The 72,089-nt window shown below is 39.6% G+C and overlaps 4 protein-coding genes across 7 annotated transcripts in view; 1 reads left to right on the top strand and 3 right to left on the bottom strand.

Annotated features, from left to right (window-relative positions):
• The window catches only part of pleca (plectin a), a 94,575-nt gene extending 89,117 nt beyond the window's left edge, over positions 1 to 5,458 (bottom strand). For both annotated transcript variants that reach the window (XM_029442897.1, XM_029442898.1), the window contains exon 1: positions 5,245 to 5,458. In XM_029442897.1, coding sequence (XP_029298757.1) covers positions 5,245 to 5,455 — 211 coding nt within the window. In that variant the 5' untranslated portion in view covers positions 5,456 to 5,458. The remainder of the gene's footprint in view (positions 1 to 5,244) is intronic.
• A 12,008-nt stretch (positions 5,459 to 17,466) lies between these two features.
• eif3eb (eukaryotic translation initiation factor 3, subunit E, b) lies at positions 17,467 to 25,567 on the bottom strand. 3 transcript variants are annotated; one of them, XR_003833005.1, is made up of 14 exons: positions 25,387 to 25,567; positions 24,883 to 25,000; positions 24,517 to 24,634; positions 24,328 to 24,370; positions 22,742 to 22,846; positions 22,470 to 22,595; positions 22,261 to 22,385; positions 21,113 to 21,239; positions 20,915 to 21,016; positions 19,372 to 19,481; positions 19,117 to 19,219; positions 18,806 to 18,940; positions 17,702 to 17,845; positions 17,467 to 17,663 (listed from the first exon to the last, which is right to left on the bottom strand). XR_003833005.1 is itself a non-coding variant. In XM_029443007.1 (13 exons), the coding sequence occupies exons 1-13, from the start codon at positions 25,474 to 25,476 to the stop codon at positions 17,807 to 17,809; spliced, it is 1,341 nt and encodes a 446-aa protein (XP_029298867.1). In that variant the 5' UTR covers positions 25,477 to 25,567; the 3' UTR covers positions 17,696 to 17,806. The 3 variants fall into 3 exon arrangements, 1 of the variants encoding a protein (XP_029298867.1); XR_003833006.1 differs by having other exon boundaries at positions 17,467 to 17,693; positions 17,732 to 17,845; XM_029443007.1 differs by lacking the exon at positions 17,467 to 17,663 and having other exon boundaries at positions 17,696 to 17,845.
• Positions 25,568 to 44,855: 19,288 nt separating this feature from the next.
• Positions 44,856 to 51,496, bottom strand: LOC115016064 (transmembrane protein 74). Its single transcript, XM_029443727.1, has 3 exons — positions 51,262 to 51,496; positions 48,368 to 48,485; positions 44,856 to 47,972 (listed from the first exon to the last, which is right to left on the bottom strand). Exons 1-3 carry the CDS (start codon positions 51,494 to 51,496, stop codon positions 47,147 to 47,149), a joined length of 1,179 nt encoding a protein of 392 aa, XP_029299587.1. The 3' UTR covers positions 44,856 to 47,146.
• A 13,426-nt stretch (positions 51,497 to 64,922) lies between these two features.
• Positions 64,923 to 67,785, top strand: trhrb (thyrotropin-releasing hormone receptor b). The gene is given in 3 exon segments (XM_029443775.1): positions 64,923 to 65,931; positions 67,212 to 67,388; positions 67,390 to 67,785. Coding segments are annotated over 3 exon segments (1,197 nt in total). The 5' UTR covers positions 64,923 to 65,148; the 3' UTR covers positions 67,627 to 67,785.
• Positions 67,786 to 72,089: the final 4,304 nt, after the last annotated feature.

Here is a 72,089-nt window from a genome sequence, read left to right as displayed (position 1 = left end):
AAGCACTTGATTTAATACAGAGCAAGCATTACAAAGCCTGATAAATTCTGATTATGAATATGATATATTCATGAATATGATAACTTCAACCTTCGGAATTTTAAAAACATTAGTAACTCCTGAAATATATCTAGACTGTTTTACTCCAATCAACCTTAACCAACTAACTTCAACAATCTCCATGCTCCATGCTCTCTTCCTCTCACCTCCCCTCCCTCTCTTCTTCTCCCTCTCTATCTTTATGCATTTATGTAAATGTATGTTACTAACTCATCATCCGGGGCATCATCCCCAGAGTTTCTGTGTCTCTCATGTGGCAGGTTGCCACTGATAAAGTTTACGTCAGGATCAGGAATCGTGGCTGCGCCTGCTGCCCTGGTCCTGCTGGACACCGGGAAACCTTTTTGAGGTTTCTTCCATTTTCCCCCTTTAATTATGGGGTTTCTTTTAGGAAGTTTTTCCTTGTGCAATGCGAGGGTCTAACGACAGAGGGTGTCGTAACCTGTACAGTCTGTAAAGCACACTGAGACAAATGTATAATTTGTGATATTGGGCTATACAAATAAATTTGATTTGATTTGATTTGATACAGTTGCAGCTATAAGAGTGTAACTCAAATAGCACATTTCATATTAGCCTTATGGGTCAGACTGACAACAAAAAGAAGTAATGACAGGGGCTTGTTGGGAGTCAAATGCAGAAAACATTGCAGTTTAAGAAAATATAGAAAAGTTGTCACTGTACAGCAAAAAGTGCTGACATGTCACCTCTGGGTAAATCAGCTCTCAAGACATCACCAAAGTTAAACAATTTAAATGTGGTGATTTATTCTATGCTTTCTGTTCCACAGCATACAGAACAAGTTGGCTCTGTTTGATGGGCAACATGTATGGGTCTCTCTCTGCCGCAGTATCCCACTGTTTACTCTCCACTGGCCAGCGGATGGTGTCGCTCAGGGAGAAAGTCTCACTTTTGTCTCTCTGTTTTGATTGTCTGACTCTGGCTGCAGTGACTGAGTGCAGTGCCAACCAGCCCTCCCACACATCACCCGACTAAAGGCTCTCTGCCCCGGCTGTGCCACTAATTTATGTTCTCTGCTGAAATAAAATAAAACAACAACACATCTAAGGAAGGATGCGACCGCCTCCTCACTATTCATTGACTGTTTTTTGTGTGTTTGCTTACAGGTCGGCCGCCTGAATACTAAGCACAGGTTGTAATGTAGTCAGTTATATATTACTGTAATCACATTAGCATTACTGTTCCAATGTAGGTCATTACTGTTACTGTGCTGACAGACAGGTCATGTTTAACCTCTTCATTGATATTATCCATGAGAGCATTTCTTCTGGTTTATGCTGCCGAGGTTTTGTGTAGGATTTTTTTAAATAATACAAAAATATATATATATATATTTTAAATAAAACAAAAATAATAAAAGCTAAATAAATAAAACTTACAGTGCATAAAGTGCACTAATAAATAGCCCCACATTTAAAAAATAAATAAAACATTTTTAATTCAAATGAAAGATTACATTCAAAATAAAGTATGTCACGTTAGGGAATATCTAAAGTGAAGCACACATAAACAAGTAAACAAAGTTTTAATGAAACTCAGACAGACCTACTTAGCGCTTAGACATTTTAGACAAAATATTTTGCTCTGTCCGCTGACTCAGCTCAACATGTCACATGCACACTTGTAGTTCTATAAGACTCTTCATATAAAATGTATACACATGTCCACAATGTAGAATCAAATGACTGGTTGATGAAAGAAGATAGACAGCATCCTCTGAGCAGGAATACTGCAGTGAATGAAGGGACAACATGCTCTGCTGCACAGTATCTTTGGATACTGTCCTCTAGTGTCCAGCCCGCGTACTGCACAAACCCCTCTGTCCTGCTTCATGAGCAAGAGTCTGATTCTCTGCATGTAACTGCAAGATATTTTTTAACTCACTGTAAAATGCCTTAACTGTTGAACACCGGAAGATCAAAGGCAGTCTTCGTTATTTGGAAATAGCTCAAGTGAAGTGACAGGACAAGAAACGTGCTTAGTGGGAAAAAACTATTGAATGAAAGACAGAGAGAAAACACCCATGAGCAGTAATGGATCCACAATTTAATATTCTGACAAAAACTGCACAAAGCCCCACAGCGAAAGATGTTCTGAATAATTTATCAGAATCTGTTGTGAGCAGACTCTGCGACGCTTACATGACTCAGGGTTCCTTAATAATAGTTATAATAGAATTTATTTTTGGGTGAAGCTAAACATCCTTCAGCAATGTTCCTGGATGAAGTGTTGGAGGATTCACTGGTACTGCATTACACTGCGCTCTCTCCCACTGTAGTGGCATACATGTTACCTAAGAAAAGTATTTTGTATCAATATTTATAATAATGATTTGTAAACTTATAATGACGTATGATAATCAAATATATGTTATTCTAGGCTGGAAGCCATCTACATGGGTGTCCTGGAGGGAGGAGCAGGTATTACATGCTGCTAAGGGAGGGGGGAGAGCAAGAAAGGGCATTTTGTTTGGAAAAACACTAAGTGGGTTGCTTAGCCCACCGCCATGGTAATAAAAGTGTTTATGAATCTCTAGGGGAAGAGGGGGGTGATGAGGGGACCGGACATCAAGACCAAAACTAGCCGAAACCACGGAAACCAGCTGATAACGGTGCAGGTGGCTAAATTATGCAAGAATGTGACACAAGGGCCTCTGTAATTTATGGGACCAAGACGACAACAGGGTATAAAACCCAAAGACAAACGTGTGAAAGCTTCAGTGCATTTTACCAGAAAATGTATTCAGAGTTTGTTTTGTGCTTGCGTGTGAAATAAACTCCATTTGTATCAAACCTTGAACTTCTCCAGTGAAATACTTTTTGAACATTTATTACGCTAAGACTGAACGAGACCAGAACTTCAATAGTTTAAGAGATTAAAACTAAATTGTTCCTGGGAGGAGATCCTGTTCTCTCACCTCTGGCCCGAGGGGACAGACTCTTTTCTTTCAACACCACAGTGTGAGTCACGACATAGCATGAGTCACGGCGCATCTCTCACTGAGAAACAGGATATTTAAAGTTCTATAAAGGTTTTGTGTATACAGGAACTGACCACGGACCAAAAACCAGCCAATCTTTATGGACACCAGTGTCATACTGTCACTGTTCAAATGTGCTGATGCTGCTAACAGTGTGAGGCAGATAATAACCTGCACCTTCAAACTATTCAAAGGCCAACTGACAGGATCATTCACTCCCCTAATTCTGCTGCCCTGCGTAGTCTGTGACAGTGTTTTAATTACTTTTACACACTTTATTGTGTGTGTTTTGCTCATCACTCGTAAGGACGTCAAAAGAGCAACTGTGAGGAGTCCCAGTTATCTGATTATGGAGGCCGTTTATACAAAGCACCGAGTTCCTACGTCACTTAGTCTGTGAGGTATTTCCGTTCTGACTCGTGTTCCATAAAATTCCAAACCGTTTGCGAAGACACGATGTTCTCATGGGGGGACAGAGGAAACCGGAACGAGGGTTCAATCAAAATAAATGGCAAGCCCGCTCTACTGCCGACTTCATGATTCAATTGTATACTGTATGCTATTACACAGCATTAAATAATTAAAACAGGCTTCCAGCATCTTACTAGCAAAGTTAAAAAGCTCTGTTTGCCCCACTATCACCTGTCGTAAATAATAAAATATTGCAATTTATAACATTATTACAGAAAAATAGTAAACAGCAACATAACCTTAGCATAGTCCACCTATATTAATATATACCAAACTATACAAAAAGTGTGATATTAACTTAAATAATATTTAACACCTATATAATCTGTCAGGCCAAAACAAACATTTCTCTCAACAAACATGATAGATGCTACAAAAACCTTGCTACAGTATTACTGACGTTTTATTTGGTATATCAGCCGACACTGCCCGCCTCTCAAACTGTCTGCAGCTTGATAAGAAATGGACCTGTCTCCATTTGTTGTGAGCTGAAGCTACAGCTGCGGCCTTGTATACATGTGTCTCACAAGGCTAATGAATCGGAACAGGGCCAATATGGCAGCAATCCAAGGAGACAACATTGACACTTTATCTGATATATTTCATCAACCACCAGCAACCTGCTCACGCCTGGAGGAACAACGGTTACTACAGTAAGACCTGAGAACGACGTATGAATATAACATAGTCATACAATCCTGTTGCTGCTATTGTGTGCAGAGACAATAACACCCAGTCACAAAACTCTGCTGCAGTACCCCCACCCCACCAAATCAATATCAGACCAGGAGGGAGAGGGGGGGGGGCACTATGATCTCAACACCCACCACAGGAAGTGCTGAGACAGCGAGTCACGTCTTCTGAGAGAGTCAATGTTCAGACAGTGAACAGAGGTGGAGGAGCTGCAGTGTGAAACGACCCCCCCGTGAGAAATTAATGAGCATAATGAGTGATGGTAATAATGTTGTTATGCAATATATCTCTTTGAACGGCCTAAAAGAGTCTCTGAGGTTGTGTAAAGTGCTTCACATTACAGCTAATATAGTGGCTCGTGGATCTAAAAGCCAAGCAGCACAAATGAATCCAATATTAACATTTATTGTTGTGTTGTTAATAAGCAACAGATCATTATCAGTAAACTTGTATAAGTATAAGGTTTGTGGCAGCAGCGTAAATCACAGAACATGACTTCCTCAGTTTAGCTGTAATTATGATATTTATGAAGAGTAGTAAACAAGCCCTTTACTTTTGAGTAAATATTTCTCTTATGCTTGGCTGAATACAAAGTGTGGGGGGGGGGAGTGTGAATGAATACCTCTTTTTTGTGTTAGACAAAGATTACATGGAAATAATTATATGAATGGGTTGTGCGCAAGACAACAGTCATGGTCCCGCCCTGAAACCAAACGAGCCAATCAATGTGCCCAGAGGCACACAGAAAACTCCAGCTTCCAACTTGAAGTCCACATTTTAGACAACAGCTGATGTGACGAGCAGATGACACTTACAGTCACAACATGCCAGCAGCCGCAATGAGGAGCACAGACCGAAGACAATTATCACAGTTATTAAGTATCTCAAAGCCCCAAAGTGATACGGTCGACTGTTGAGATGAGATAGCGGCATTACCAGCCGGTGTTACAGCAGAGTTTGCTACAGGAGGCACATAAAGAAAAAAGAGAGACACTACATCCTCTACATGAACATCGTACCTGCGATGCGGATGACGGCCCTCTCTGCTGGGTCCAGCACATTTTCGGAGGCTGACTTGGAGCGCTTGATGCGATGGTGTTTGGGAAGGTTCCAGGGCAGCGTGTCTCCAGGGGAGGGAGTGTAACTTATGGAGGTCAGATCACTGGAGCTCTCCTCTGACGCAGCCCTGACCAGAGGCCTCCTCTTGGGCTTGTCCTTCACCTCCTCCATGGTCTGAATGGACATAGTGAGAAGAAAAAGGATAAACAGGGAGTCAGAAAAACCTCTGTAATGTATTTAATTATTGTGAAATGGCAACATAACCACTATCAAATATTAGACGTAGGTACGAGACCACCAAGGCCAGGTTTACTTTCTGAGAAATCACAACAGAAGGTGGTTTTCCAGTTAAGCACATTCTCAAGCAGACCAGAGAACTTGGTGTTTGGTGTTTACAGGAACAGAGCTCAACATAATATTACACATCGACCCAAATATAAGACAAGCCTGCTTTTGGATGACAACTTTGGGATGGTAAGAAAAACTCATTACCAACTGATAAAAAGTTATTAACCTACTATATTTAACATCCTTAACGAAATGTATCGTCACAGTTGAATAACATCATAGTAAATCAATAATAATGTTAAACAAATAAGGTAATTTAAAGGAAAATAGAAGTTTAAAAAATAGAGCAAACATAAAAACAACGCGTCTCTGATTTAGCTCCTGTTATATTATCAGTCAACATGCTAACAGTTAGCTGTCAGTGAGGCACAGCTGCAGTAACCTTCACACACTTTACCCTCCATCTTTCCGTCACGTTCACACAATCTCCTCACAAGCTTGTGGAAGCAGGCCGTTTGCTCTGTCTCTGACTGTTAGCTAACTTAGCTGTCATCGAGGATGTACCATGTTCAAGCATCTTTCTGTGTCATCGTATTTCTTCTGTAAAGTCCATTTTGCAGTTAAGACGTTAGGACTCGTTAGTAGTACATTTCCTCCGTGGCAGCAACAGTTTTAACGTTAACATTATAAACTATTAGAGGCTGACTAACTCTAGAAACAACTCAGTTCAGGTTAGAAACAACACATGATGCTCTTAAGGCAACAGGCTCACTTTGAGCAACCGCAGGTGTCCTCATCTATTAATATAAATATCAGCAGCAAGACTTGAAATATAACCTACTCTTTTTCCTCAGTAACTCTCCTACTGGTATGGTATATTTAGAATACTTAAAATACTAGGCTATTCATACAATAGGCTATTCTGGAGCAGGACTGGGCGAAATGTAGAGCAGCAAGGATCAGTCGACTAATCGATTGGTCAACAGGAAATAGGAAACAGGAAAATAATCGCTAACTCTTATCATTTTTAATGCAAAAAATGTCAGAAAATGCTGTTTTCAGCCTCAGATTTGGAGATTTCCTGCTTTTCTCTCTCTTATATCATATTAAACTGAATATGTTTGGGGTTTGGGAAATTGGGATGGACACGTTTCACTATTTTCCAACGATTAATCTTGAAAATAGCGAGAAGATTAATGAAAATAACCGTTAGTTGCAGCCCTAGCAACATGGTTGAAAACCATATAAATATATTAATAAGAATATTTTTCCGATATCAGTAAATCACAACATGCCTAATTTATGCAAAATCACACATAGCCTATAAAGTGAGTAAATGGATGCTCAAGGCAGGTACATGTGATCCACTCACTGTTATCTCATTTATCTGAGAATTAATAATATTAGAAACACCACGCAATCATATCATCATAATATGATTCTAGAACAAGTTAATAAATGATGACATTTAATTATTCCCCAGCCCTATTTGGGGCATCTATATTTAAACCAGAATGTGCAGTAACCAGGACAAAAGCTCAGAGTTGCAGCTCAGACACAGTATTTTTCACCAAAATCCGGGCCGCTGTGAGGAGAAGGGAAGGTGCTGCGGATGCACTGTACAACGTCACCACACTTCATTTTCAGCTGAGTCACCATCCAGCACTCAGGATGCTCTCCACAGGGGCGCTGGCTGCACCGCCACAGCCTCTCTGATTGGACAGGAGCAGACAGGACCAAAGTCCCAGAACCAAAGTATACAGTGCATCAGTACACATTCAGGTTAGGATCTAGATAAATGCTATTTCTGGCTACTTGCTGTTTGTTGGTAGAACTGCAGCACTGTTTATTTCTTATATTGTAAAAAAAAATGAACTTTATTCAATTCAGGCAGCTCAATCAAGAGTATTGACTGCATGGTGCCAGTCTGGCAAACGGCTATTTTAGTAATGGAGGAAGAGTGACATTGAACATCTGCACTTGACACATTATAACTTGTGTTTTGCCTCTGAAAGTAGAGCAGTAACACAATCCTGTGACCGTTTATGGACAGATTTGATGGAGACATTTGACCTGTGAGCTAATACCGGCGTTTGACCGTTCAGCTTGGCTTCTGAGATGCCTTCTTTTATACAATACAAGATATTGTATGATTAGTTCAGGAAAATGCAGACTGAGTTATAAAAGGCTGGAGCCACATACAGTAAGGGAGTCATGTTAAATATTCATAGCTTCTGAAAATAGACCTGACGCAAAGCAGAGAAGTTTGCCTCGAGGCACCACTGAAAGTGATCACATATGTACATGAATCCTTTTTGTATAGCCTCAGTATACATAATGCTTTAAATCAGTCAGGCAGCATAGCGGGAGCCATATGTGTAAGGCAATCTGTGAATTAATTATTACTCTACTGCAGACATCTGATCTATTCAGTAGTCACATGCAATCATCTGCTGTTTTGACTTTGATGCAATTAATACACATAACAAACATCTCCAATGTCACCGTTACTTCTATCCATCCTCCTGTCTCTAACATATTACTGTTCAGACTGCCATTGCTTTCTTGTACAGCCTTCACCCAAGTGAGCTGAAAGCCTCAGGGTGATCCATAGTCACCAGGCAACCCTGAGGAGCTGTAGAGAGTATGCTCCTGAAACTCCCAGGACTTGGCAATGGAAGAAAGTTAAGTGGTGTGTGCTGGAATGAATAGACTGACAGTGGCTGAATCACTCTGACAGCTGACTGAGGCTGCTCTCTCTGTCTTTCCTCCTCCAAACTGTGAACAACTGATGGACTTCATTAGGACTGGATCTGTTGATGATCACTTGACAGATCAAGCTGTCTGGATTCTTCCAACAACAAAAAAAACAACCTCAAAATTGCACTCATTCAGGCTTTGAGCTACACTGCATCGCCACACCTGAGAACAGGCTTTTTGAGCCGCAGTGATGAGATCTGAGAGGTGCACCTGCTTTTTCACAGGTTAGCATATGCACAAAAAATACATACCCTCGTGATTTCTCACAGCGGTGGTGTTAGGTCGGATTATTTCCAATCTGCAGTTTTTTCAATGACACTCATATCTTTAACCCGGTCGGCGATGCGGCAAAACATGCAGTATGCATAATGTGTAGGCTGTTCGATGTTTACTCACGCCGGGAATATCCAGGATGACTGGTGTTTTGAGTCCCCGATGAAACAATCGCAAACAAATCTGTTTATTGCAGCGGTACCGTCGGCGGATTCGTCCCAGTTACCTCCGCTCAAAGTTAGAGAAGCAGCATCCTCAGCCGCAGCGGGAGTCGCGCCTGCGTCCTGCTCCTGCAGTATCCTGGATGTGGGATCTACAGACCTGCACTGATCCGGGCTGCAGTGCGAGCAGGGAGGAAGAATCTGCTCCCTGCCTACATACCTCCCTGCTACTAGTACAACGGCGCGGGCCAAGTTGTCGCTAAACAGCAGGCACGCATTAGGCTGAAGATGAGAGGAGAGATCTGATTGCGTGCTGCATGTGAACACTGAGCTCAGATCAGGATGACAGCGGTGTGCGGAGGCTTCTTCACACGGCACACCCACTCATGTAAAAGCCTGTGAGAGAAATATATATAGATCTAAACCGCCAATTTCTTGTTGTGATCATTTTGAGCGCAAAAACGATCATAAATCCGTTCAGCTATAATTTGTGGACACAGGGGGATTCTAGCCTTTCCTTGAACTACACACCTTCAGGATGCTGAGGCAATGCCAGCACACTACTGCTGAGCTCAGCATCTGTCCTGCATGTGGAAACAGATGGCTGCTGTGATAGTAAACATAGCCTACATGGATTCTTACATACAGTGTTGGGGAGCAGTGAAGTGCATCTAATTAAACTAGTAACTACATCTTGCAGTAGTAGTTCAGCGACATTCATATTTACATAGGGGTTCAAGCTGTTAAATTACTTCTTTTTTTGTTTGTCATTTTGACAATTGTGGAACATGAAGGACAAAACAATATGTTTTTACTATTGCTTATCTACTGTAATTTAACCTCCTTTGACCAACCTTTTCTTTTAATATAAGTTAAATATTTTTTTAGTTGGGTCTTTGTTTTTTGGTTTATGTTTGAACTGTGAACAAGTGGCTCCTTTTAGGGTTAAAGGGACCAACATGTGCCTGCCTGTTTCTGACTAATGTCTCCAATCCTGACTAAGCCTTGTAATTACAAGATTAACGATGCTGGTCTTAAAGTACAATAAAGTCAAATAAATGATTCTCCATGTCAACTGAGTAACTCCAGCCCCTGAAAAAGGCCATGAAATGTGGTTGTAAGCTCTTGTAATTGGGACCTTGCGTTGAGTATTTTCGTCATTATGATGTATAAAACAAAGAAATTAAGATTTCCCAAATAGTTCATCACATCTACTGTATAATGTATGTGTTTGCTAATGTCTGCCAGCTGATCTCTGTCTGCACAGAACCATTAATCAGCAAATATGTTACACTTATTCTCTTTTTGCCTTCTGAGTTGTTTATTCATGTGTCATGTTTTTCAGATTTCTTCTTTGCTCCAAATTGGGCCTAGTTGTGCTGAGTCAAATTAAAAACTGTCATGCTGAGCCCTTACGTAATCACAACACCATGAATGATAGATGGCTTGTTTGTGTGGCCCTACTACATTATTAGTTCTGCCACTTGTAGAATTAATCAATGTGCATGGAGGAGTCGGGGGCTGGGGGAGGGGACGTGCTGGCTCAATCCCACTCGGAGCCCATTCTTGTATTCATAAAGGATACGTGCCATCAGTTCCGAAGGCCGAGCGTTCGTGCCAGCTTTGTACCCTTTGTGCTGAAGGGCCAACCTGACCAACCAAGTGCTTCATGAAGCCAGAGAGCAGTGGAGCACGGAGGAAGGTGAGTTTAGACATGTTATAATTACTGTGGTAATAAACATAATTCATTCAGTCAAGAAAAAATCAGAACTCTAAATACTCCGGCTCCTATGTGTTTTAACCATGCTTGAATGCTTCAGGAGCATGTTGATTACTCTAATAAGGTATTACTAATGAGCCGAATAGGCACCGGAGCAGGTGCGTCAAGCCTGGAGCCTAGCAGGACTAACTCCAACCAGTTTGAACTCAAATTTGATATGATGTTGTATGTGTCACATTTATATGATTCTGACGATTTATTCAGTGTGTATCTTAACTAATACATCAAATGTATTTAAATACAATTTTAAATAGTACATTTTAATTACAATAAAGGAAATTATAGTATAAAAATATAATGTGATTATTACATTTTCTACACATTTTTTAGGAATAAAACGTAATATAAAACATCCTATAAATTATATATGAACACTTGTACGGTTGTTTACTTACATTAAGACTAGAAGTGTTTTGAAGTGGTGTGTTTAAGTATGCAAATGAGGCATAACTTTTGATGAATGTAGGAGAAATTTACACAGTTAGTAAAATAAAGTCCTAAATGTGTATTTTTGCTTTATTCCACTAGTCTGAAAGATGACATGTTATGGAGGCAAAATATCTCAAAATTGACCAGAGCAATACAAACAATGTTTTCGTCTGAAGTGTTTCGCCTAAAGTATATTTCCTTTCAATTAATCTTATGAATCCACTGCCTTCATAACCACAATGAACTACAATATTTGGTAAAGAAGCTCTCCTTCCTGTCGCTTCAGACGCCCACTCTCAACGCTAAGCCCTCACAGTTAAGTGAACTAAAAAGTACAAATGCCTGCTGATCTTTTGTTCAAATCAACATGCTTTAGTTGTTCATGCACAGCTGACTTCGAGCCATCAGAATCTAAATAATTGTTTTAAAAGGTCCAAAAACAAACTCATTAAACCAAACACATTGGAGAAAGTGATCCTGAAATGGCAGGAAACAAGGTCTTTGACGACACACAGTGGAGAAACATTCCTCACCTTCTGGGATCTCACTTCAGTCACAGTTTCCATCCCGGCTTTAAGATGTCGTTGCTTCCTTTTCCTGACTGCCGGACATGGTGGCTCCTTCACCACAGCTTCCTCTGACTGGACACAAGCAACAGGCTTCGCTTTGGGCTTCTTCTTCCTCTGAAAAAACAAGATGCCTGTTAGTTTTTTAACGTTGTTATTAACCTTTTATTTGCAAAGGGTTGAATTTGGAGCTTCAGCTACAACATGATGTTTCAGAGGCTTCCCCCGGGCTTCTGATAAAAATACAGTTTGGGAACAAAAATCACAAAAATCACTAACTTAACAGCTGAAATGGAATTACGTTAATTTGTTATCCATGAACTGAGGCTTGTTTTGTTTGCTTCGAGGAGAGTCCACTCTCCAATCACAAACAGAAACAGCAGCTCTTGATATCTGGCATGCACTGACCGAGCCAGACAAAAGCCTCCTTATTCAGATGCCATTGATTATGATTAGTGCTGTCAGGTAAACAAATGGGGTTTTGTTTTTCCTGCTGATAAAAATTCCCTGAAGAGGAATAACCTTGAAATAAAATCACCCAAATGAACATTTTTATATTGTAATCTAATGGAAACTTTGGAACTTTTAAAAGTTATCACAAGAAAAGCTTTTACCGAGTGGATCTGCTTTATTTTTAAGATTATGAATCAGACAGAAGAGTCAATTATATGTCAAAGATTTGTTCACATCCACAGCTGTTTTTGTCAGTCACCTCTCAGCATGCTTTGAGAGCTGTCATGAACCATCAATCCTTACTTCTGGATGAATAAAGTTGTGTCTTATCTCACGCAGTAAGCAGCAGATTATCGTTTCTACAGAGGCCCTGAAAACTCAATGCTCTCAATGCAAAAAAACACATGCAAATAGACATCTTCATTATTTGACAGCACATGTAGAAACATAAATCCTGCTGAGCTCTCAGGGTATTCGTGCTTTTCCTTGCTGTGAGTTAATAACTGACTGAGCGCGTGAGTGACATTTACATTGTCAGTAAAAATGAACAAGCCTTTCTATCATACAGATGTTGAAAATAACACGCAATCATAATGAACTCATTCACATATGGCACAGCGTGACAGATATGAATGTCTCTGCTGTAACCTCTGCCCACTCTACTAAGACATAGTGCATACTTATACAGTATTTAGCTTTTGCCACAACGAGCTCCATGTGTTGCATACTTTTGATATTTGGGTACAAATGCTTTTTTTGTCCCTTTTTTTATGTTATCAGATTCAAAACAGCCTGACAGCCTAATAACTTATGGTCTGTGTATTGCGTTGGTTGCTGTGTGTGTGTCTCTGTTGTTCAGACAGAGACCTCACATGTCTCTTGGTCCACACACTGGCTGCTGCAGGAGGAAATGGACCTCTGTTGGCGTGTCGGTGCCAAACGCACAAAGGGCTTCACTCATGGAGGCCTTTCAGAGAGTCTTCAAACTTATCACACACAATGACTGCACAGTGCTTCTCCACTGTGTAACAACACTCGTAATGACAGTGCCAAAACACACTGAGTGAGGCCAGTACAGCTACAGATCTCAGTTTAACATGAGCCCACTTGCAACATACTTAGTATTGTTCTATCTTATCTTATCTTATCTTATCGGAATTGCAATGTGATAAAGCTGTAGCTGCTGAGAGCTTGTATTACAATACAGTAGATTATATAGGAATGATGTTAACAACCAGATGGGACACGAGGGGGCCGAAGTTGACGAGGGTCTGTGACATTATTGCATTGGTTTTGTATGACTTGTATACACAAACTGTAGTCGATGCACAAATGTTGCATGTTCTTTAACTGACTTTGTGTCAGAACAATGCACTTTGTTCTGAGCTTCAGCAAATGAAAGTTCCTCTTGCACTAATAAAAGAAACATTGTTGCTCATGGTGGAAACATTAAATGCATCACTTCCCTTTTTTACTGAGACAGAACATCAAACGTATAAACAGGATACACCGCGGGGTGATTCACTGCTGTGCAAGTGTTGTAGCCGTGCTAGCAGCGTGGCTCTCAGTCGCTCTGCCATATTGCTGCAGACTGAAGCATCTCAACACTACTGGATGGACTGACACTAAATGTGGTACAGCAGTCATTGTTCCCAGGTGATGAATCCTCATGTCTTTGGTGATCTCCTGACTTTTCCTTTAGCGTCACCATGAGAGTGAATGAATCTTGGTTCAGAGATTTTAGTTCTCTCCAGGATTAATTGTAATAACTTTTATTTTTATTATTCACATATTCATTAAGAGCTATCATCAAGTCAACACTTTTATTGCTCAATACTTTTGACTTTACCTGCAAAACTAAAATGAGCAGCTAGCTAACCTCAGCTGTACTTTGCTAATTAATGTGAGCATGCTAACACTAACTAAGATTAATGTGAGCATTTTAATGATAGCATTTAGCTCTTAGCACTGAGGTGAGCAATTATGAAACTCAGAGAAAACTCAGAGTCTCGCTTAAAAATGATGAGGTTGTAAATGTTTATTTTCCCTTTTTAAAGAAATAGTTACACACATTCTCAGTGCTCGACAATTACGTGCAGGCAGTTTAACTAATTTAACGTTGCTGATCTGTTTAAAGAACTCAAGCTGTGTGCATCAAACCTAGTGAAAAGGAAGCTGATACACTGAAGGATGTTTCTTTATGTGTTGAGAACATTCTCCTCCTTCTAAACCTCAATAAACTCTTTGAAAAGCCTCTTGCTGGAAACGGCTGAACATTGTGAAAAGTTGACTTTTTAGAGCTACGTGCTTCTCACAGAGACAAAGCTACGAACGTGATGATCTTATAGAATATGATGTAGATTAAACTACCCAACAGTATATAAAAAAGATTAAATAAGCACAACCTTAAACTGTAGTAATATTAATCCAGAAACATCAAATATAATAGGATATACACAGGCAACATTTTATAGCTCATTGAATATTTTTACTTTTCATACTTTAAAACTTTTTGCTGATAATACTTGCATATTTTTTACTTAAGTAATGTTTAATGCAGGACTTTTAATTGGAATGGAGTATTTTTACAGTATGGTTATGGTTATTTAAATGTTCTAGATTACTAATAAGTAAATTATTGGCACTAATAAAGCGTTTGAATACTTCTTCCAACACTGAATCTTGGTTTACCTTCACATTTTTGACAGTGATGATATTAAGAGCCCTGATGAAAGCTTGATAAAATCCTCCATTATAATGTCTTCAAGGCATAAAACCTGTATTATGTTGGAGTGACAATCCATACAATCCTGTCATAACACTAAATAATCATGGTTCAGTACACTGAATAAGTAAATAATAACTTGTCAATCTGGCTGGTCCTGTGTGCTCCTCTCGCCTGCAGACTGCTCGTATGAAACTGAGCAAAGTGCGAGTGAACGAGGACCTCTGAAGTCTGGAGGAGGCATTACAAGCTCACATGCTACTGTGATAATAAAAGCAGACTGCACGTTGAGGACTTCTTCGTGCGTTTACAGGAAAGTAAGGCATGAGGGGTGTGCATCTTCTGGTGCAAATGAAGAAGTTGTTTGTTAAAACAAGCAGAACAAAGTCGCTCTGATGAGAGATTGTCTCACCTGAGTAGGAGCTTTAGCTGTGGAGTGCTTTGCCATCACTGTAAGAAAAAAACAACAATATAGAAAATGTGGGTCAATGATTTCATGAAGTGGTGAAAGACACTTTAAAATATATATAATGCAGCGGAGATGACAGATTCATGGTTCACTGCAAATAACCCCGTTTCTTGCAGTGACATGCAGCATGTTGACCCCTGACATTAAGCTCACATTCTGGAGTGTGGTACAACACCAACGTGCAGTTTCACATTCTTAGTTTAACAGAAAAGTCTCCTAAAAATAAACATGTTTTGTTATAATGAAAAGTATGAAAGCCCCGTTGTATCCTCTCACATGGGTAAAGGCACATTTAAAATAACAACTGCTCAAACCACAAAATGGAGGCGGAGCCAGCACAAACTGGCCATTTCTGGAAAATGTGGATACTGCAGTCTTGGAAAGGAAACACTAACAATTTACAATTACCGGACCTGAAGGGGGAAACGTTTCCACTCGCATAGAGCTCCTCCCTGTCAAACTGAGCCTGAATTGAAGTTAGAACTTCGCAGTATGCAGCATCTCTGTTGTTGTAAGCCTGTCAAGGTCTCCACATAGAGAAGGGGGGTGGGGGGGGTGTTATGGGGACCCACCTACCTGCCATGTACCTCTCCAAGGAGGGCGAGGGTCTCTGGTTCCAACTGTAGCAGCAGAAGAAGAAGAGCCAGACCAGGAGAGTGGCCAGCACCAGAATCAGGACCCAGAGGAGCCGGGCCACAGCCGGGTTAGTGACAGCCCAGGCTGTCAGGATATCCATGCTGAAGGCCATACTGCTCGTCACCAGCGGAGGCTCACTATCTACTCAGTCTGATCCCCACAGTGTGTCTGCAGCAGAGCTCATGAAGGGGTTGCAGCGGGCCGGTTTGTGTCCTCTCGTTACAGCAGCAGGAGGAGGCAGCAGCCAGAGCCACGGCAGCCACAGATGGATACCAGCTGTTCCAGAAGGAGCCACGCACCACGACCTCAGCCCACGTCAGCTCTGGGTGTGTGTAAGCATGTGTGTTAGCTAGTTTATGTCTGTTGCGTTTCACTGAGTCCTGGAAAAGGGTGAGTGTGTGTGTGTGTGTGTGTGTGTGCGTGTGTGTGTGTGTAAGGAAAACAGTTTGGAGGAGTGGCTAGGAGTTAGAGCGGCATGTATAACTGTCAGCCACTCCCACGCTGAACATCAGAAGCTGTTGGACCAAGAGGCTGTCATGCAGAGGGGCGACACAGAAGTTAACCTGGGGCACTCTCGCCTCTTTACCTGAACACCTGGCAGCACTATTTTATGTAATTACAGGCATGTTTGTCTTCGGACACACAACTGCTTTTTGAAGGTGTTTTCTTGGTGGAAAAAAAACCTGAATTGTCTCGTCCAGATTACGTCATAAACAGAACAACAATGTGTGAATGCGGTTACAAAGAATACAGACTTTAGTTGACCAAAGACCTGTTTCCACCGAACAGGTTTTAAATAACCTGATCCGTCAACCTCTGGAATTCTCTAGCACAAACTGAGGTCTGCTCATACAAGTGTTCAAAAATCATCAACATATTAATAAGTGTGCTGTTAAGGGGTTAAACTTATTTTAGAACCTGTATTGCATCATTCCATTTTAATAACAATACCACCTCATCTTATTCCCTTTGTATAGTAATACCTTATCTTGTGTTTTTATATATAAAAATAGCCTTTTATCTTTTTTTGGAATGTATGATGTTTGCCTAGCACATTGAGTCCACGCCGGTCGTTTGAAATGTGCTATATAAATACACTGGACTTGTTCCAGTCCCTGGCTGCATGTTACTGTTTAAATATATACTTTGTCTGGTGTTACAGTACATTACACAAGTTAAATATTTATTGAGGATGTTCTGAAAGGGAGTAGGCTTTGGAGCGTCATTCAATATCCAGAAACAACCAACTCTAACTGACGACACACAGAGGAGCCTTGAACATGAAGTGTGTGACTGATGCATGATCTGTCTTGTGAGTTACCCTTCAGTGTACCAACCAATTGGGTCTCTATACCAACAGCAGTTTACTTTTATCAAATACCAAATCATCCAAGCCTCTTGCGTCAAGGCTGGTTGCAGGAGAGCGGAGTTCAGTGTCTCCAAACAAAGTGTTCTTTTCAATGTCAGTTTTGCATCAGTTTGTTCTTACTTGTATGGTAATTCATACACACGTTAAGCTCAGACGCTGTAGTGGGAGCTACAGTAACCACAGATTGCTAAATGTGTCTGCAGACAGGAAACCAAAATGAATCAACTGCGCCATCTAGTGGTCAAACATTAATATGGGAAGAAGAAGCAAAACTCTAAAAGAGGCAAAGAAATGTTTAATGTTAATTCATGATATTTCAGGTTGGGTCGTTACTTCCACAGTTTGGGTGAATAATTCAGAAATTAACTATTAAAACCAGATTTTGAAGAGAGTGCACATGTAATCCTCTTATAATATTTTTTTACTGCATAGGTTAAGCTGCCAGTTAAATAACGATAGTTGTACGATATATATATATATATATATATATATATATATATATATATATATATATATATATATATATATATATATATATAAATAAATAAATACAATAAAAAGCCTAAATGATATCCCAAGAGCCATCTGCATCTTCTTGAAGCCGATTTCCATTTTAACATAAGCCGGAGTCTTGAGCAGCCCAGTTTGGTGTCTGAGAAATAACACAAAAACAAAAATATTAGAAGAAATGTTCAAACTATAACTATTATATCTTTTACTCAAAATGAAATGTGTTGTAGAATCAACTAAGAGGAAAGATTCAGATTTATCTGTGAATGTTGAAATCAATTCATCAGAGGGCAGGAGGGCAGAGGAAAGATGACAGGTGAGCAATAATAATGGGATTAAGTGACATGAAGTGCATAACTTTAATACATTAATACATACAAAGATGAGCCCTTTAGATCCAGTGTCATTCTAAAGAGTACAAACAGGCTATGACTTCAGATAAATCCAGCCAGGGTATCAATCTCTAAGTTGACTAGCGGTGTTGCCGAATAACAATGTACATAGTAGAATCTGATTGCCTAATCATTGAGTGCTTGTTAGGGCGGGTATTGGTGATACTACCCCACTCCCACTACTGCAGCAGCTTCAACCCACAGTCTGTGAGGTGGAGTGGAGCGTAGTATAAATAAATATGTAATCATTTGAACACTTTCTAAATGTATTAGTGTAAAAATCATTTGGACGGGGAGGAGTGGTGGCGGTATTTTACGCAATGAATCCATTCACATGATGGGTAAAGAATTAAGGCATCAAATTAAGTACTGGATCGGTTTCAGTATCACTTAAAAAGGCACTGATATCGTAATTTTTTTTAAACGATAGCAAGCCCTACTGATCGTCGAAGCATGTTTGTTGTTTGTAGGAGCTGCGCTGTCCATAGCAGAGATCCATAGACAGACACGCTTCATTTTTGTGCTTGAAAATTGAACCGAGCGCCCTGATTAAGGGCAAGGATGCTGCTCCGAAGGTCCCGCAAATTTGAAAAGTGCAATTTAGTCTATCAATTAGGTCGGGTTAATGAGGAAAAGAATCCTTTGTGATATGAACATCCTCCGATCTAACAGTACATACTGCTGAAGGGTGTGTTTAGTGCTCAGTCTACCTCATTCCTGTTGCTGTGGGCGACTTTCTTCTCGATGTTCATTGCCAACATTTGGCTACGGAAGGACAGGCTCTTGGTCTTCTCGATCACCTGCTGGTACGGCGACACTGCGTTGTTGCCCATCACCACATGACCCTGGGAAACAAAGAATTTATATTTTGGAAGGACTCACTTTAAAGTCTTTGGATGTTGCTTTCAGCTAAATAAATAAATTGCCATAACTACATTTCTACCTAAATTAACAGTCTAGACAGGGCTGTTTATTCTAGGCTCATCTGACTAAAGGTGGATCAGTGAATGCAGAGTCTCACCAGTTTGGAGTCGATCTTGGCATCGAGTCTGGCATTACGGATGAGGTTGACGATCCACCTCTCCGCCTCCTCCGGCGTCATGTTGAGCTTGTCTGCCAGCATGCTGCGTGGAGAGAGCGAAGGAGGAAGAAGCTTTTCAGTTAAGTAAATATCCATTGGGGGAATCTAAAGTCCTCATTATGGTAATTCTCTTCTTACAGTTTAGTGTTGAATATACTTGAAAAAGAATGAATGACATCTACAAAGACGGTGTACCTGATGCTGATACACTGATGAATCCGACAAAAGGTCTCAAAGATGAAGAGACGGGCATTTTCAATGAAATCCTCAAGGCAAGCGACCAGGAAGAAGTCATTCACAAGAACCTGAGGGAAAGATGATCACACTGCTGTAATCCATCACTTTATACGCATACTAAGCATTCACATAGAGGAAGAATAGGACAAACATCTGGAGAGAAAAACTAATGTTCCTCGGAGTTAGTAGTTCTAGTTTCTCTGCGAGTGTGTGCAGCTATCATTTCAAACCATATCCACAATTGTGCTACTATAATGCATAAGGTTTGTGGTTTGCAGGTAGAGTCGGGGTTGAGTGGTTGATTAATGCCTATTTTTGCATGTTATATACTGTGTGTGTGTGTGTGTGTGTGTGTGTGTGTGTGTGTGTGTGTGTGTGTGTGTGTGTGTGTGTAAGAAGCCAAGAAGCTAAGATAAAGAAGCCAAAATGCCAATGCATCACAGCTATACATGTTCAATGTATACGCAAGGCATAAATATGTTAAGATGTACTGTTACACAACAAGATGTTAACATATTTCTCCATCATGGAACCAGCCCGTCACCCAACATCACACAGCGATCACCAGACGGGAGCCCGACAGAGTGCTTTGTGGGATATTATGTTGTGACGTCTCTATCTGTGCTTTTAACGATCACAGAAACATCAAATGGGAGGTTTGGCCTTTTGATCTCTTAAATTAATGGATGTATTAGTGTCTGGGATTTTGAAAGAAGATGTGGCACCAACATTTCACAAGGAGCAGAATTATTGTATGAGAAATCCAATTATTCAAACTTTGCTGTGGTAAACACAAACTTACGGTGCCATAGTCCATCATTAATATTCCATTGCTTTACCAATTCACTCATTCTTATCTCACGAATCAGGTCCACTGCCGACATTAATATTGTATATCAAAACGTTAAAAAGGAAACTGCAAACAGCAAAACAAAAACACCATGTGCTGTTTATACAGCAATTAAGACAAGTTGTTGATCTCTGGAGGGAAGATTAACAAAAAACATGTCAATTCAAATTCCCCGGACCATTCAAAGCCAGCAGAATGACTTCCTGAACTATCTTCATCCTTCCGTCACTCTGTATCTGACAGGATAGTTGAGGCCTTCGCAATCACTGCATAATTTATACAAGAGGGGTAAAAGCCAATTGATGAGAGTGCTTTGAGAATGCATAAAGTGGTCCCTGAACACAACTAAAAAACTGCCGCCAGGGGTTCCTAAAGAGAAGGCAGCCCCAAATCTGACAGCTGTTCCGCTTTGAAAATCAAACTAAATAAAAGTAAGAGCCAGCAAATCAGGCCAGACATGGATTTGCTGAGGCTGAATAGCTGCAAAGTTAAATGCCTGGGACTCGGGAGATCAGAGCACCAGCGCTAAGGGAAGCTTCATATTAGCCCTCAGTCCTAGGAGACAGCTAACTTTTATGGGGCGATTTAGGGCTGTACACCATGACAAACGCACACTGTCAAGCGGGAGAAACTTTAGAAAGCTATCCTCACCGACTCACACTCCCTCAGCTTCTTCTGGGCGCTGTCAAAGTCAAAGTTCACATAGAGACACTCCACAAACTCTGTGATTGGGTCCTTGTATGTGTACGACTCCTGCGGGGGAGAGAGAGAGGGAGAGAGAGCACCATTCATATGTTGACAAATCCTTGAGCCATATTAGATGAAGATTATTCTGCCTTTCGACCTTACCTGTTGAATGACTTTCACCAAGTCCTTGAGCACTTGTCTGCGCTTTCGAACGTCTTTGTTGGTGATGACTGCAGTTGTAAGGTATCGCAGGATGTGTGGGCACATGGTCTGGATGGCATTCAGATACCTGAAAGACACAAACGCAGCACAGAGTGGCACCATCATTAGTTGCCAGTAAAACGAATTTGGGAAGAATCAGTCATTTCATTCCAAAAGAAAAACAAGACAACAGAAGCCGTGCAGAGAAAAGCTTTGATTGATGCTGCAAATTACCCTACAGGGTTCAGCTGCAACATATTGTGAATCAAAAATTAATTCAGAAAATAAACTGACAAAACAACAGCCTTCAAGCTTTAAAGGCCTTTTCAGTAACAGTTTTGGCATACGTTCTGGAGCATGATAAAGAATTCAACCCTGTAGAAACACTGTGTATTGTTTCTTTAATATGACTGCAGCTGTATCGGATCTATTGAGGAACAAAATCCTCAATTTGAATGAAGTGAGTTATTATATTAAATTAGTCTTAATTTACTATAAAAGTGTTCGAGTGAAACAGATTTGTTGTTGTGGTTATATAAATGGATTTGTGTTGGTGCTGTTAGATTGCTGCTGGACCGACCTGTGAATACAGGCGTGCGCCTCCCTTTGTGTGCAAAGCGGGAGAGCAAACCACTTTTTTGTCCGCAGTGAAAATGTTATTTTTGAAAGGCTAAACGCCAACAAATACGGTTTGAAGCAGAATATTTTGTGAGATAAAAACATGTTGTACATTTTCCAATAAATGTTGACTTTTGGACTTTACATCGCTCTGGAGTTATTGGAAATGTTTGGATCACACGTCGGAAAAAACCCTACGCAGCCACCACTGGAATCTAATCATACAAATATTACAATACTAATCATGTTCGTGTAGCCTAATCTTTATCTGTGCAAGAATACCGCGTTTAATCAGAATGAAAAAATCATGAAGAAAAGCAGCGCACATTCTAATGTTGATTTTGACTGAATGTCAACGTTATGGATGAAGCTTCAAAACATTTGGTGCAGCACTTAAGTGTGGAGGACAGCACCATCAGGCCTGTGCACATACCCTGTGTCGTTTGTTAAAGTTCAATGTTCCTTGCTACATTGAAAACACACAGACTCACTGAGGCTGATAGAGGAAGAGCTCGATGATGTTGTCTCTGCCTTTAGGATGGTTGAAGAACACAAAGAGGGACCAGTGGATGAGCCAGGTCCTCTGCTGGAGGGACTGGAGAGGAGAGCTCACAGACTGAGAGGAGAGCAGGGACACAAATGGTAGAGGTCACAAATAGATAGATAGATAGATAACATCTGAAAAGTATGATTTACTTACATTGTTATCAATCGTCTCCCTTAGTCGAGTGAGATCCTCCATGGCTGCCTCCCAGTTCTGCATCAGGATCTCAGAGGCTAGTTTCCCCCACAAAGAGCTCAAAGCATTCCTGTCTGTGGAGGGAACCTGCACAGAGAGCAAAACATTCAGTGCATCACCATAAACAGAATATGGAAATAATAATAATAATAATAATACAAAATAGATGACAACAATTTAATCTATTGTGGCTTCTAAAAAAACTTTTTGTATTCTTATGTGGTTATTCTTACAAGGACACGGAAGAAGTAGAGGTACTCTGCAGCCCCGGAGTAGTTACCGCACTCATACTGGAATTTGGCGTACCTGTACAGTGTGTCCAGGTATTCTTGTTGAAACTAATAAATAAAAACAAAGGACATTTAACCATCAGCAATAATTACATGTAGGTAAAGATAGTCATGTCAAACTTCAATATTAAACAAGACGGTCATTGACATCAGCGAACGCAGCGCGGCGAGTGTAAAACAGAGAAAGGTGGATGCAGAATGTCGCACTTTGCAGGAGAAATGTACAAACGATTATTTATTGATGGAAGTAAAAGGCCAGTGTGCCTAGTTTGTGCGGAAGTACTTGCGGTGATGAAAAATAATCTTGAGCGTCATTACAGCGCGAAACATGCCGAACTGCACGAGCATAAAGGACGAGTGCGTTTGGATAAAGTTAACGCTCTTCGGCGGAGTTTGGCCCAACAAGCAGCTCTCTGCAGAGAGTAACATAACAACATGACAGATAGAGAGGGAGACCACCACACCAAGAACAGACTATTCCACCACTGCTGTGCAATTATCACTGCCATGTGCAATACTCACTTTGTTTTCTATCAACCACTTGGTACTTATATTATTTTTTATTCTATTTAATTATTGTGTACTGCCTTTTTACTTCATATGTTCTTTTGCTGTGACGAGATACATTTCCCCGTTGTGGGACTAATAAAGGATTTCTGATAAAACAGAAAGATACATGGATAAAAATGTTGCTTTTTTGCATTTAGCATAAAAGAAAAGTGAAATGAATGGGCTGCGTCTAAAAAAACAAATTGCAGAGGTTATGAGTTCAATAATTAGTACGGCCCTCGAAGGATGTTGTAAAAAAAAAAAAGGCACTTGATAGGAAAAAGGTTCCCCACCCCTGCTTTAAACAGTCTATAGCCCTGCAGTGCAGTCACACTGACAAGTGAGTGACAGGTAGAGATGCAACAATTAGAAAAAATACATTCTAAAAAAAGACTTGAAGGACACAGAGAGGAGACAGAAAGGTGAAGACTTCAACAGAGAACGACACGGACACAACTCCATCGATTCAAACGACGCACGGGGACAGGACAGATAAATAGAAGGTGTTGGCGTGTAAACTGGAGCAGACCAGATCAATTGATTGATCGACAGAAAAATAACCAACTATTTTTTATAATCGATTAATTGTTTAAGTCATTTTTCATTCAAAATGTTTTCAGCCTCTCAAATATCGAGATTTCAGTTTTATATAATTTTAAACTGAAAATATTTGGGTTTTGGACTGACAAAACAAGACCTTTAGAGACACCTTGGACATTTTTTGTATTTTGAAAATAATTGTTATTTGCAGCCCGAACATGATGTGGACAATATGTATAATTACTCTGATCACTAAGTGAGTAATGAGCGGTGGGTGGTGTTGGATGTTTTAAGATTTGGAACAGTCGTGGCTCACAGTAGCAGCTGGTTGTTATGGAAACAAAAAGACATTGTGCAACCCACCTTAAAATATTCAAATGCAGTGAACTCATTATACTAGAAAAATGTGTGAATACACCATTTAACATTTTAAAACTTACATTGTGTTTCTCTGAAAGATATTCGAAGAGCAACCTCCCATCTCTGATGAAAAATAAAACAAATAGTTGTCAGATGAGCTATTTACAGTCCAGTCATACTTTTACAAGTATTATAATAGTGTCAGAACAATAGTAAAGAATGAGCAAAGTAATAAAGAGGGATGCAGTTCTGTGACGAGTTGATCTGACCGTGTGGACTGCATCTGTCGAGTCGTCTCGGGGTCTTCAAACATCTTGACAATTGGCTCCGTCTCTGACTGGAGCTGCTTGAGTTGGGCCACCACAGTACTCCTCTTCTCTCTCAGAGCTGTACAGAAACAATTGGTCAATGTTGAGACATCCCAGACACTGAGGTTAGTATTCTTCCGTTTGACTATGAGGTTTAATCCATGACATTTGCTAATCAGGTTAACACAATGTATTAAATAAACCATGAATACTTAATACCACCCAAACACTTTTGTCAGTGCCCAAGATCTTCAAGCTAGATGTTATGACAGAATGAAATGCTATTGAATCAGAACAAACTACACATTAAACTGCTGTGTCTCTTACTGTGTGGGATTTCCTTGTCTGCATACAGGTTTTTGTACACATCCATGGCGAAATCAACCATGTTTGTCTCGCTGAGGAGGTCCAGCTTTCCCTGAAGAAGTTCCTTTTCATTGTAGATCTGTTACAATTAAAACATAACATATTTAGTTTCCTTTGGGACAGGGGGGGGGAACAATTGTACAAAACAGAAAAGGGAAACACTGTCACTGTTGGCACCATAATAGTAATGAATGCTGCATTCAAGCTAACGTTAATCCTGCACGAAATCTAAGGTTTACAAGCTCGTTAACGACAATAACATTACAGCAATAGTCCAGTTATGAAAGATTATTAAATGCATGTGTAGTTTAGCTGGCAGCTGGTGGTCTATCTATCTGACGGTACCAAACAGCTACCCGGCTGGGGAGGAATCGGTGCTCGAGACAACCGTGTTTTCACGTTACCCGATAATAAACAGTCACGTTATATTTTTTTGGCGTAATACGATACAAACAGCTGGTGTACCTCTTTCACTGACAGGAATTCCAATAGAGGAAAAACCAAATGCCGGTCGAGAAAATGAGCTATCTTGGTTGTCAAGTCGTAGTCCGCCATCCTGGCCGGATTCAATGGCACACTTTATTGACACACACACACACACACACACACACACACAGAGAGAGCAGACGGAACCTGGCAAAACTGCGTCATCTCATTTCCCGGCTTCATGCTTCATGCAGTACTATGTACAAACACTTTCCCAGTAACCATAAGGTTTTCATATAGTTGTTGGTGCCATTCAAACAATGTAGTTAGGCCTGCACATGTATTGTCTTTTTTCTTTTCCCAAACCCGCTGACTCCCGAGTAGGAAAAACACTGTTTCTCACTACATCCCATACCTGTCATGGCATGTTGTGAATAATAATGTTAAGGAGCTCTTAAATATTTCCATGCCAATCACGACATGCAGAAATGTTGGAAAGACATAACAGACTGCTCTTTCTGTGATGAATATTCAGAAAAGTGTTTCAAACCTATTTTGTCAATGTTCTCACATCAAGAAAATATGGCAAGACCTTTGCAGATGTGTCATTAATCATACATATTTTAAGACTTGTTAGAATAGTTTGCCTTCCACAGAAGTGAAATACAACAGACATGACAAGAGATTAGAACAGTTTTAATTGCACAGAAAAAAAGGGGTAAGTGTTAAAATAATACATGAGCAAAACTCAAACGAGACAACACAAACTTACAAGTAATGTCACAGTTTCCCACAATGTCTTTGCCTTTCTGTCAATAACTGACATTGTTATTGTAAATTAATATTCAAAATACAAATGAATAGGTCTATAGATGACAGACAGATAGATAGATAGATAGATAGATAGATAGATAGATAGATAGATAGATAGATGGATAGATAGATAGATGGATGGATGGATGGATGGATGGATGGATGGATGGATAGATAGATAGATAGATAGATAGATAGATCGATAGATAGATAGATAGATAGATAGATCGATAGATAGATAGATAGATAGATAGATAGATAGATAGATAGATAGATAGATAGATAGATAGATAGATAGATAGATAGATAGATAGATAGATAGATAGATAGATAGATAGATAGATATACGATAGATAGATAGATAGATAGATAGATAGATAGATAGATAGATAGATAGATAGATAGAAGCAGTGTATACAGTCACATGAGCCTTTCAGTGGATGTTTTTGGAGTAACATCAAAGAATGAAACCTGAAAACCTCTCTGAAAATGTCAACATGCCCCTGTAGGCCTAAGTGCTTTAGCCACATGATGTAACAATTATTTTTTCAAAAGTTCCAGACAGCCATAAATGTGGTGCACAAAATATTTCTGTCTTGACACAAAGGCTTACTTAAACTACTTACTTACATACTTATATTATTCAAATAAGTTGTGGAAATACATATATGTCAGAAAATATAAACATATTAATTGTTGAATTGTTATTATATTGGTCTTGTTTGCTCTTCTAACAGCACATAACAAGGGAACAACAATCTTGATACGTTCCATAGAATATATTCAACAATGCTCAGACTGATCCTGCTGCCAATGAGCTGCTGCCACAACTCAAATATACATGTAAATGTAAGCATGTAACAGGGGTAACATGTATATGTGTATGAACTGAAAGAATAATAATACAATACCTAACCCATCCTGCAACGCTCGGCTGAAATGCAACCAAACCAAAACTGATCACAGCCTCCACTTATTTATTTGTATTTCTTCTCTCTTTTCGCTCTTTCCTTCTCTTCATCTTTATTTAAATATTAGTTATTACCTTTAATACATTTGTCTTGCACGCTGTTAGAAAAGCATCTCACATCCAAGAAAAACCTCTGAAATAAACTAAAGAAGATGCACATATTTCTAAATATCTTGGGTCAAACATATAGACAGAGGGAGACTTTGGACTTTGTGTGCCAACCTAAATGAGAGTAAATGCTGATTTATTGACCTCCTCGAGGTCAGAGGAGGGGCCGGTCAGACAGGTAACATCTGTCACCACAGCAGGGACTGTGATCAGAGATGTGGGACACTCATCAGTCATTGAGGAGGAGAAAACACTCCTCAGCCTGCGGGGGATGTTACCAGCGGATCACAGAATCAGTAATCACAGAGAAAGATCCATTCTGTTCAAAGAAGCAGTCTTGGTTTGTTTCCTGAGTCTATTTTTTTATTGGCACAAGGAGGAATGATCAAACACCTCTCAAAGCCTTTGTGGATATCAGAAATTCAAGGGCAAGGAAGATATGGTTCCACAAAAAAGTTCATAAAAAATTTCATAAGCAAAGCCAGAATAATCTAAAAGATTTAACAGAGAGCAAACCTACCAAATCTAGTGATTAAAAACAAAATTCTGCATGCTACAAAATAAAGACAGAATAGTCCAACCTAAGCTACCGTCCGGTCTTGACTACTCGCCACCAAACTCTCAGATAAGACTTAAGAAAACAACACTTCAGAGTCTACAGCCATGCTAGCAGCTCTGTGAGGCTGCACTCAAGCACAGCAGAGCTTTGAACTAAATGCTAACGGCAGCATGATAATATGCTCACAGTGACAGTGCTAACATGCCGATGTTTAGAAGATAGGATGTATACCACGTTCACCATCTTAGTTCAGCGTATAGGCTAAGCTTGCTAACATTTGCTAATTAGCACTAAACACAATGTACGACTGAGAATAACAGGAATGATTTTGCAGATATTTGGTCATGAATTAACAGGAGAAATTTAAATGTTGACCCTCATGGTGGCACTAGAGGAAAAGTCAGAGGATCACCATAGGAGGATTAATCCTCTGGGCAACATGAATGTCTGAACAAACATTTTATGACAATCCACAGTTCATGGCCCCAAATGCCAACTTCATGGTGTATGGCAATCAATCCAACAGTCAGTTGAGATCTGTCAGTGGAAAATGCAGCTAGCTAGAGTGAGCTGCAGCATGTTTTTCATGTACTTGTTTCTGAACTTCAGCGGCAACCAGAGGGGCAAATTGGTTATGGAAATGTAAAGGAAATGAGACGAAGCATGTGATTTTGAGACTCTTTTATAAAAACGCTTGACGTGTCGCTGATCAACTTCAGCTCACAAATGTAGCTTTAAGAGTTATAAAGAGTCAGTTACTCAGAAAAAGACTGCACAGTGCAACTTTCAAAAACTGCTCTCTCATCACTTTTCAGTTCTCTGAAAGTTCTCAAAGGCTGCAGATGAGCGCAGACTTTTTCATCAGTTCTTGAAAAGCTAGGCAATGAATTGTCCCATGAAATCTTCATGGACGAGCTAACTCGAGCCTTAAAAACCACACAAAGAAAACCTCAACTTGATTAAATGTAATGTCACACATCCCCATCCCTCCCTTTTCCCTCTCTCTGCTTGTCCATCCTTGAGGCCAGGACATATCCTGGACTCAATCTCAGCGGCTGGCTGCCTTCCACTTCCACTTCTTTTTATGAGAACAAGAGCCAGCTGGATGTGAAACGCTTTAGAGAAGAAGCCAAGGATTTAATAGACATAGCACGAGAGACACGAATGAAGCTGATTAATTACAGACTAAGACAAAGAGTAAAGCATTATATAAAAAATGCACTGCATGTAATATCCTCCTTTGGATGATCATTCAAATTCAGTGCCTTCTAGTGAGATTGCTATGCTTTGTACCAGGTGGTAGGTGGTGTCAAAGGCAATGCATTTCTATACTGACAGTAAAACAGCATGAACAACAGCTTGTCCTGGGGACTCCTACCCCTCCCAGAACGTCAACTTCCAATGCAGTTTCTCCCCCAACACAGTCTGCTGGGTAATGTCCACTACGTGCATTGGTATAAAAACAAGACCAGCACTGTTTGTGGCTTGTTAGGTGTGCTGGCAGTGCTGCAGTCACCAGGCAACAGTGTGAGACACTTTCTCACAACGCCCAGCCATATGAATAAAAGTGACAATAAAGATAAAATGGTGAATGTTGTGCTATCACTGAAAACGGTGCCAGTTGGTTTCTTTATTCTCTTACTATTTGCTGTCAAAAAGGCTCAGAGTCCACCTGGCTGGAACAAAATGAGCATTTACATCTCAGCTCTGGAAACTGACCATAGAGACAATAACATACACTTGATGAGTCTAATGAATAGGTTAATAAATAAATAATTCTCGGTTTTCCGGTTATGGCGGCTCGCTAGGAAGACACAACTATCAGTGCTCTGCCAATTTCTGTCTTAAATCCTAATTTTACCCACAGTTTTATGTCAACCCATCGTTTCTATTCCACGGAAAAGACTATTAAATGCCGGCTGCAGCAGGGAAATCAGCTAAAGGACGACCAAAACCACTTCAGTCTACGTGGAAGCTAAATAAGGTTCTGCTAGCGCTAGCATTGCGCCAGCCATGACCTCTACTGAGACGGGCGAGGCTGGGCTGGTGGAAGCTGGCTCGGAGGAAATCCTGATTGCCAGAGGCTCTTTAAAACCAGATTTCCACAAGACTTGATGGCATTCTAACAGCAATAGAGGGAATGAGAAAGGAGATACGGGAATGCTCAGGATAAAGCTAGAGGATAAAGTTGAAGACTTGGAGGAAAGATCCAGGTTATCCAATTTGAGAGTGGCGAACTTGCCAGAAGATGCTGAAAGAGGGGATGCTGACGTGTTAGATTTGGCACCGCTAAGTTCAAAGTTTATACTGGAGAGAGCTCACAGAATCGGCCAGAGGAGGGATGTAAATGCCCGACCAAGAACTTTGATCATGAAATTCCTAAACTACAGGGACAGGATGGTTGTAATGAAGGCAGCCAGGGAAAAAAAACAGATCCTATTTAAAGACCAGCAGGTGAGATTGTATCCAGACTTGGCTGCAGGAGTGCACAAGCGGCAGAAGATGTTCAATAATGTCTGTCAGAAACTACGGATCCTGGGGATTCGGTATGGCATGCTATTGCCGGCTAGGCTCCTGGTGACCTACCAGGACAAGTCGCACACTTTTGAGAACCTGTCTGCTGTGGAGAACTTCATCGAGCGGATTGCAAGAGAGGAGGGACAGGCTGAGTAACGTAACCTGCGGCTGTGACCGGCTAAAGGGCTAATATGGGCTAACTGTATGTGCAGGTATCATGACTTATTGTCTTTAAGTATTTGCGGTCGGGCATCTTGGATATGTCGAGACATATCGAACTACTTGAACTGAATGACTGAACCAATAATAGACCAAATACCAAATAACAGAACATTTGGTCAGTGTCAGTCATTCAGTCCAGCTATTTATATGTGCCGGTGGTCACAAGTGTTTTCTAACCATATATAACATTGGGGTCTGATACCACACATGGGACGCTAATTACGTTAGCCCTGACCTAGCACTTATTTCTGGGTTGTTTTTATTTTATGTTTTATGTTTACACCAGACTTCTCAGTATCTCACTAACGTTGCATGGCGTATTTAAGTTATTACAATTGTATGTGGAACCTTCAGTTTAAAGTTGAAGAATGAACGCATCTATTTCTTTTATTTTGGTACTTTTAAAATCTGGAATGTTACGACATAACATATGTTGGCTCCTCCTGAGCTCACTGCCCATTAGTTAAGTATGGTGGGACTTCTTATGATTACATGGCGGTTATTAATGTAAAACAAAGGTTGGGAATAGAAGCATGTGCTGTATGAGTACAGTGACTGTCAGCTATAAGAGGAAGTATCAACATGAGGAGGAGGGGCTGCCCATTAGGGTGGAGGCATTTGGGAAAGGGGTTAAAGGTTCACATGGTTGGATGTGGTTTGGAACATCCGTGTTATGTTTCTTAATGTTTTTTAAATGTTTTTTTTATTTTTATGTACATGTGGGTAACCTAATCTGTGTCAAAGGTCATGTCGCAGGGTGTGGAGGTTAAATTTACTTCCTGGAATTGCAGAGGCCTGTAAAAACTTTAAAAAATCAAACAGGTTATGAATAGAGTTAAAAGTCTGCAATCTAAAATAGTTTTTTGCAAGAGACACATTTACTGCCAAAGGATGATATTAGGATTAGGAGGAAGTGGACGGGATGTGTGTATTCAGCAACATTTTCTACTCAGGCTAGGGGTGTTATGACACTTAATTCACAAATCTGTACCATTTCAGGTAACAAATGTAATCAAGGACAAGGCTGGTAGATACTTAATTGTACAGGGTACTCTACTAACATAAACCCTGAATCTAGTTAACATGTATGCCCCCAATAATGATGATCCAAAGTTTTTCAGGGACCTGTTGTATATGCTTTCAACATTTACTGGTAATTACATCATAGCAGGGGATTTAATTGTGTATTGGATCCAACAAAGGATCGGTCAGGAGGCATAGATAAATCACACACCAAAAGCAGGGAAGTGTTACTTAATATTATGAAAGATTTCAATTTGAAGGACATCTGGAGAGAATTAAAGCCTGATGCTATAGAGTATTCTTGCTATTCTGCTTCTTACCAATCTTATTCCCGTATTGATTACTTTTTGATATCAGCAAATTTGGCTTCTAAAATTAAAGACGGCACTTATGATGGAATCTTTATTTCGGACCATGCACCAAACTCACTGCTTTATGTCGACTCAAGTCTGACGAGAGATCCTCCTAAATGGTGATTCCAACAAAAATGGTTGCAAGACTCAGATTTTGTCATGTATCTTGGCAAACAAATTGATTTATATTTCGAGACAAATACATCGGAATATTAGGTCTCGGCCTGTTCGTTAGATGTTTTGTGTTGTGTTTGTACTTCCTGTTTTATTTTGTTAATTACCTGTTCTCTGTTGTTTCTACTTCCTACCCTCAGGTGTTCCCAATCTGTTCGTTAGTGTCCTCACCTGTGTCTTGTTCCCTCTCACTTCTTGGTGTGTATATAGAGTGTGTTTTGTTTGTCTCTCGTTGCCAGTTCGTCTTCGTACTTCGATGTCAAGAGTTCCAGCATTCTTCCTGTCTTCCTGTCTTCCTGTCTTCCTGTCTTCCTGTCTTCCTGTCTTCCTGTCTTCCTGTCTTCCTGTTTCCCAAGCGTTTGATTCCCTGGCTTCTGTGACACGATTCTGTCTTTGCCTGATCCTTGTCTGCTGTGCTGTTACGCTGAGTATCTGCCCATGTACCAAACCTGGAGAGAGATGGAGTCCCAATTTTTAGAGCTACCTCTTCCCATGTATTTGTACTCAACTAGTCTAGAAACTAGAAACTTACAAAAAAAACACTAACCCTATTACTAGGAACATGATTAGAGTCTGGCATGAAGTGAGGAAGTACTTGGGCAACCCCCTTTCCAATTTGGGGAAATGATGACTTCACTCCAGGCAGAACTGATAGTGGGTTTAAGGTTTGGTCAGATAAGGGTGTACAGAAAATTCAGCATCTATATAGGCTCAATGATGATAAACTGATGTCGTTTGAGGAGCTTACAAGTAAACACAACATTCCACAGAAACATTTTTCAAAAAATTCAATTAGAAGCTTTATTGGAGCAAACCAAAAACAATTATTATCTATACCTCCATACTCACAATTAGAGAAAATAATATTAAAGGACTGTAGGGGGGAAAGCTTAATTTCTGCACTTCATAACTTGCTTATATCTGCGTCCCCTGAGTCCTCCGAAGCGAACCTTAAAAATTGGAGGGAGGATTTGCAAAAAGACCTTTCAATTGATAAGTGGGAAGGTGCCTGCAAGAAAGCTCAATCACAAACAGCGAGTACCCATCTTAAGCTCTTACAATATAACTAGGCTAATGCGTACATATATTACTCCAGAAAAGCTAAACAAATTTAATGGTAATATCCCAGACTTATGTTTTATATGTGGACAATCCAAGGGAACATTCTTCCATTGTGTTTGGGAGTGCACCAAGATAAGAACGTTTTGGGAAGAGGTTAAATTGTCATGATCGTGATTTTGTATATCCTGTTTTATTTTGAAGTGTTCACTCCCCCTTATGTCATGTCTAGTTGTACTTCCTGGCTGTGTGTTGTCCCTCTGTGATTGTTGATTTGTTCCTCCTGTGTCCGTTCACCTTGCCCTTGTGTTTTAGCTTCTCTCCCCAGCTGTGTCTCGTTCCCCTCGTTAGTGTCTATGTGTATATATCCCTGTCTTTCCCAATGTTCCTTGTCAGTTAGTCATCTAATTGTCACCCTGGCAGATGGCTCCCCTCGTGCTCCCCTCGTGGCCCCTCGTGCTCCCCTCGTGCTCCCCTCGTGCTCCCCTCGTGCTCCCCTCGTGCTCCCCTCGTGCTCCCCTCGTGCTCCCCTCGTGCTCCCCTCGTGCTCCCCTCGTTTGTCTTTTCAGTTTACTTTTGACCTTTTTGTATTGTTATTTTGTACGCTTTTTGGAATAAAGCCCTCTTTTTGTTAATCTCCTCGTCTTGCAGTTGAGTCCTCACCTTTTCCCCACCGGGACATAAATGTATGATAGAAGACATTTTATCATTGCAGTTAAGCATGGAGCCAAAGCTTTTTTTGTTAGGGTGTTACCCAAAAGAACAAAACATAAGGAAGAAACCCATAACGCAAAACGCATGATAGCACTTTCATGGACAAATGTCCATGAAGTCAAATAAAATGCTGTCAGGTTTTGTGGATGCATAAACCCTAAATATGTTCATTTTTGTTCATGTGCAAATGATAGTATATTTAATTGAGTGTGATCTTTGCTGTTCTTTTTAAATGTCCAGAATTCCATGAGAGAACACCAAGAACATGCCACTGCATTGCCTTAATATTGTAACCTCTTTCAACTATAGTATTTATTTATGTTTCTTTCTTGGTGCAGTTTGGCCATGGCTTGTTTCTATAGTTGAAGAGATGATTTATGCATTTACGTTGGCGTTCATGATCTTTCTTGAACAGGTTAAGGACAGAGCAACCGATGTGTTGAGGCCTTAAAATGCAGTAATAATTGATATTTCTCATACAGTCATTGGTAAATGGTTAAAAGAACTGTTTGCACTGGGTCTCATTAGAGAAAATAACCTATTAAATTAAAGGAAAACAAGAACTATTTAAAAAAAAGTATGGGGCCCGTTCCTTAATTATCTGGAACATGCGGATCTAGAGGACACTCTGGGTCAGCAACTTGGAGATGATTAATGTTCCTATGCTGGGAGAAGGATTGAAGCCTTTCATATCTGCCTACATGTTTGTATATTTCCTTACATAGCCTACCCAAACGTTTGTGTAATTAATTTAATTATGTTATTTGTGCGACTTTTGTTATGTCTTGGATGTGGAAGTTTATGTAAGTTTTTCTGTAGTGTCTATAAATGCTAAACAATAAAGAAAAGTGTTTACAAAAGAAAAAAAAAATCATTCTCAACACTGCTGGCTGCTGCTGTCTATCATCTATTCTAAATGTGCTCTTAAGATCAAGCTTTGAACCTCGCAGATCATCCGTCTGCTATGCTGCCACGCACAGCACTTATAAAATGAATCTGAGGGAGGCTGTAGTCACAAGCCTGATGAACACATGGCATTTTGTAAACCTGAATAAAAATTATATATCTTGAGTCCATGATCAGTCAGAATCACAATACGCAAGATCCTTAGGGCTTTGAGCCGCTCCGAGGAATGTATACACCAACTCCACCCTTGTCAACATTGTCCCTCCAATTCTGAGAAGTTAAATAAGGACTTTCCACTCTTATCTTATTTATTTGGTTACTGTAATGCTGGCTGCCGCAGAACAGAAAGAAACCCGAAAGCACAACTTGAGATGGTTAAAAGCAAGTTCAAAATCTTTAATCCGTGGTACAAGGCAGAGGTCAGGCCTGCACTATGAAGCAGGGTTTGGGGTTAGAGAGAACTCGGGTTTAAAGTCAGGTTTATGACAGTTCACTTATCACCCGGGTACATCGCCATGGTAATTTATGTAGCACACCTAACCTGTTCTGAACATATTCGAGATAACAGACCAAGGGATTTAATGAGTCCTTTTTTCAATTGATCAACTTTCTTTAATGAATATAACTCGTCAGTGCCAGCCTCCCTTTGTGTGCAGCAAGAACATACTGGCTTTATATACATATATATATGTATGTATATGTATGTATGTATATATATATATAAAATCTTTCATTATCATATGTAGTTCAAGGCAGACTACTGTACAAAACCTCTTCCATCAGTATGCACATAAAAGACCCTTTCTGTATATGAGGTCAATTATTATCTATATTTTATTATATATATTTTTCAGCAATCTTTGCACTGCCATCAACAACCCTGCAGCGATCAGCGTTATAAATAGTGTGTTGTCCAGCTCTTGCCTGCTTGTTATATTTGTTTAGCTGTGCTGACTACACTGTGCATATCCTGTAACCATAATCTAGTGCTAAATCAAGTTCCTAGATACTCTGCCAATAAGGTTGATTCAGATTCTTCTAATGTAATTATTAGGATAGGGATGTATTTGTGGTTATACAGTATATACGTCTGCATTGTCATATTAATTGTGTTACAGATGAGACGATGGCTGAGGCAGCTGGGAGCAGCAAAGTGCACCAAGACCAATTTCCCATGATGCCTTTTTCTCCTGTCACAAAGACCATGTTGCTAGTTGTTGTAGCTTCCTGCCTCCCCTGCAAAAAGTGGAGTTTAGTGTTATCTTCTCTTTATCTTTACTGAAATAGAAAAAACACGTTGGTCGTGCGTCTTCCTCTGAGAACCTTGTGAACTCTGAAAGCTTTGACTCCAGTTAAAAAAAATTCTATCTTGCAGATTTCCTGTAAAGTCTGACCCAGATGCAGACAAAGTACACCGCAGTGCAGAGGACATAAGAGGCTGCCAATCTTTCTAATGACTGCTACACTTACACTGAAATGCAAAATCTATATGGTCATGCTAATGTACTATATGTAGACATTTACTGCATGTATATAAATACACATGCAATAAATAACTTTAAACTTTAGATGGGTAGTGTACTCACTCACATTACATGGCACACATTATCACCAGCAGAGCATAGGAGACAGAAAAGGCACTCTGAGGATATAATCTGAGTCAACAAAAAAGACTGCAAACAAAAACTTCACCCTATCTCCCTGTCTCACTGTTTCTAAGAATGTCACAGTTAGAGAATGACAAAACAATAACATTCAAATTAATCTCCCGGTTTGTTTATAAGACTAAAAAAAACTCAACAGAAATACAAAACAATTCAGAGCAATATGTGTTTGGGCATTTCCAAAAGTTGAACAGTGAATATAACCATCACAGATAATACATCTGTGATGGATTCAATGTAATTGATTGAGATTACATCACTGGTTTTGTCTGAATCATAGAGTTATGTATAGACTTGAAAGCAACAAACGTGTCTGAAGTTGCAAAGCTTTTAGCTTTTATAAGGAAAGCTGACTGGCCAGTCACATGGAAGCTTGTATAGAAGAAAAAAAAAGCCAAAACTGTAATTAAACTTCAAGAAAGAGAAGACCCAGCTGACATGTTTTTATTTGCCCTAGGCCGAGACATTTTGCCCTCACATATTCTAAACTGAATTAACTGAAATTGCTCCTTGAATTGCCTGCACACACTCACAGTGTGAAGGGAGACTGGAGTTTATTTATCTGTAAGCTTGAGTGTTTCTGCAGAGAGAACAAGTGCTCAGTGCTTTGATCCCAAACACCAACCTGATGACTTTCTCCCACTTTAAACACACACACACACACACACACACACACACACACACACACACACACACACACACACACACACACACACACACACCAGAATAAAAAGCACACTCAATCTCTCACTCTCTCACACATACTGTCACACTCACTTACTCTCACTCACTCACACCCACAGACAAGCACACACACACACTCTCTCTCACTCAGAATACAAATCCTAATCTTATTAAAAACATGCTTAGATGATTATTTGCGTTTAATCAGAATCAGAACTTTAAATAACTTTAAAGTAGTTTTTATTACTTTTTTACTGCAATGGTTTGAATAAATTTAATTTAATTGTGCTACTAATGAATTCAGTCCCTTAAAATAATATTGTCTCACTCATATTTTAAACCCTCATTCTCTCTCTGTGATACAAACATTTTTCTTCCAAGTCTTACAAGCCCTCCGAGACCCTCCAACATTTAAAAAATCTAAACCAGGCAAACAGTTTGGACTCATTATTAATGAGCGTGTATCTTTGTGTGTGTGTGTGTGTGTGTGTGTGTGTGTGTGTGTGTGTGTGTGTGTGTGTGTGTGTGTGTGTGTGTGTGTGTATTTTTCCAAATACAGGCTTCAATGTTATGGATTTAGATTTTTGACTCACATGACACGAGTCACCACTTACAGGGCCAAGTGACTGTGTCAATGACTAGGACAACATAACAACCTAAAATGAACTCCCCAGTTAGACTAAGAGGTTTAATTTCTCCGTCAGAATACGACCTGAAGGAGGCAAGAAAAATATAAATAAAGCTTGTTGACTTAACTCTAATTAGCTGATAGCTAATTATCCCGATAAACTTGACAGAAATCGTCATGGAGAATACCAAATGCATGCAGAGAAGAAATTAATCTTGACAGGGGGTGAATTAAAAATACATATTTTGCAATTATGCTGCTGTAGGATGCACATCAGAGTGAAGAGGGGCGCGATGTTGTCATCTGCATTACAAGGTATTTAAAGGCAAGAACCTCAGACTGAATGAGGTCTGTGAAGTTCCCCCGCTCGCTGCGCAGGCTCATTATTCTTCCCTGTGTAGAGCAGGGGAAACAAAGTGCAGTGTTTGTGAAAATGTGTATTTTTGCATCCCTTGCATGGTGCTTGTTCATGATACAGATGTGAATCACCTCAGTGTGGTGTGGTTTGAAAGACAGGCGGCATAGTTCACCCTGGAGAACAGATGAGGTCGGGTACACAAGCTGAACAAGAACAAAGAGTCGTTGTTTCTGGATGTGCAACCTGAAACATATCATCGGGACTCAAAAAGCACAAGTCTTCATTAAAAGGAGACTGACATCCCTGCCTGCATGTTACCACAGTGAAAATGTAAATGTATATATATTCAAAGAGGAGTGTTTGAAATGTGTACTCAGTCATATGTATTGGCTTTATTTGAGTATTGTAGAGATTTCAAAATCACAATGTCATGTGTTTTATTTTGTGTCCAGCACAGTGATGGACATGTTGTCACCACGAGTCACTGACAAGCTCATCAGTCATTCGACACAACTTGAACTTTACAGAGCCGCACTCCTCAGCAAATACCTGCAAGCCTGTGAAGAAAGTAATATTTCTGTACTGGTTATATCTGTCTCCTCCTCAATACTCTGGAGGTAAAAATAATTTCATTGGTGAAGATAACCCACATTTTTTATTTTCTACTGCACACTTATTTCCAGTGAGTGTTTCAAATGATATCAAAAGATCACTGTAACTGATGCGTCAAGGTAACGATAATGAAGTGAGAAACTATGTTTATTGGACATTTTGTTGAACCAATCCTTGAACATTAAGTGGGCATGATGTTAAAAGATTATTTTTATGCATTTCTGTAACAAATGACCTCTTGCAGGCATGGAACTCAACCATGAACCATGAAACCAGAGATTACAAATACCTTTTATTTATTTTAGTTTGAGATATTTCCTGGCAGGGTGCTTTTAAAAGCAAACATCAAAGCACCAGAGTTCACTTTTAAACTTCCAGGTAATTGCACAGAGATGCATCAGACGACAAGCCGCAGCTCAGACACTGCAGTCAGAAAACTAAAAACATTGATTCTGATAGAGCTGCACAAAAAGAAAAGGCACAATCGATGTTACAAAAAAACAACACTGTTGTGGTGTTTGATACCGAGAGATTGCACTCAATTGATTCAGTCCAAATAAAGCCGTTTGAAGCTTTTGTCTGCGCCCGCTTCTGAGAGAACCTCCACTGAGTCAGTCAGAACGTGTGACGTCAAACCCTCCTGAAGATTTAGATTCAGCGTGGAAGAACAACTTAAATGGAATTAGTATTCTGTAGAAACCTTTTATGTTCTTACTCAGGTATGGTCTGTACAGATATGAAAACCTGGCACCAGGATACATTGCAGCATAAATCAGAGACAAGGTGAACAAAACTGTCCTGCTGCAAGATAGATTCTCCCTCCTCCCTGCACTCCACCCCCCGAAGTGTTGAAATATCTCTTCAGTGGAACCCCAAGAGAGGCTGCATCATTTTGTCACCTCTGTGAGGTTCTTGTAAACGCTCACATGTCATGTCGGTGCATTATATTTGATGGAACAGTGTTTTTCTAAGACCGGCTGGTCCGGACTAAACTATGAAACTTGTGGATAACACTTTAAACATTAACGTCCCACTCGGTCTGTCATTATGATTCATAGTTTAATCACTTATTTTTTACAGTATTTTAAAACATTTTATGGCACATTTCTCCACATACTCCATCTCTACGTCAGCAGTACCCCGGAGGGTCTATGGACATTTTATAATTCTGAGCTACTTTATGATTCCCTTCTTCAAAAACACAAACTCAATCTCATCAATGAAATGTTGATATTAAAGAAATGCCATGATCTAGCAAATTAGTCACAGTCTGCATTTGTGTATATTGAATATATATTGCAGGAATGATGAAAGTGTAATTCCTTCTGTTGTCACCTCAGTGTGGAAGTTACTTCTTGACCATAGCAACAGTAGTTCTTTCTCAGTCGATAGAGTTTTGGTCAGTTGTCAAGGAAATCAGTTTTCATCAAATTGGCTTTATGGTCCATGATTAGGTCACATCATAACATCTGAGCCGTCTCCGTGACAACTGAGAAAACTCTGTCTGCAGAGGTAGAGCCGAACCCCTGACCTTAACTCTCACCTGAGATGTGGTTGAAAGCTGCACAAAAAGACAGTAAATCAACCTTGAGATTAGAGGATTTTGTCTAAATCCTACTGCCTGTTTTTCTAAATCACTGTGGTATGAGTAGAAGTGAGAAATCCAATTAATTCTAATAATATTCCAACTGTATATCCAGTAAAGAGAAAACTACATTTCATGTTCTACATCTTCACAAGTTTATATTTTTTAATTTAAATAAATAAATCAGCTCTGGTTTTTGGGTTAATTATAAGCGAAATTACTGTATTTTATTTTAGGGAATCTTAGATAATTATTGGAAATTAAAATATTTAAAGGGACAGTGCGTAACCCTCCGCTCACCCCTCCCTTTACAAGACTGCAGAAACGAGCTACTGAGGGCAAAACCGCCGTAACATTGTGATATCTTTCATGAACATTTAAATCAGAAATTATTCTGAGGGCTGTCCTCTAAAAAAATGTTTTATTGGTTTGTTTTCAATGCAAACAACAACAACAACAACAACAACAACAACAACAACAACATGTTAACACAGGATCAGGCTCTATGTCTTCCCTACACCCCAACAATGTCCCACACATGCAGAGGGGGCACACAACCAAGTAAATGAAATACAAAACGTACATCAGGGTACAATAAATATGAAGGATAAGAAGGCGAGCGACTCTCTGTGCAGTTTTCCCCTCTCAGGAGTCCTGACCCAGGCCTTTTATGTTGCATGCATAGAATAATCTAAAGCTGAAAATGTCGTGCTACAGTGAAACACGGCTGTAAGTAGTCTATGCAGCAATCTCCGGCTTCATGTTTGATGTTAACAGAGTGCAGGCTTGCAGAGAAAGTATTTTCTTTCTGAATCCTGAAGATTTATGACAAGAGACAAACAATGACAGCACTTCTACTTAAAGGAGGTGTGCAGTTCAAAAGGCCTTTTTCATAGCGCGTATAATGATGGGAATGTGTCAGTTTCCACAGACTGCTACAGCTGCCATTAGAGTGGCAAATGAAAAGAAGAGCATCTTTAACTCCCTTACACTGAGCCACCGTGGCACACAAGCATTTCTCCGTAGCAACAGGACTGACCCCGTTTCTATGGTTATGCTCCCCCTTCTGCATTTCTTCCAGGACAATCGTGGCAAAAGGAGAAAAAAAGAGAGAAAAAGGCACATGAGTATGTGGGCGCACTTAATGAGCACAAACAAAAGGACGATTAATAAATGTGAGTTTGCAGTCAAATTCCTGCGCCATAGTGCAGCTCTTAAAGGGTTAAAGTTAAAGGGTTGAAGCAAGGTCGACGATGATGATTCAGCTCTTCATCTGTAACTGATCAGTGAACAGCTCCAGGTACTTTTCTTCCCCTCTCAGAGTGCTAAGATGCAGCCTACAGGTATTCTGCCTCACCGGCTTTCAGCTCTGAAACCTTCTGAAAGACAGCTTGAAAGGGGGGGACGTCAGTTTGTTCAGGATTTGGGGTTTTAAAACCTCTGAGCGGAATGAATCAGGCTGATAAATGATGTGGATGGTGATTTTATTTCCAACTTGTCCCTCTACTTCCCTTCCTTTTTTCTTCGCTCTTCTTAGCTGAAGCTCTGCTCACTTCCTTCTTTCTCTGCCTGCCGTTGCTATGCAACAATCAGAGTAACGAGAATCATTATTGAATAAGTCATTAACTTAAGGCAATAGTTCAAGAGAGGCATTTCAGACCTGGAGCCATGATCTTACTTCTAATTTATTACGCCAACAGAACAAAGTATGTAAGACTTTGTGATAGAGATTCTGTGTGCCGCTCAGCGTGATGAGTGGTTATGACAGCTGATAATAAGTGGCTGCCAGATGCTGATGTAAAGCACCGCCGCAAAGGCTTTCCTTCTTCCTGCTCCCCAGTGTCCACAACCACACCCAAGCTTTTGACCCTGTGTGACCTCTTCCACAATCCAATTCCATTTCCTGCTGCCAGCTGCCTTGAATGATTACTCTGACTAACTCCATTCATGGAAGAGGGGGAGGCAGGGGCCGCCGGCTATGAATGTGAGTGTGTCAACTCAGAGAGTGTTTGAGTGTGTGTCCGTCTGTCGGGGTGTGTTCTTGGGATTCTGCTCAGTGCTTTGGCAGTGTGTGTGTGTCTGTGTGTGTGTGTGTGTGTGTGTGTGTGTGTGTGTGTGTGTGTGGTGTGTGTGTGTGTGTGTGGGTGTGTGTGTGTGTGTGTGTTGGCATGATCTTCACCACTCTCAGCTCAGTTCCTGGAGAATGTGCACAGTTGGTGTGGAGGAGAGTTTCCACCTCCACACTGTTGTGAAGATAACAGGCAACTGCAGATTCCCATGTTGTCGGACAACATGGCAGCTGGAACAGGTCATTGCAGATCTTGTGCTTTTCATGTTGGCTGCACAAAAGAATACGACTTTCATATTTCAGCATCACGACCCCACGTAGAAAAATATACAGAGTTGGGTTCTTGTTCGGTGGAATCAGTTGATTAAGTGTGCAGTACAGCAGGAACTGTTGGCATATAGTGAGGTGCTGAAACTCTAATTAATGTCAGTGCGGCTCATATTTTGGCAGCAGTTGGTACTTACACAATGTTGCTATAAGCACATTGTGTATCGGGAAGATTTTCTTTAACTAAATGTGTTTTAGGACGACTCTTAAGTCGCATAAAGGAGCTGCAAAGTATGATATTATAAAGACGTGTGTCATATGTCACATGAGTAGTAAAATTATCAAATGCAAAACAGTTTAATATTTTGCATAAATCTCCACTGTTCTTGATACTTTCTTCCTTCCATCTATACCTTTCTTTTTGTATCTTAATCGCTGAGGTCACTGAGGTCATGTCCTGTTGCTTTCTGGGATTTTGAGACTATGGACTTGAACATGTAAAACACATACAGTATACGGTTGGTGTTTTATAGGCTGATTCCATTTATTTGTAGGCTCCATATATATACATTTGACTATATTTTAGCCAATTATTTTTAAGTACATTTAACCAAGGTGTAAAATAAAACACTATAAATAATATACTAAGTGTGTTATTTCTGGTGTACTAATAATAAACTTAGTATGCTAATAGCATATCATTAGTGCTACTAAGTATATACTAAAACACATTTAGGTGTACTTGACTGCACTATTAAGATACACTATCTAAGTAGAACGTTTTAAAACAAATCAGTACTTTAAAAAAAAAATACACTTTATTCCAACTTTGTTTCAATTTAATTTTCCGTGAACTTGACTGTCATTCCAAATTCTAATAAATTATATTCAAAATGTATTATAAATATATTTCATGAATATTATAAGTCTATTAATAGTTATCTGAAAAGTGGATTCAAATATACTTTGAGTAAAAAAAGTAGAAGAAGAAGAAGAAATAAATGTAATTAGGTATATTTAAATGCATCTTAATAGTGTCTCAAACTATGCAATCAAATACACCTGAATGTATTTTATTAAATCTTTAGTAGCACTAATGATATATAATTAGTATGCTAAGTTAATTGCTAGTACATTGTTTTCTACCTGGGATTTGCCAAAGCCAGATTTCCCATGAGAGGTCTGAGTTTGTGCGTTGTGCCGAGAGTCTGACAACAGCTGTTGATTCTTTGTTTAATTACGTTACCATGGGAACACCATTGTTAATCAGACCTTGATCACACCTCGCAAACAATGCTGCTGTTTGTACCAGCTCATTATCTAATTTAAATCTGTAAGAGCTAATAAGTGGATATTTACACATCACTAAATTAAAACAAGTTGCACCACACAAACTAGTTCTTACTTAATTGTTACTAAATATCTACACTACCTGCCAGGTGTTACTGATGCATAACTCAAACGAGGCAGCACACAAAGCTCACATTAGTTTTCTAATATATGAGCTGAAGAGAAAGAAGAGGTAATAAGGTTGGCAAATCTGATTGGACACTTGATGAAAATGCTGTAATATTAACGTAAAAATAATCAAAACATTTCAAAATATTAATGCTCATAACATTAACCTACATGATTATATTAACATCCGTAAGGTCATTTTAAACTGAATAAATACTCTGAAGCACTCGTATTTCTCCATGTATGCTGATATAAAAAGAACAAATGCATATCTACTTTTACAGCTGAAAGTACTTGAAGTGATGTTCGCCACCGCTCAGTGACTTCCTGTTTCCTGGCAACAGAATATACATTGTGACGAGCCCTCTGCTCCACCAGGGGTCTCTATGTTCTGTGCTCGCTGCCTCTTTGTTTGTATTTCAGGATCCAGATCCAGAACTAGGTGTGGTTCAGGACATAAAGCTTTTTTTTTTTACTATTATTTTATAAATGAGGAGTTTTCTTATTTTAACCTTGAGTCACAAATCTTAAATCTTTTCCATTTGAAAACAAGTTTTTGGGTAAATATTAAAAGTTCATTCTTGAACTTGGAGACAGCACTTGTCAAAGATATTCCCAGCATAATAAAGTGAGATTAAATGCATTACAACCACCAAATGGTGTTTAGAATGTTTTATCAAGTTTCCAGTTAATTAAATGGGGTAAAGAAAAACCTTAAAGCTACTTCAAGTTGTTAAAAAAGGTAATTATTTTATTTCCAGGGACCATTGTGTCGGCTCTAATTCCCCAAAAACTGAAACAATATTATGTCAGAATTAAACATTTCCATCATGGTTACAGCCAACCTCCAATTATCTCACTCCTCAGCAGTAAAAAGTGTTGATGTCAATGTTCTCTGGAGGCTGCATCATTTTGAATTAGACTTTTGAGTTAGAAGGCTGACTTACATGTTAGTCACTCACTTGCTATTACTATGCTATACCACACAGTCCAATATCACAGACTTAATGCAACAAGAAGCTTGCAGCTGTTCTCTCTAATGACTGGAGAAAAAAAAGTAATCTGGGATATGTAAGAAATCCCCAACTGAAAGCAGGTGAATCAGGTTCAACACTTCAGCACAAAGTAACTTTTCCTTTCCCAGACACCTGCGATGTAAACTCTACAGATCAGCATTAGAAATCAACTGAATATTTCACTAAGTGGTCGGCTGATTTCACCATTTTTCCCCACATTAACGAGCAGAGAGGGAGCGAAGGTCGTGTGGAGGATAATGTGATCCTGCCGGCCTTAAGCACTTCCAATTACAGAGGCTGCACAGCACAGTACAAGCAGGGGATACAATTGTTGATTCACAGCATCTTCTGTCAGAGCAGGCAATCCATTACTTCCCACTCCTTCAATGCAATGTAACATTTCACTACAGTATTCCAGCTGGGACGCTTTGGTTGTTGATGAGCGAGTTAAGCGAGCTTGATTGAGGCAGTTGTTAAAATGCTCTGGGATCTTTTTTCCACTGATTCACAGGCCTCCCACGAGCAATTAAGTATAACAGCAATTACCAGGAGAGCTTTTCCCCCAGGGGGTTTGTTGATTCTCTCGCTCTCTGTATGCTTTTGAACATCTGCAGTCAAAACTCCCAAGTGTATTTGGTGTAAACTGAGCTTCCCCGAGATCGGTGCTCAACCACAAAATCTAATTGCACATCCTGTGGTATTACTATCTGCGTTTAAGCAAGCAAACACAAGCATCTCTTCAGCACATCACAATTGTATTAAACAGAATTTATATGGGGTTCAACACAGATTAATGCACATTTCTTTTTGTAAATCACATCGGCACAGTTTCAGTGAAGTGCTGTTTGGTGGAAAATGTAGGCAGCAGCAGTGACACCGCTTCTTGCTTTAGGTTTGATTTCCCCATGGCACACACCTCTAAACATACGACTCTGCACTGGCATGTAGACATCACTCCACTGAAACAGGGGCATCATTAGACGCAGGGATGCAGAGCTAAACCAAAAGGTGGGTCAGAGATCATCATAAGGCAAACCACCATCCCACAATGTAAACAAAATATATATTTCAGGAAAGTATATTTCATCTTGTAGCTGTAAAAAAAAATACATACTCATCATGTACAGCTCGTCATCATGTACTGTTTTACTTTGAACTTAATGTTTGAGTGCAAATCTTACTACAATGCTAAGTTGTATGCACTAAGAAGAGTTATTGGTTTCTGTAATTCCCCTTGTCCCTGCTGGCTGTGAAGGGGTCGATACAATCGTTTGTTGTAGGGGACAACATCCACAGTCATCTTTCTGTGTAAATAATGCATTTTTAAGTTGATTTGAAGTTAATATGAGGCTTTCGTAGTCTGAGTTAGTCAAATCAAGTCTTTCTATTACAAGAGTATTAGTGGATAAAGGCAAATAATAAAACAGCGAGAACAGTAAGTCCAGAAAATGACATCACTTTACTGGAATGCAGTCTTTAAAACCAGGGAAAGACGAAACATATCCAAAATCTAAAACGATATTTAGACTCATATTACAATATCGATATAATATCGATATCGCCCAGCACTACTTCAAACTCATGGGTCATGGATCCCCCACCAACCAAGCCCCTCATGTTGTTTTATTACAGACCTGTTTGTGGCCTGAACTCCTGCAAATCCAACTTTTAAACCCTCATATATTTGCAATGGAACTTTAAAATGCATTTATACTCAAACACAGGACTGTGGATCTTCTCCCCAATCACTTACATTGATATTGGATTAGCACTGGATCTGTTCAGGGCCAGTACAGATGGAAGGAAGCATTACAGTAAAGAAAAACTCTGTCAGTGTGCATAAGGGCATGTGAGTATTGCATTAAGACAGACTTGAAAAAAATGAGAACATGTCCTTTAAAATTGTCCATGTCAACAAAACGTAGCTATTAGAAGAAAAAAAGGAATTAAACCCCCACTACACTCCCGATTAGAGGACAGCACTACCAGGATTTCCTAAATACTTTTTTCTGAGTTATTTCCGCTTGTCCTGTCCATAAATTCAACTGAGCACTTCTAAATCCTCATCAGCCACTGACAAATGTGAGCAGGATTCTCGAGTTGGGCTGGAGCCTGCTCTCAAATTGATGGAGCCGTACAATTTAGCTGCGTGTTTGGAATAAGCAAAGGCTTTCCTCCTCATCATCTCCCCTTTCCACATGGAGATCATGAGCAGGGTGGAGAGCAGCACACCCCCGAGGGTGAGCAGGCTCAGTCCCGCTATGACACACCGGTCCAGATGGGCCCCCACCCTGGCTTTCTCCCTCTCCAGCCGCTCCATCTCCCGGGCGGATACACTGTCCGGGTCCGCCCGGACGTCCCTGGGGACCGTGTAGGATATTGCGACCAAAGAGATGCCAGTCACCAGACATGTTACGGCGATGATGAAGCCGTAATCCACAGACTTCCCCGAGCCCTCAGAGGAGAGGTCGTCGTCGGACAGCAAGTAAAGTTCCGGGATGTCCTCCTCCTCCTCCTCCTCCTCCTCCACCACCTCCTCCTCGTACAGTTCACTCAAGGAGCTCTGAGTCAGCCTGTATGTTTGTGGACTTGTCCCGATCAGCTGAACATCATCATCCTCTTGCTCAGCTCGGTGTTTGCAGGTGAAACATGTTTCGGTTTCCTCCTCCGGACGCGCAGCTCTCCGGGTCTCTGTCCATGGTGCTGAACCCTCTCCTCCGCCCGGGTGAAGCGACTCGTTGACTCTTTGCTGATTTAAAACGAGGGAGGCGTCTCTCGGATCGTGGTGATCAAAGTAAAACAGTTCCAGATCAGCCATTTGAGCATGGGGCTGGGTTTCCCGTTGTGTCAATCCCATGCGTCCGTCTCTGCCCGCAAAACATAAAAAAAGAGAAAATAAGAAATATAAACTAACTGAAATGACTTTATTGATTTATTTATTTTTGCAAGCTTTGTCGCTGCAAGCCACTTTATATACGTGCCTGAAGTATTTGCACAAGCAAAAGCTACACGCATATTTCTCCTGGGTGCACCGCAAGCATTTTAAAGTACAGCTAAGCAAGTCTTAAATTATTCCCAAGACAACCTACCATGCCATAATGCCATTTGCATTGCTCAGTAACTCTTTATCTTTTGCCTTTTCTGGCTCACAAACCGCTGCTCCAAAACACTTAGTAACCATGCGACACGTTAATGAATCTAATTCAACCTAATATGTTTCAATAACCGGTTATTAAGCAACAAAACGCGGTCTGCTGAGTACCTCTCTCCCCGTCTGTGGCTGCTCGCATCACCGGCTGCTTCTGCTCCCTGGTCAATTAGAGGGAAAGGTTTGGCAGACCCCTCCCACGGACTGGGCTCCGGCAGACCGCCTTTTAATGCTTATTACCGAACCAACTTCAGTTCCCCGGAACATGCACACTAATCAGATGAGTCTGCAGGCGGCACACTCTGCAATGTGAGGTGTCTCACATTACTGTACCACTTCATCATATCAGCACTGATGGCTGGACTAATAGTTAATAAATGCTTTATTATTTATACACCAACAACTTTTGGGTTGCCAGGTTATGATAATTATATCTAGCTGGGGAGCCATTCAGTGGTGAAGCCATGATTTTCTCACTTTCTAATAAACAGAACGACTGCAGGTAAATGCAAATGAGTTATGAAGGTAGTGCTGAACATAAAGTACAGCTAATAAACCAAAGTGTTGGAGAAATTAAAATGGTATGTGATGATGGATGATGAAAAAGGAAGGAATAACCAAAGTTTAAGTTAATCATGGGTGGGACAGGAATGTCTGGACTAAATTATATGACAATCTATGCAACAGTTGTTGAGACGTTTCACTCAAAACCACAAATATCAACCTCATGGTGGCGCTAGCAAGTCTGGGGATTCACTAAAGTCACTGGGGCACATCCTATGGGTACTATGAATGTCTGTACTAAATATTATGACAATACATACAAATATTGTTCTGATTTTACAGGTAAGATCAAAGTGGTGGACTGATTGGCCAGCATTGTTTTACATATAACTAAGCAACTAACGTGGTTAATAAGTCAAATAAGGCTTTTTTTTGGCCTATAATTAATCATCATGTCTGCAGTTGGAAATGTCAATAAATAGTATATAAATTGATTTGTTTATTTATTTGTTTATTCGTCAGGGAGGCTAGCTGTTTCCCCCTCTTTTCAGTCTTTATGCTAAGCTAAGCTAACCAGCGTCTGGCTGTAACTTCTAATGAGCGAACAGAAAAAAGAGTGGTTTCGATCTTCCCATCTAACGCTCAGCAAGAAAGTGAATAAATGAATTCCCCAAAATGTCGAACTGTTCCTTTAAATATAATGGGTGTAAAATACAAGAATCACTCCGCCACCAGTTTACTAAACCTTATAATTTCCCAGAAAAAAATACAGATGACATAATCTCAGTGTGCTCAACAGCATTTAAGCAAAACAGCGTCCTCAACAGCACGGTCTGATTAATCCCTGGAACAGCCGTCTTTCTGGGAACATGTTCAACGTCATTATCGGTACAATATGCGTTCAAACAATATTATTGCAACAAAGAAACTGATCTGAGTCCAGAAAAAGGGATTCTCCTCCTTTAAAATGAGGGTTTCCAAATATTTTCCCTGACTGGCTCATTTTCAGAGGGAGCACTGTGCAGCTGGAAGAAACTTTAATATTCAATCAAACCATGTCAAATCCTGTACATTCAGTTCTGCTAGTATCTACAAAGTGGCAGCTCTCCAGGAACTGACAAACACAACAGCTTCACCATCATCTTGTATCCAGAAGTTTAACAGAGGGTTAGCAAATACATGAATGACAATAGTTTTCTGACCACCAGGAGGACAATTTCATCCCTCGACTGAATTTAAAAGATTAAAATATGAGGAAAAATTGGCGTCACAAGGTTTTTAAATGGTAGGCACTATATGCAGGAATAGGGACATTCCACTTCTTGAACCCCTTATAGAAATCCTCCAGCTTGCGCTGTCTCTGCAGAGCACTGGAGCATATGTAGGCTATACTTAGCCAAAGGTTATGATTACAAAGCGCTTCAATGCTCCACCATTCAAGGTCATTTCCTTTGTTTAATAAGATCAACCACCCCTGATGCTTACGGGTACTCGACACACGCTGTACGCTCTGATTGCTGTACATTTAGCGGTCCGGAAGAATAACAAGAGTGTGAAGGAGCTTCAGGGGGGCTTTAACATTTCTGAAAGAGGAAGAAAGATGTAGAGAGACAGCAGACAGACGTGCAGTCTGCAGAGGGTCCAGCACAGAGTTCATAAGTGTGACACTAAAACAAAATATCTTACGTAGAATTTGGCATCCTTCTATTGCTGATCGACTAAATGATTGATTCATATAGAATCTTTTTTTAAAGGGACAATCTTCTCTCCAATATGATGGAACAAGAAGCACTCGGCTTGTGGTGCTCAAAGCACCAAAATAATACATTTTAAAAACTCAACAGCAATGTTTGTTTCAATACATCATGACGTGGTTACTCAAGACAATCCACAGGAAAATATGTATGTTTGATTTTGGACTGAACTGAATCTCTCTTCACTTAAAGTCTGCAAAACTCCAAGCATTCTCTTTTTGCGACACAGACCACACACTTCTCTACATTAGGCACAGCAAGTTACTGTGAAGGCACATGAATCAAAATGCCACACCAACAATGGGCCTCACACTCCCCTCACATTTGCAAACACTAAAATTTGAATAGCTTTTCATATTTTTTAAATCAAAGCCGGAGCACTATGACTCCACTACAGTATGTGAACAAGTGTGTGGAAAACCCTGTCTTAACCTTTGTGTTGGCTGTGTTCATGATTTGGTCGAGACCTCTTTAATCCAATAAAAGGGAATGTTAACGCTACAGTGCACAATAACATTTTAAACAGTGTTCAGGGTGCGATGTTCCTCTCAGGACGTGCAAGGAAATCAAATACCTTGGCCATTTTCTCACTGATTATTTGAATGATGCCAGAGATATTTAGTGACAGTGTTGTAAACTATATGCTCATGACAATGTGTTGCTTCACACGGTCAGTATGTCTCCTGTCAATGTGAAACCTTCATTATTTAGTTGCTTTCTGCTGACCCATGTAAACAGCTCATCTGGTACGGGGAGGCTCCTCGTGGCTCACGACGATGCAATGAGGTGTCTTCAGGTTCCCAGATGGCATCGTGCCAGTCGACCGTTCTCCGGTGTTCTTACATGTGAGGCGCTTCTTCCACTGCTGATGTATAATTTTATCACTTGGATGAGTCAGCATCTTAGACGCTGTTACCAGCCCGAGGAAGAGCTGCTCTCGGTGTTCATCCAGGCTCAGAAAACGCTGGTGAGATATCCGACACATGAATGAGACTTCTTATTTTCTTTTTCTTGTGAGTCTGAAATAAAGTTTGAATTGAATAATTTAGATGCTGAGCTGAGGTTGTTATAGCAGCGTTTTAATGCCCATGGTTTGTTCAACAGTCTAATGTGTAACAGGCCCCCCCATATACTGTATATGGGTACAAGACTGCTTTTCATTACTTTCAAATGTATTAAACAAGTTAAATTAGAATGTGATATGAGTGTTACACAGGCTGCATCACTGCGGGTTAGGATTTGAAAAGAGAAGACTGGAGGGGAGCAAAGACATTACACCGTTACATTACAGCCGTTTCTTGAGCAGGTTCATAGAGCATGCAGATTTCTTTCATATCTCCTGAAAAAGTTCTCTTCAGCCCCGGCGATGGAAGATGCATGAGCTCCAAGCAAACATGCCTTCTCCCCAGGCAGTACAGGAGACGCGGTCATACTGATGTGGGCGATATCCAAGGTTTGATATGCCACTGCAGGCAGTATCTGTCTGACACAGTTAAAGTTTCTCTCCTTCTTTGCTGTACTGTACACGCAGCCCACAGTCTGTTCACTGTTTACTGTACATCTGTCCTACGGCGTTGTGTTGTTTTCACAGTAGGTGAAAAACTTTAAGATGCAGGGTTAGGAAGAATAAACAGTTTTATAGTTTATTGTGTTTTGGTTGCAAAAAGTCAATGTTTTGATTTCATGATCTAGTTTTAAATGTATTGCTTTCATTTTGCAGGAAATGATGTCTCGACTTTGTGTTAAGAGTTTTAAGAAAATTAACCATTTAAAAAAGAAAATCTAAATAAAGATTTGTAAAAAAGGAATCATTGATTTATTGATTGAGTGAGCGATGGATCAGAAACAATGCATCAGGGTGTACATGTCGGAAGATATCAGTGAGCTCAGATCTCATATTTGTTGAGTGTTACACAGTCAAGATAAAAGCTTTTAACATTATCATATATGATACTGTGATTATTAAAACCTGCCAATCCTAATCTATTGTTATATTCAGCAATACTCTACTTTAGATGCCAATATTTAGCATCCATAAGCAGGATATAAACCTTTAATAAAATATTTATCACACACTATAATATGTTTAGAAGCAGATATTAGCATTTATTAATATATTTGTCAACAACTAAACTTCTCTGGACAATATGATAAAACTAAATTGTAATAATATAAAATATTTCCACACAGGGGAAGTTGTTGTCAGACACTTTAGTATTACATTAATAAACACTTAGAAAATGTTCATATGCTAAATAAAGGGATTTAAAGTCTTACATAATATTCTTTGTTAGACATTCATTTCTTGCTGACTCATATTATAAACACAATGATGCAACATTAATGCCGAAAGACTCACGCATACTTTCATAACCTCTACACACACACACACATGCACGCACGCATGCACGCACGCACGCACACATACACACACACACACACACACACACACACACAGAGTGGCCTGAAGGGGCTACTGTCATCAGACCAATGCTAAACATGGCACGTAAACATGGTCCACATGCCAAACTGCAGCTGAAGGTTGAGGACAAAATGTTGGTTTATTAGTTTAATGTGGAACCAGAAATTGAAAATAGTATGTAGCCTATAAAAGTACATATTTGATCGTACTAATTGTGCAAATCAATTCCGAACACATATATTTATATACTGATCTGATTAAAAGGGGACATATCATGTTCATTTCCAGGTTATTATTTTCTACTAGAACATGTTTTCTTGCTTAAGGCCCTGTCACACATATCCGTATGACAGAAACGTATGCTGCCGTATATGAAGATCTGTCAGAGTCCAAATACATCCAACTTTTCATCGGATCGGAAAAGTGAACATATACAGATACGCATGTCTAACCGATTGATAGAGTATCACTTACTTATATATATATGTATCAGACGAATGCCCAACGGATGCATAACTCATACAAAAACATGGCGTATACAAAATATCGGCAACACGCTGGTGTACGTTGATATAAGGTAAGGTATAAGTAGTATTCGTTAAGAGCTCGCTGTGTTACGCTGGTGTACGTTGATATAAGGTAAGGTATAAGTAGTATTCGTTAAGAGCTCGCTGTGTTACGCTGGGGTGCGTTGTTGAACACTGATGTTTTGAGCATGTTCAAAATTACCGGACGTACCCGACGTGTGCTTCATAAGTTATGCAGACGCTACGTTACGTTACACATACGTGAATACGGAATACGTACGTGAATACTTACCTACGTAAATATAGTAGGTAAATACCTACGTGAATACAGTATGTGACTACGTTAGAGGTACGTTAGATATAGGCTACGTCGGCTGACGGTGAACCCTACAGCCAATATATTGATAACGAGTGGATAACCTATTTGTAACCTATGTTAAGATGATGCCTGACGACGGAGTAACTTATTAAACGTGTTTCTACAGTACAGTTAGCGTTCAGCTAGCGTTTTGGGAGCTTATTGGGGTTTGAATATAGTAAGTAGGGTCCCTGTGAGTAGCTCATCCTCACTTCTTCACAGCACGTCTTGATGAACACATCCACCCATCATCAGAGAGCATGGAAGATGCTGAGAGGCTGAGACAAGAGTACATTCTAGCGTTCTCCAGCATCAGCATGACGTGAACCAAATGGCACTTTTCCAGCTCCGTTGTCCAGACGCTCTGATACGTTTTGTATAAGTAAGTGATACGCTATCAATAGGTTTGACATACGTATAATAATTCGTTATGTATTCATTATGTATATGTAAACAACACCGCTGTGGAAAAGTTGGACGTATTTGGACTCAAATTTTGAGCTACTTTTCATATACGCCGGCATGTTTCTGCCATAGAGAACTGTGTGACAGGGCCTTTAAATGGTCAAATAACTTTAAAAATTTTTCAAACTGTCCGTCTGTATTCACCCTCTGTCTGAAACGCTTGGCTCTAATTGGCTTTCTAGAAAATGATATGGTGCGTCTCTGCAAGGGTAGTTGGTGGGTGGTGATACTCAGATGGGTGACATTGACTGTATATAGGAAGTGGACGTAATCACCGTGACAACACCCACCCGCCCATGGCGAATTTAGCATTTTGGTCGTCCCTATCTTGTTTTTCAGCAACCAGAAGTGATACAAGATGACAACTGAACGCTGAAGACATTGTTAAGTGACCAAAACAATGAACTGAAAACACAGTGAAAGGTTCAAGGACAACACTGCTAAATCACAAGCTAACCCCGCCCTAAAGCTGCTTTATCGTGTATTTTACTCTGAATGGGACATAATTTACAAAATAATCATCAACATCATGCTGCATTGAGGACTTGAAACGATTGAGAACATAATCTCATTAGGAAAATATTTACTGAGGTAATAAATCAAGTGAGAAGTAGGATCATTTTCTCATAGACTTCTATACAACCAGACTTCTTTTTGCAACGAGTTGAGTCCCCCCCTGCTGGAAATGAGAGAGAATGCTTGTTGAAATCCATGTTTTTTGACAGAGGAGCCCACAAAAAAACTGACTGGTGTGTCTTAGTTCATAGTTTGTTTTGGTAAGCACTCCAGACATCCAAATGTATGCGCAAAAGCACTGAAAAAGTGAGTTTTCGTAATCTGTCCCCTTTAAAAGAATACAAACTGAGACTGGGATTAAAGATGCATCCCTCTCTACACCTGCACAAACTGCCACCAGCGCCTTTGAAAAAAGCAGGAAGCAGTTATTCAGCTGAAGTCTCTCTGCGGCTCACAGCACATGTTTTGGTAGTGATGTGGTCTCCTGGGATATTTGTGTCTTTAACCTTATCTCCCCATGCAACCACATCCCCCAGGCAGTAAACAGAAAAACAGGGTAAATTCATCTGTCTAACCGGGACTTTAAGTGCAGCTCTGCAGTAAAATAAAAACGATCCACTGAGAGACGTAATGAGATGGCCGCCTGCAAATATTCTGCTCCATCACGGTCGGAGGAAACATCCAGGCTGTTTCTTTTTTGGAGTAACCCTGCTGCTCTGTTGTTTATGATCTAAAGTGATTTGTCATTTCCTCCAGAGCTGCTCCCAACCAGCAGGGCCCGTTTTATTTACGCCATCCGGCGAAGTGTGGCATTTTACACTGACAGATCTGCTGTGAAGCCAGAGCACAAGTAAAGCTAAGAATAGCTGATGGGTAGCCAGCAGCAGCAGAGGCAGAGACGCAGGTCCAAGGTTAGACTAGGACACAGCAGAGCAGGCGTACAGGAAGACAAGACTGAGTCAGACGGCCTTTCAGCAGGGGAGGGAGGACGACTTTGAGTGGACAGAGTGGAGATAAACACACACACACACTCGCGTCTGCTGGATGGTTCATGTCTTGTGGTCACTAATCATAAGAGCTGAGTCAAGCTGAGCTGAGTCGTCTTATTTCTCTCCGCGATCACTCAGCCCATCTTAAAAGTTATTTTGGATGAGGTTCAAACAGGTAAATCATAGAACAACAAACAAACATTAGCCCTGACAGCAGAAGTGCAGCTGAACTACTGACACAAGAGGAGACTGAACACTCCTTTTTCATTTCACTGATAATCCATCAAACATCTCCATCTTCCAACAAACATACATTTGAGTTCAGCCATCAATTATTGGACACGTTCCAGATTCAAATTCTAGGTTTTTGGAACAACATAAGTAAACTTTCTGCTGCAGATGCTTGTTCAAAATCTGTCGAGGGAGGGAAGTTTTGTTTCAGCTTGCACAGGAGAAAACAGGCCAAGTTATGTTTTGTTGTTTTTTCTTGCGCCAGATTGTCTAAACAGTTGCTGCATCATATTTATGAGAAGTTTGTATTTGCTTGCAGTTTTGTAGAATTCAGACAAATCCTGTTTCAAAACCAGGACATTGTGAAATGAAAGTGTTGGTAATAGCTTGCAACGAGTTACACTGAGCGTAAAACATGAAAACCATGGTGTTTTAACAATGGTTAATAAATCACTTATTATTTAACATCAGATGTGAAGAAGCTGTTGTGTAAATTAGAAGAACTTTAAGTTGTCTGTAAATAAATAAAAGCTGTAATGAAAACAGCGTTAGTGGCATTTAAAAAAAGGTTTAATTAAATTAACACATTTAAAAATGTGATGCAGTACAAATGTACAGATGTCAAATGTTATAAATATTAATAAATGAATGTTAGATCTGTGACGATTGTTATGTTGTCCAACACTATACAAGCTCAGAAAAGAATCCACTTAAAATAAAAGTATTATAAAATATTCATTGTGCAGTAAAATGTTCCCTGTCAGTGTTTTATTATTATATATAATGTTTCTGGATTAATATCACCGCTGCATTAATGTATATGTTGCATGTTACTGCTGTAGATGTTGAACGTTGAGCTCATTTTAACTCCTTTACATCCTATTGGTAGTTTAATCTACACACTGCATCATATTCTATAAAATCATCACATGTTAGTAGTTTAATCTACACATTGCATCATATTATATAGAGTCATCACATGTTAGTAGTTTAATCTACACATTGCATCATATTATAAGAGTCATCATATGTTAGTAGTTTAATCTACAAACACTGCATCATATTAATAGGAGTTATTAATATGTAGTAGTTTAAATCTACACCTGCATCATATTATATAGAGTTATAAGAGGTTGGTAGTTTAATCTAACACACTGCATCCTATCTATGATCTCTCATATGTTCGTAGTTTTAATCTACAACTGCATCAATTATATAGAGTAATAAATGTTGGTAGTTTAATCCTACACAGTGCATAATATTCATAGAGTCATCATATTGTTGTAGTTTAATCATACACACTGCATTATATTCTATAGTCATCATATGGTCAGTAGTTTAATTCTACACACTGCCAATCATATTCATATAGTCCTCATATGTTAGTAGTTTAATTCTACACACTGCATCATATTCTATAGAGTCATCATATGTTGGTAGTTTAATCTACACAGTGCATCATATGTCTATGAGTCATCATATGTCAGTAGTTTAAATCTACACACTGCATCATATTATATAGAGTTATCATAGGTGTAGTAGTTTAATCTAACTCACGGCATCATATAATAGGAAAGTCATCAAACATGGTAGTAGTGTAATAGTCATCACGCATCATATTATATGTAGTCATCATATGTCGTTAGTTTAATCTACACACTGAATCAATATTAGAGTCATCATATGTTAGTAGTTTAATCTACTCACTGCATCATATTATTATAGAGTCATCACATGTTAGTAGTTTAATCTACTCACTGCATCATATTATATAGAGTCATCATATGTCAGTAGTTTAATCTACTCACTGCATCATATTCTATAGAGTCATCATATGTTAGTAGTTTAATCTACTCACTGCATCATATTATATAGAGTCATCACATGTTAGTAGTTTAATCTACTCACTGCATCATATTATATAGAGTCATCATATGTCAGTAGTTTAATCTACTCACTGCATCATATTATATAGAGTCATCATATGTTGGTAGTTTAATCTACACACTGCATCATATTCTATAGTCATCCCATGTTAGTAGTTTAATCTACACACTGCATCATATTCTATAGAGTCATCATATGTTAGTAGTTTAATCTACACACTGCATCATATTCTATAGAGTCATCATATGTTAGTAGTTTAATCTACACACTGCATCATATTCTATAGTCATCATATGTCAGTAGTTTAATCTACACACTGCATCATATTCTATAGATCATATGTCAGTAGTTTAATCTACACACTGCATCATATTCTATAGAGTCATCAATGTCAGTAGTTTAATCTACACACTGCATCATATTCTATAGAGTCATCATATGTCAGTAGTTTAATCTACACACTGCATCATATTCTATAGAGTCATCATATGTCAGTAGTTTAATCTACACACTGCATCATATTATATAGAGTCATCATATGTTAGTAGTTTAATCTACACACTGCATCATATTCTATAGAGTCATCATATGTTGGTAGTTTAATCTACACACTGCATCATATTCTATAGAGTCATCATATGTTAGTAGTTTAATCTACACACTGCATCATATTCTATAGTCATCATATGTTAGTAGTTTAATCTATACACTGCATCATATTATATAGAGTCATCACATGCTAGTAGTTTAATCTACACACTGCATCATATTCTATAGTCATCATATGTCAGTAGTTTAATCTACACACTGCATCATATTCTATAGAGTCATCATATGTTAGTAGTTTAATCTACACACTGCATCATATTATATAGAGTCATCACATGTTGGTAGTTTAATCTACACACTGCATCATATTCTATAGTCATCATATGTTAGTAGTTTAATCTACACACTGCATCATATTCTATAAAATTATCACATGTTGGTAGTTTAATCTACACACTGCATCATATTCTATAAAATCATCACATGTTGGTAGTTTAATCTACACACTGCATCATATTCTATAGAGTCATCATATGTTAGTAGTTTAATCTACACACTGCATCATATTCTATAGTCATCATATGTTGGTAGTTTAATCTACACACTGCATCATATTCTATAGTCATCATATGTTAGTAGTTTAATCTACACACTGCATCATATTCTATAGTCATCATATGTTGGTAGTTTAATCTACACACTGCATCATATTCTATAGTCATCATATGTTAGTAGTTTAATCTACACACTGCATCATATTCTATAGTCATCATATGTTGGTAGTTTAATCTACACACTGCATCATATTCTATAAAATCATCATATGTTAGTAGTTTAATCTACACACTGCATCATATTATATAGAGTCATCATATGTTAGTAGTTTAATCTACACACTGCATCATATTCTATAGTCATCATATGTTGGTAGTTTAATCTACACACTGCATCATATTCTATAGTCATCATATGTTAGTAGTTTAATCTACACACTGCATCATATTCTATAAAATCATCACATGTTAGTAGTTTAATCTACACACTGCATCATATTCTATAGAGTCATCACACGTCTGTATCTTTGTCTCTGTCCTGTGAGAAACACGTATCTCTAAAAAGTCAACTTTTCATGAGTTTCTCAGACAAACAGTTTTCAGCTTTGTGACGAAGCATTCTCCAGCTGATCCAAGAGGCTTTTAAAGACTTAATTTAGCTGAAGAAGTAGGAGAACTTTCTCAACACATAAAGAAACACTTCATCTTTTCTTTATCAAGAAAATTCAAAATCAACACACCTGGAGATACATGGTTTTTACTGGACAGGAAGGGGATATCATTGTATCATATTTATTGAGATTCCGTTATGAAAAAATATATAACATTTTTACTGTAACCTCTTTTCTCTCTCTAGCAAAGTGTGGAGAGGTTCTCCAACAACAATGTTACTGTGCTTCACTGTCCCAAAAGAATACAGCAACCATAGGAAAATATATTTCAGCTGATTTGTGTTTTGGCAGCCTTTAAACTTTACTTTATGGACCACTTGAGCTTTTCAGGGAGAAGACTGGAGAACATCCAGCTTTTAAAGTATTGAGGCTTTCTAATATTTATTATCCTCGCACAATAGACATCATGTTTTGCTGTAAAGTGTGAAACTGTCTCAAGAGAAAATATAACGACAAGGTCCATTTAGTAGCTGTTCTGGAGCTTTCGATCATAATAAATGATCATATTGTTCAAATGTCCATGTTTTTTCTATAAGAACTCTTCCTCCATGCTGTCTGACAAGCTGCAGGTTCACAGTTCATTCTCAACCTACAAACAAAAGCATCATTTACACTTTGTACATTAAAAACAATAATTCAATAACAGAAGTATAAGATACTTTGAAACCACAGATATTGTAATCCTGTCACATGAGCAACAATTTTGGCATCAGATTTCTGCACTGTGGCGCCTCAGCCTGGCTCGGACTGAATGCTGCACAAAAGATTTTGTTTCTCTCGATCTTTCTTCTTTCTTCCTCGTGTTTCAATTTGAAGGAAAATAAAAGAAACTGATTCAAAATATTTGAATCAAGCTTTCCAAAGTCATATCTGTGTCTTGAAGGTGAACATCTACTGATTGCACACAATTTTCTATTTACAGTTTGTTTGTCTTGTAATGATTTTTCTCAAAACAAGTGTCTTTGATTGACTGATTTATGGATTATCAGACAAAGAAACAAAAATATCCAAAGGACGATATGTTAAAGTGAAAACTCTTGTGTCCAACAATGTTCTCGAGGTGTTAGAAGACAAACACATTGAAGACATTCCACATAAAAAAACTAAAACAATCCTGAAATCCAAAAGCACGTGAAGAAATGAAGGAAAATACAAAAATAAGGAGAGCTAAAATAACAATATCATTGCAAATGTCAGAATAAATCTGTTACCCTGTCCCAAAGAGAACCTGACTCCGATAAGCCCCTCTCATATTTAGATCCTACTTATTGATATTATTGTACATATGATGCAGCTCTGCTCTGAGCTGGAGAGGCATTTAATAAATACAGATTAATATTATTTTGCATCAACTGCAGTTTGTTCCTTTATTGTCATTGTATAAAACAACGAAACAGAGAAGCATCTCCTTAAGCCACGTTGTGCAAAATATAGTAAGAGATCAAATAAATAAAAATAATTGCTAAAAATAAATAGATATTAAAAAGATAAATAGTCTTCAGTGAACATGCAAAACTGCAAGAACAGATTTACATCTGATTAAAGACATCTTCTTATTATGTGGTAATGCAAACTCTGAGCATGACTAATAATCAAAATAATTCAATTCAAAACATTTCATGAATGTTAAATGTACTCTTTTGAAACCGTAGGTTACATTTCAATGCGTGTTTTCCACCATTAAATTCTTGGTTAGATTTTTCTGAATTGAGAATGTGATTTTCACTCCTAAATGCGCCGTCACTCGCTCGTACCTCCACGCCGTCACACCTGGAAGCTGCACCTGAACAAACTCCGCCTTCTGCCTGCTGCCCTGTGAGGGAGCAGGTGGTAGGAGGTGAAGGAGACAGAGAGCTGTCTGATCAGCAGAAGTAATGCTTTCTGTCAGGGGAGGTTATGGACTGGACCCCAAGGGTACTTACCATTAACAGAGGGAGGTCAGGGCCGGGTCAGGGTCGGAGCAGCGGGCACTTTGTGTGTGTGTGTGTGTGTGTGTGTGTGTGTGTGAGGTTGACAGCCATTTGGGTCTCATTCCACTCGGACTGACTTCCTTTAAAACAACCTGCCACCGTCTCAGTAAATCAGAGCGGCCAAAGGTCATTCCACATTTTAAAGCCCTGTTGTGCTTTTGCTGAGTTATTATGCAGAACAAATAAATGTCTGGAGAAATGCAAAAGCAATCTTTTCTTTTTTTAAGCTTTTTTTTTTACTTACCGAAGAATATAGGAGTAAGCGTATGTGTTCAATTGCTGTGCACGTTGTGTAACTGGCGGTATAACTCAAAGGAACGGACACGTTTTATGCTTTATAGCTCTTTGGGAAGAGATGCACGCACACTGAGATATATGTTAGGCCCGTAAATGCTGCACAATATCATCAGGCTCTATCCATATTCATGAAGTACCCGCAGAGGATATCATAATCTCTCCTCTGCTGCCATTTGTATGGTGTGGTTGTTTTTTTGTCAGACCTAAGCAGTACTTGTGTTGACTGTTAGTGAAGCACAGCAGAAGCATGGCACTGACTGTTTTAGTTATTGTCAAAGGTAATGGTCCGTGGGCATCATCAGGTCCTGAAGCTGGGGGGACAACATGTTCACGCTGCTGGCTTCAGGTTGAAACCACACAGAGCTGCACATTTGTCTCCTCTGTTTCTTTCCCTCTTTCTAACTATAACAGAAACACAATTAAACACAATCTGCTGCATCGATTTAGGCAATTCAGTTTTTTTTTTTGTTTTTTTTTTACATATCTCACTAGTCTCTCCAGGATTATGGCCACTAAAAACAGTAGAACTCCAGAGTGGGGTCAGTTACATTTTCCTGTCATAACAACCTTATGACTATATTCTACTTGAAAGATGAGACATTCAAACAGGGTTGAATTAATAAATGTTATTCCTTGAAGAAATGATGATTACCATGTTGAGATATGTATTGTTTTCAGCTCCTTACTACTCAATCAGATTTATAAATGTGTAATTGTCAGTCTGCATGCTTCTCAGGTGTGTCCTTCGGGTGGCAGTAAAACTCTTTCTCTTATTTCCTTCCACTTTTTCTTTCTGCACTGCTGCTGTGATTTCAATAATGTATTCAAGCCAGGCGGAACTGTATATGAGCTTTATATGTAAAACAACCATAAGTCTGATGATTACCATTGATTCCATCATGAATATGTGAACAGTAGAGAGACATGACAGTATCCTCTTACTGTATATCTGTAACTCAGTGATAAAAGGCTGACAGATGGCTGAAATCTGAATGTATACCATTTTACTGCCAAGTTGGCACAAAAGCGGCTTCTTAAATCCACATTGTTAACCTTCCCACTCTACAGTATAGACAGTAGAATCCTAATTACATTAAAATCAGAAACTAACATAAAGTCCTTTACATGAACCTGTGAAAAAGAACAAAGATGCACAGAAGAAAGTGATCTTAAACAGACTCTGTCTTCACAGCTGAGAGATAAAGGGAATCATGGGAGAAAAATGGGGGGGCGACCATTATTATATAATCCCCTGTCATCCCGTCCACCTGTTGCTCTGGATGGACGGCTAGCAGCTTCAGTGCTCGCAGCACAATTGCGTGAATAAAGTGTGAGAGTGTGTGTGTGTGTGTGTGTGTGTGTGTGTGTGTGTGTGTGTGTGTGTGTGTGTGTGTGTGTGTGTGTGTGAGAGTGTGTGTGTGTGTGTGTGTGTGTGTGTGTGTGTGTGTGTGTTGGCGTGATCTTCACCACTCTCAGCTCAGTTCCTGGAGAATGTGCACAGTTGGTGTGGAGGAGAGTTTCCACCTCCACACTGTTGTGAAGATAACAGGCAACTGCAGATTCCCATGTTGTCGGACAACATGGCAGCTGGAACAGGTCATTGCAGATCTTGTGCTTTTCATGTTGGCTGCACAAAAGAATACGACTTTCATATTTCAGCATCACGACCCCACGTAGAAAAATATACAGAGTTGGGTTCTTGTTCGGTGGAATCAGTTGATTAAGTGTGCAGTACAGCAGGAACTGTTGGCATATAGTGAGGTGCTGAAACTCTAATTAATGTCAGTGCGGACTCATATTTTGGCAGCAGTTGGTACTTACACAATGTTGCTATAAGCACATTGTGTATCGGGAAGATTTTCTTTAACTAAATGTGTTTTAGGACGACTCTTTACTAAGTGCATAAAGGAGCTGCAAAGTATGATATTATAAAGACGTGTGTCATATGTGATGGTGTAAATTGGACAGAAAGTGTTGCAGCATATAAAACAGAGTGTAAAATTATCAAATGCAAAACAGTTTAATATTTTGCATAAATCTCCACTGTTCTTGATACTTTCTTCCTTCCATCTATACCTTTCTTTTTGTATCTTAATCGCTGAGGTCATGTCCTGTTGCTTTCTGGGATTTTGAGACTATGGACTTGAACATGTAAAACACATACAGTATACGGTTGGTGTTTTATAGGCTGATTCCATTTATTTGTAGGACTCCATATATATAAATTTGACTATATTTTAGCCAATTATTTTCCAGTGGATTTCATTTTTTTCATATGGGGAGTCCAATATTAAGATAAAAATTATAATTAATAAAATAGGACTTTCTTTTAGGTGTCTGGTCTACAAGATCCAAGACTGTGATGAAGACTGCTTGAAGTCTAATCAGCATATCATTTGGAAACGTAACATAGAACATATATATCTCTAAAATGATTTAGAATTATGTAATGACTCCTGCCATCGTCCAAAAAAAAAAAAAAAAATCCACCCATGAGAAACTGCCTGTAGCTTCACCTAAAGGCATGCAACTATTGATCAGCTCCATGTTACAGATGACTGCAGTTCATTCCTTAATGCAGCCTACTTTAATAAAGTGGCAGCCTGTTGAGAAGAGCTGCCCATCAGAGGGGAGATTGTAGAAATTTTACAAACTGAATTCTGATTTTAAGGTTGAAATTGCTTTGAATATGCAGATCATCGGTCCAGAGACTACAGAGATAGAATAAGAGGCACCTGTATTAACACTGATTTCCGTTCTTCTGTAAATAATACGCTAATCAGATCAGAATAACAGAAAGTCACAAATATGTTGTTACATTTTGGAGTTTGAGCAGCTTTGTTGATGGGGAGGTCTGGTGCTGAAAATGTAATGATGGGCTAATCGCCTCGCATGCGTAATGAGAGCTCGTGCCAAGAGCAAGGCTCAAAACCAAACCGCCATCTGCCCGACACACACTTTGTTCTGACGAGAACACGGCGACGCATCGCTTTTTACGCACAACACGACCGCGGCGTTACACCGGAGTCCGAGCAGCTCTTTGTCACATTATGGTAGTTTCATGTGCGACACACGGCTGGGTGCAATTCTGAGCTTTTTGAAATCGACATACACTTTTCCCGGACCTGCAGAGTTGATTGATCTCTCGCTTCTGTCGCGCGTAAAACCTGTGTGCTCGTAAATTTGAGCTAAAACATCAAGATGGAAAACTTTACTACAGCTCCAGAGATGAACCACACTTTGGGGCTTTGGACGGCCCACAGCATCCAGTACAAAGTGATAAGTAGTTTGCTGCTCTTCGTCATTTGCGCTTTAGGAGTCGTTGGAAACGTTATGGTCATCCTGGTGGTGCTCACTACCAAACACATGAGGACTCCAACCAACTGCTACCTGGTGAGTTTGGCGGTTGCTGATCTGATGGTGCTGTCAGCGGCTGGTTTACCCACAATCACAGAGAGCATCTTTGGATGCTGGGTGTTTGGCCACTATGGGTGCCTCTGCATCACCTACTTTCAGTATCTCGGGATCAACGCCTCCTCTTGCTCCATAACATCCTTCACCATAGAGAGATACATCGCCATCTGTCATCCGATTAAAGCTCAGTTTCTGTGCACCCTCTCCAGAGCCAAAAAGATAATTTTGTGCGTCTGGGCTTTTACTTCTTTGTACTGTGTGATGTGGTTCTACCTGTCAGACATCCAGGAGCTGGTGTACGACAACATCACCATCATCATGTGCGGGTACAGAGTCCCCAGGAAGTTTTATTTGCCCATTTATTTCTTTGATTTCGGAGTCTTTTTCGTGTTGCCGCTGCTGCTGTCCGCGGTGTTGTACGGACTCATCGCCAGGATCCTCTTCCTGAACCCGCTTCCCTCCAACCCCAAAGACAAGAAGAAGAACGGACTCAACAACCAGAGCAACATCAAGAAAACCAGCTGCAAGAACTCCCGTCACTCCAGCTCCACCGCGACCTCCCGCAGACAGGTGTGTTCCTCATCTTAAAACAATACAACGCTGCTGATCTGAGTACATTTACACAAGTGCAAATATGTGGTACTTTACCTGAGTATTTAGGAGCTATAGCCTCACAATTAAGAGTTTACACAAAAGATGTGATCACATCAGATTAAAAAATATGAAGATTATTACAGAATAAATCATATTATCTCCACTTCCACCAACTACAAGAGTTAAATGCTGCTCACACATGAATGCATTACTAAAATATTTTTTGTGTTTTTACTTTTGATAATCTCAGTAGGCTATATTTAGACAACGATAATTACATACTTTTACTTAATGATTTTAATGCAGGATTTGTACAGTGTGGTATTGCCAGATCAATTTATGTACACAGTTTAAATACTTCTTCCACCTCTGTACATGCTTACAAAAAAAACATTTAACTAATTTGCAAACTAAATGAATAAATAAAGTCTTGATGAGGAGGCAAAACAATTCAACAAAAAATCCACTAAATTGAAGAAAATTGTAGAAAAAATGTCATTTGCATTTTCCACATAAACTCAAAATCTATTGGTAACCTCCCAATCATCTTTCAGGAAACATTTTTTAACATGCTCTGATTCAACAAATTACCAAAAAATGAATGAATAAACAAAAGAATAAAAGAATAATAGTGCTGCAGCTAACAATCATTTCATTATGGATTAATCTGCCGATTGTTCGCTCCATTAATCGATTTCACGTTTGGTCTACAACGTGTCTCAATGTTTACATATTCAGATGTAAAATGTCTTATAGAATACAAAAAAATGATTATCAAAACCTTTGTAGATTTTGTAGGTCCTTTAATTAACTTAAATTATCTCTAGGGGTACGACGCAGTTAGTTTTGTTACATGTGGGATCTCTTCTTACCCTTTAACAACTGAGATCACAAATGGCCAAAACTTCCTCATTGTGGATTAAAAAAATGAATTGCCTTTACACTTCAGTTGTCTTTGAACTCAACATGAGTTAGTTAGTCATCTTAGTCGACGATATTTGTCGAGTAATTGATTACCGATTGTGTTTACCAAAAGAAAAAAGATTAATTGACTAAAGAAATCTTAGTCAACTAAGACCAAAGCGACCGATTAATCGACTCACAGTATCAAGAAAGAGACGGCAGCCTTACAAAACATCTTAAAGAGAAATAATTTATTTGTATGTAGTTCTTTTTATTTAGTATCGATCTGTCCACTTCTCTGGGAGTTTTATTGCAGCAACAGTTCTCATATTTCTGCTTGTCGCCCCCTGCAGGTGACCAAGATGCTGGCTGTAGTGGTGATCTTGTTCGCCACGCTCTGGATGCCATACCGCACTCTGGTGGTGGTCAACTCCTTCCTGGACCCAGCCTACTTGGACAACTGGTTCCTGCTTTTCTGCCGGATCTGCATCTACCTCAACAGCGCCATCAACCCGGTCATCTACAACGCCTATGTCTCAGAAGTTCCGCGCCGCTTTCCGCAAGATCTGCCGCTGCGGCAGGAAAGGCTCAGATAAGCCCACCGCCTACAGCGTGGCGCTCACGTACAGCGCGGTCAAGGACACGTCGATGGTGGAGAGCACCGACCCCTTCACTACAGAGCTGGAGGAGCTCACCGCCACGGACGAACTGCTGTCTGAACAGAAAGCGATGTTCCCTGAACCTTGTGTGAATTTCAGCGACGCCTGAGCTTCGTTTGGAAAGGGTCAATTGGGGATTCAAGAGTCTGAAAATGTTGCTTAATGGAGTCTGTTAAGTGGAAATATGGTTTCCTGAGTGCCTGGTGACCTTTTCAAAGCCAGGCTGCTTCAGCACACAGATTACAGCCACTGATGCGTAATAACAGTGTTTGAGGCACAAAGCCGAGAATGATCCCGGACATTGTAAAGCAACAAACATGGACAGATAAGCACTGTCTTATTGCAAAGCTGTTATCTTATCATGGACCTACCCTCGTAATATACTGTGTACGAGTCAACAAAACGTGAATGTGAACCAACACACCATTCTCCCGTCAGATGTATGGTGCTGAGACCAGTCTGACATACCTTATTAAACTCCAATATCCAGAAATCCTGCAAGCACAAGACACATTCCAGTTTATCGACGCAGCGTGTTCCAAAGGATACCAAAGAGACGACAGAAACATCAAGAATAGTCGGAAGGGTTGAATTCGCTCTTTATGTTCCAAATCAAGTGAGTTGAATTGTCTGCGCTGTACAATCTGAAATCAGAATGAGTGGTTTCCTGCTTCAGACAGACTTTGGGAGAGAAAAAAGAATATATCTTCACACCAATGAAACATCTAACCCTGTGCAGCTTTAATAACTGTATGCCCCCTGATGTTCTCAGGGCAGGCAGCACATTCAAGTGTGAGTCACACCTGATCCTTCATGGACATAATAGGCTCAATTTTTATTATGAAGGACTGCGGATACGACCATGAGAAAGATGTGAAAAGCGAGACAGACTGTGAGTTTGTTCTGGAGGCTGCGGTTTAGCCTTTATGAAGATCTCTTCATGATTTGTTGAAGTTTTCCTCTGCAAAGTGAGAAAACAAAAGTATGTAAAGCACTTTGTAACCAAAGTTCAAAAAGTGCCATAATGAGGTGTATTATGTGATGTTCCCACAGCATCATACTTAATAATGGTTTATAAGTTGTTCCTAATGACTTCATTCATAGGCCAAACCCCCATACTCTTGTAATGCTTTACACATTAATAACAATGTAAGAACAACCTTTGGCTGCTGCGTACTCCAGAATAACGTGATGTGTCTTCTTATGTAGCTCTTTAAAGAAATATTCTTTGAGATTTTCATAGAATCAAATCATTCTTTCAATACTATTCATGGGCGACATTTTTTCAGTAGTATTCTGCCATTCAATGTATCTGCTTTCGGTAATTAACCAAATGTTATTGTTAACGGCGCAGTCGTATCTTTTTACCAAAGGATTAACAGGAAATGTTGCACGTGTGAAATCTACTGTTACTGTTATTTTATTGATATACACAATGTCGTAGGTGTGATTAAGAATGTAGGCGTCATTTTCCTGCGCCTCCAACACCAGAATCTGTTCAAAACAAAAATGGCTGTAGGTGTGCATGAGATGGGGGAAGTGAGCTTGTTGTAAACAGACTTACAGATATTGTAACATTGAAACATTAAATGTTAACGGTTCCCAGCAGCCGGTACGAGTCACTACAAACTGATCAGAGCACATTTAAAGACAAACTTACCACCAGGCACTGCCCTCTCTGGATGTAACTTGCACCTGTAGCCACACCCACCACTCAGTGCTATGATAAAGGCAGAGTTTGACCCCCAGGTGTATCAATAAGTAAACAGGTTTTGTTGCTTACTGGTCCCGGTTAGTAGAAAAAGCATTTTTTTTCTTCGCCTTAATGGCCTCCTCCGTCAGCCGGGCTCTTTAGCCGCTTTGCGTTACGTTACACTGGTTGTTCCACTACCTGGGGATAGCTACTGTTGCCTCTTCGCGAAATGCCCTCTGGTAGGCAATGATGACGTGTTTATGTCTTAGGGCTTTTATTGTGAAAGGTTGATGGCGACCCGGAGGCAGACAGATTTGCATAGTGAAAGCGAGGCTTATAGGGAACCAAGCTAAACATTGACAGTGTCATTATTCCTTTACATTGTGCAAGCAACATTTAATCATAAGTTAAAGCTAAATGTTTTATCTAATCATTTTATAACAATGTATAAAAGTCACAATCCTTTATTGTTGACTTACTCAGTTTTCTTATAGTCTAGAATTATAACTGTTAACACCAAACTACAGCGTTAGTTACAACTTATAAACCCTTTATAAAATATGCCCTATTAAACAATGGTACTGCATCTCCTTCCCTCTTTTAATTATTAATCTATGATTCCCTCAAATAAAAAAAAACGTTGTAATGCTTGTTGGAGCGGCAGCAGTGGTTGTAAACCTGAATGCTTTACACTGTAAAAGACTGTATATATTGTTACAGAACATGTTGATATATTCCAGCTGCAGCACTATAAGCTCCACCTAAGTGTTCGCGTTGAAGCAAAGTGAAGTGAATATTTCCGTCCGTACTTTGTATCATGTGAACTGTGGATTTAACAAACCGTCACTCTTTAGATGTGAACATGACGCACGTGTGATGTTTCAGACATGCTGTTGTTGTTGTTGTGTGGCGCTTTCCGTCAGATCAGTGGCTGTTTAGCAATTTCCGAGCACAGTGAGCCACCAAGGGGAATGTAATTGGGCAGCAGACACAGCAGAGGAGGAGGAAGCTGTTTCATTCACTACTGTACTGTACGAGTAGCTTCTGAGTAAAGATTGTATCGATACTGTAAATGCCTTGAGTATCAGTAGATTGATGCACTCGTGTGTTCCCTGCGTATTTAAAGTTATTGTTATTTATGGTAATTCTTCTGTTTTTTTAGGCAGAAGTTATCTGTATATTTTTATGCCTCTCTTGCTTTTGTTATTGCCCATTAAAGCATTATACATATTATTTTGTGATGTACAATTTGGAAGCTGCTGCCTTGGTCTTGCCTTTTTAGAATAATGTGATCCTGTGATGTTTGATGGTTATCTAGAAATAGCTCATTTGTACATTTTATTTTCATGTTCCAAATAAAGTTCTTTCTGGAATCAAAGTAGATGATTTTATTCTTCATTTTGAGTATAGAAATGCACATTTGGGGACATCAACGTCTGTTTTCCATTAGAAATTAACTTGATGACATGAGCATCCAAGAAGGAGGAGGAGACTATTCAAAAAGGGAAAATGTGAAGTTCCTGAAATGAAATGAAATGTCTTTCTTAGACATTCAGTAGATCAAAAAGCATCCAACAACATCCACCTGCTCCTTATGTCCAACTGGAGAGTTAAACTGACGTGTTGCTCCGCCCAAAAAAAATCATATGCATATTAAAGTGAGACTTCGTACAGGAAGAAATAAAACATTCTTAAGTCAATAAGTTACCGCGGACAAGAAGGTTATGTTTTCGGCTTGGTTTGTTTGTCTGTTTATTTGTCTGTCAGCAGGATTACGGAAAAACTACTGGTCCTATTTTTCATGAAACTTGAAGGAAGGGTGAAGCGTGGGCCGAGGAAGAATCCTTCACATTACGACCTGAAGCTCTTGAACACACCGCAGTGGAAAGAACAGGAAATGGGACTGTCTGAGGAGCACATGAATACACCATTGGCCTTGGTAGAGGCTGTTCTCTACTTTTAATAACATTTAATATCACACATGTGACAGTCACGCTTTAAAGCTACACTTATCAATGTTATATTAACAATAGGTTAAATCAGGGGATTTAAGGACCCCCAAACTGGTGTAGCGTGGAGCAGGGACCCCCTACTGTACATATTGTATAGAAGAGGTCTGACAGTAGGTGTTTGTGTCGGGAGTGAGTATAGCAGTACCTCCGAAGACCTATGGGTTAAATTACTGTGTGTTAGGTGAACATGTCCGCTCATAGTGGTGAGCCTACAGATAATTATCACTCAGTTGTTCCCTCTATGGAGCGATTTAGCTTCTTTCAGCTCATCGTTTAGGTTTTCGGGCCGACAGCTGATGTTGTCACAAAGACACTTTCATGCACAGCAACTCAACGAGTGCAGCCGTCATCACATCTCAAACTCCCCGATGTCCGTCTCCTCCACTCTTCATCACACAACGCAGTACGAGACTGTTTATTTATGTGATGAGCCCGACCATCATGTGCAATTTATTAATGTAAAGCGCACAAGAGATGAATAAATGTCATGGTTCTTTTTTAATTCAATACTGTATATGATTTGATTAGAGATTTGATTGAATTTTGATTTAGTTTTATTTATATATTCCATACAGATACAAATGATATTCATGCAGTGTTTTGTTTACAGACAGCTCCTTTGACATCTGACGTTAACAGAATGGAAATTAACTGATGTTTAGTATGTAAATGTGTCAAACCTCAGCTCCCATCCGTCAGTTAAATTAGACATAACAAAAACACCCATTTGCATTCAAATGGACCCCCTCCCTACATTTAGTCTACGGGAATATGTGAAGACACTGCACTTCTCAATACATGTAAATTCTGTGAGCATCTAGCGAGCATCATTCAGTTTGAACTCAGTCTCACAGCAGTTTCAGTTAA

This window comes from Cottoperca gobio, chromosome 11 (assembly GCF_900634415.1).
Source record: "Cottoperca gobio chromosome 11, fCotGob3.1, whole genome shotgun sequence".
NCBI lineage: Eukaryota > Metazoa > Chordata > Actinopteri > Perciformes > Bovichtidae > Cottoperca > Cottoperca gobio.
This window is presented reverse-complemented; position numbering and strand designations above follow the sequence as displayed.

What these genes read in the sequence shown, in the direction of transcription:
- LOC115016064 (XM_029443727.1), bottom strand. Translation starts at nt 51,496, where the DNA reads ATGTGTCGGATATCTCACCAGCGTTTTCTGAGCCTGGATGAACACCGA. An exon ending in GAGCCACGAGGAGCCTCCCC is followed by an intron (nt 48,486 to 51,261) that starts GTACCAGATGAG and finishes TTCGGTAATAAG; the next exon opens with CATTAAAAGGCGGTCTGCCG. An exon ending in AGCCACAGACGGGGAGAGAG is followed by an intron (nt 47,973 to 48,367) that starts GTACTCAGCAGA and finishes TTTTGCGGGCAG; the next exon opens with AGACGGACGCATGGGATTGA.
- eif3eb (XM_029443007.1), bottom strand. Translation starts at nt 25,476, where the DNA reads ATGGCGGACTACGACTTGACAACCAAGATAGCTCATTTTCTCGACCGG. An exon ending in CGACAGATGCAGTCCACACG is followed by an intron (nt 24,371 to 24,516) that starts GTCAGATCAACT and finishes ATTTTTCATCAG; the next exon opens with AGATGGGAGGTTGCTCTTCG. An exon ending in TGGTGAAAGTCATTCAACAG is followed by an intron (nt 21,017 to 21,112) that starts GTAAGGTCGAAA and finishes TCTCCCCCGCAG; the next exon opens with GAGTCGTACACATACAAGGA.